The sequence below is a fragment of the Lygodium microphyllum genome, chromosome 28 (assembly GCF_053477565.2).
Source record: "Lygodium microphyllum isolate KBCC chromosome 28, Lygodium_microphyllum_v1.1.10, whole genome shotgun sequence".
NCBI classification, from domain to species: Eukaryota; Viridiplantae; Streptophyta; class Polypodiopsida; order Schizaeales; family Lygodiaceae; genus Lygodium; species Lygodium microphyllum.
In genome coordinates, this window is record NC_141162.1 from 1,108,674 (window position 1) to 1,180,762 (window position 72,089).

At 41.1% G+C, this 72,089-nt stretch overlaps 1 pseudogene across 1 annotated transcript; it reads right to left on the bottom strand.

Moving 5' to 3' along the window:
• Positions 1–43,109: 43,109 nt before the first annotated feature.
• LOC148011117 (pentatricopeptide repeat-containing protein At2g33680-like) lies at positions 43,110–46,479 on the bottom strand (annotated as a pseudogene). The gene is made up of 3 exons (XR_015689293.1): positions 46,347–46,479; positions 46,105–46,240; positions 43,110–45,967 (listed from the first exon to the last, which is right to left on the bottom strand). The product of XR_015689293.1 is annotated as a pentatricopeptide repeat-containing protein At2g33680-like (transcript).
• Positions 46,480–72,089: the final 25,610 nt, after the last annotated feature.

The window sequence follows — 72,089 nt, forward strand, 5'->3', positions numbered from 1 at the left end:
CTTGTGAGCTCTCCTCTTGCTTTTTACTTGTGTGAGAGAGGGAGAGTGTGAGGGAGATTGAGGGACTGATTGGAAAAGCTTTTGCTTCTTCTTCTTCTTCTTCTTCTTCTTCTTCTTCTTCTTCTTCTTCTTCTTCTTCTTCTTCTTCTTCTTCTTCTTCTTCTTCTTTGTGGAGCTTGTGCATCAATCAAGGCAAAGGAGGTGGAACTTGCTTGATGTGCATGCAAGGACTCTAGATCCATCAATAAGCCTTCCACAAATAGAATATAATAAGAAGGTAAATCAATGAGTTCGTTACACTTATTTGGAGAGTTGCAATGGTTAGGTGAGAGGTACCCATTGTTGAATTGCTCGAAATGCTTGAAACAATGAGTGGTTTGTAAGCTCGGCCATCTAGCTAGCGAGAGCAATGAAAGTTACCCTAACCCTAACTGTGTTCTTCTATCAATCTGTGTTTTGTCGTATCCTTGAGATACAAGAGTTCGAGGTACAATATTCATTCACAGCATAGTGTGTTTGCTACATGAGCATTGTATATTCAATAGTCGTATCATTTCATTCATTCTTTGTGTTCATTGTCTCTAAGTTACCCTAACCCTATTTGTGTTCTTCTATCAGTCTGTGCTTTGTCGTACAGTGCTATTTGTGTTTCTGTGTTAGGGTATTTTCTTCACACATTGCTAACAATAAAATTGGCCAATGATAGAGAGGTCAAGTCCCAACCTAAGACATGAGATCTCTAATAAATACCCCATATCCATGAACTAATGCATACACCAAGTAAATGAGCTTCAGCCCATTGTATTACAGCAAGCAATTTATTGTTAAATGAAGCTCAAACGATGCTCAAATCTTCTCCAAATCAATCCCAAAGCATAGACATAGCATCCCATAACATCCGAGCATCATTGGGCACCAATAGGCATCAAACGGGCAATGCCAAGAAGCATCAAACAGTAAATGTCAAGTGATGCCCTGTTTTGACAGTCTTGGGACTGTGTATACAGCAAAGGGTTGAAGGGGGAAGCACTTGAATCGATCAATCACTGGGAGTCAAGCACTAATGCTGCGGAGTCAAGAAAAGCTCGGGAGGATTTCCAAGAGCATCGGGAAGCCGAGGAGAAGTAGGGAAATGCCGAGAAGCAGATTGGCCCAGCCCCCTAAAAATGCACCAAAAATTGTGCTAGCTATTCGTGGGGGCTGGGGGATCTTCAACAGCAATTGGAGGCACTTGGCAAGGTCAAGGGCGCTCCAATGCAGCCCGAGAAGAAGCAATGAAGGTCTGGAAGCTCGGGGAGGAGGCAGGAGATATATTTTTTTGTATTATATAGAACAATAGCCTGTACCTAATCTTCCTTGTCTGATTGAGGCGGAGAAGGGGGTCGAATGGATTTGCTAAAAAATTGATGGCTTTGCATGTACCCTTTGAGGTTCATGCGGACGTGGAGGGAGGTGGTGGAGAGAAAGGGATGGTTGCACCTAGTAAATTGGCTGTCATTCATATCCTCTAGGAGAGCTAGGCAAAAGGAGGGAAGAAGGCTAGCTCTCATCATTAAACGTGCCATGGTGCAGCTGTCAATGGCATTAGGGTCAAAAAAGAGGGGAGGAAAGCCACGCTCTTGTGAGGTCAGGTCCTGCATGAGTAGTAGCTTAAGTAGCCTAAGATAATTACAGGTAGTTATAAAGGCTGGGTCGGGGCATGAAGAGAATTCTGCGAGAAAGCACGTCATGGAATCATTTAGGCTTCTCGAGTCAAAAAGGAGGGCATGCTCGAAGGAGGTGGCATTGGAGTTGTAGATGATGGGGAAATCATGACACCCATGGAAGGTGGCAACAAAATCCACACCTACCCTACGAGGATACGCCATGAATGTGGGGATGTTTCTCTCATAGGGTAGGGTGTTGCAAAATGCCATCCGGGTGAGCATGCTAATATCGCACACTCGCCTCCTCCACAAGGGTTGGCAATTATAGCCATGTACGATATGTGGTATTTTGAACACATTGTCTTGCCAAAACTCTGCTTCCTCCTGCCCCACAGAGTGGGGGTCTTCTCTCTTTCTTCGAGTCATTTTTGTCCCAGTCGGCCGCCAGTTGCGATCACCTCCTCCATTACCTTGATTGATAGGACCCTCTGCAGGCTGTTAGGCATGAAAAAGCTGAAGGTGAAAGGGTCCTTTTCGTTTTCTTGCCATTCCCAAATCACGAGCTCCGCATGGAATCCAGCAAGGAGGTCATCGGGGCACGGTGGGATGGGTGCAGACGGCCGCACAATGGTTGGCTCTTAACTACCTCCTGGTTTCTTCAACTAATTTTCTCCGTCTCTCCCTTAGCGCGGTTTATTTTTTCGAGGGCCGATCAATTTGTTGCTGCTCTTGAACATGTGGCGAGGGGGGTTGTGGGATTATCTCTTCGTTGGTTCTCCTCATGATGAATTCAAGATCAGCCTCCTCCCCCTACCGGTCTTCTAGTTGCGCTCCTTCCTCAAAGCCCAGTGCGTCCAACTCCTGGGGGGTTAGGCCGGCTAGTAGTAGGTACTTCCGTTGCTCTTCTAAGCTCAGCCTAACCTCCGCAAGTTGGGGTGGCATCTGTAGTCCCGCATGCAAGGCTCTACGTGCGATGCTCAGTTTCTTTTGCACCACCTCCAACGACTCCTTTCCCTCTGGCCGGGTCGTGTCCAGTAATGTGTTGAGGAAGGCATGTTGTTGGGCACTGAAGGCTGTCTGGGCGGCATCTACTTTACTTTCTGCAAGGATTTTTTCTTTCTCCACCAAAGCGAGGCACCGTGCCAGTGTCTCTACCTGTTTCTCATTCTGCGCGGCCCATTCCTCTGATATTTTGTTCATTCCTTCCATGCTCTCCCCTTGCTTCTGTGCTAGGGTTACGAGCTTTTGCTCCTAGGCTTTGAGTTCTCTGCTCATATTCTCGTGCTCTTTCCTTCCCAGGTGCAATTGATCGATCATAGACTCGATCTCCTTTTGCTGCTGCTCCCTCTCTTGCTTTCTCTCCTCCTCTTTGGCATTTAGTTCCTCCATCATTTGCTTGATGTTGGCGATTTTCGCCTCCAATTCCCCATGTTTATCAAGAGAAGCTTGTATTCCCACCGCATCTGCACCAGTTCTTGATTTTCATCCTCGAGCCGTTGTTTGTAGCTTTCTTCCATGTCTTCCTTTGCCTTTAATTCCTGCTTGAGGTCAAAGATCTGTCGTTGTCGCATGGCTATTGTGCGGGTTTTCTCAAGCTGGAAGGCGGCTACTGACTCCTTTTCCACCACCAACTCCCCCACAACCATCCTCTTTTCCCCCTTCGCCGTCTTTAGTTGGGAGAGCAACTCGGCGACGTACTCGTCGTAACTGGCTGGTGGCATCATTGTTGTGTGGGTTGGGGTGGTCGAGGCTTCCACTCTCAGACGCTTCTGGTCTTGTCTCGACTCAGCATCTGCAACTGGTCTCTTTTGCCTTGTGGCCATGATTTTTGTGCTCTTTCCATGGGCCATTTCTTTACTGATAAATATTGCATCCATGCCACGAAGTTGGAAACTTCCATGCTGGTGGGGATGCTAGGGGTGAGGATGGTTGGTTCGGTGGTGGGTGCCATGAGGGTGGGGATAGGATGGAGGAGGGACTTGCCTTTGCCTTCCAGGACAGCGGGCGGCATGACTTCTGGTACCTACGTGCTAGAGCTAGGCCCTTCTTCCCTCAGCTAGCTCCAGGCTCCCGGATCATCAGCCCTGCACTGTTGCTCAATGGACCAGCGTGTGGCTTCAGCCAAGTCCTCCTCCTCATTCCTTCTTAGTTTCTCTTCTTCCTCCGTAGCTCTTCTTTGCCTTTCTTTTTTAGCTTTCCTGTACTCTTCCTCCAGTTTCTCCTTTTCTTCCTGCTCTTCTCTTTTTCTCTTCTCAGCCTCTTGTTTTGACGCCTTTTTAGCCCTCTTAACTTGTTCTTTTGTTTCTTCTTCTTCATGTTTCTTCTTCTTCTCCCTCTCCTTGGCCTCCTTGAGGGATTGGCTTTTTTCTTTTTCCAATTCCTCTTTCTCCTTCCTGAGGCCTTCATCCGGCTTCTTTTTCTTCTACGCTGTCTTCTTCTTGGGTTCCTTGACTTGCTTTTTCCATGATTGCTCTTCTTGACCTTGCCCTTCCTTATCAGTCTCGGTCCTGTCACTGGACCTCTCTTAGTCCTGATGAGGGGGTGACCTGTCGGGGTTTCTCCTTCCCCTTCTTCTGCATCCTGCGTCTCTTTCACTGCCTCCTAGATGAGCGCAGCCAAAATGCTTGCATAGGCAATGAAGGAGGCCTTGGACAAGGCCTTCTTTCTTTCCGTGGCCCTAGAAGCTAGAGACTCTCCTGCGGGTATGCTTCCTAAAGCCAGTGCTTTAGCTGCCTGGTCAATAGTTTTGCGCACATAGCCGTTCTAGTCGACTTCATGTAGGGTGTGAGCCGCTACGTTCTCCAACACATGCACATTGATTCAGTGCATCAAGACATTGTAGCGCTGGTTGGAGAAGAGCACGTGTAGTAGTTTTGCCAACAATCTGGTTTCCGCATTAGGGATGTCCTGGATGCTGACGCCGTCATTTGTCAGCACGTCCTCCTTTCTCATCTTCAGCATGGCATACACATCCCTCTTCTACTTCTTCTCTATTTTTGGCTCCAGTCCCAATGCCTTCTCTACCAAGGCAAGGGTTAAGCGAACATGCACCTATTTGGCATTTTGTCCCCTTCCTATTGTGATGATGCCGCACTCATTGTCAGGGTTGTAAGACCTGAGAAACTCCACACACTTTGTGTGGTCAGGTTTTTGCGCAAATCTTTCAAGGTACTTGGTGAAGTTGCATTTTTCAACAACTCTCCTAGCTGCTTCCTCCTTGGCCACCAAACCTTCTATGTTGTGAATGGTTTGGAACTTTAGTTGGTTGTAGGCGCGGCTCTCTAGAGTGATGTTGTACTGCGCTCTTTCCTCTTCCATGAACGGAAGTTGGTGGGCACGGTCTTGCTGTGACATCTTTTGTTCCTATCATAAACCTCAGTTTCCAAACCCCAATTTCCATTAGTGCTTTCAAATTAACAATTTGCAAGAAAAGTCATTGACTAAAAAGGAAAGACTATGTGTTTATTGAATGAAAGCATTAAAATCCTATCCAATGTGGAGTCCTCCCTTTCAGCTTTAACTTTTTGCCCTTTATTTCAAAGTTCTCTTGACATTTTCCGACCTCTCTCATTGTCTACGTGCTTATGTGTTTTGCTTGATTTTCATTGGTTTTAATTGATCTCTTGATTCACCTCACTCCCCTTCCCTTCCTAGCTTGAGAAGAATCCTTACTAGGATTGAAGGTTTTGGAGGTTGAGGACCTTCGGCAATGGGTCTTAGGAGTCACCGGTGTAGGAACCAAGTGTAAAAATCGGGGTTGTACTCTAACTAAGCTACGCGATCGAGATCAAAAACGAGTGCCAATGTGTGTTATGTAAGTGAGAACATCTGTTAGGAAGTCACCCGAGGCGAGTGCCAATGTGTGTTAGGAAGTGAGAAGAATCCTTACTAGGATTGAAGGTTTTGGAGGTTGAGGACCTTCGGCAATGGGTCTTAGGAGTCACCGGTGTAGGAACTAAGTGTAAAAATCGGGTTTGTACTCTAACTAAGCTGCACGATCGAGATCAAAAGGGCGAGTGCCAATGTGTGTTATGTAAGTGATAACATCTGTTAAGAAGTCACCTGAGGCACCGCGGCGAGCAATGTGTAGCTCCTCCTCAGTCAGTAGCGGTCGAGGTAAGGGTGTCCCTTGATGTGCTCTTCCAGGGGGCGATCGCGAAGAGTGGATAACACTCTATATGAGGTTGGCGCAATATAAGTGGGGTCGTACTCCGCTGTTTTGATTACGCAGCACTGCTCCGTGTTGGTCATGACTCGGCATCCCTCTACTTCCCATTGCAACCTAAGAGTGGTGGTCTTGGCCATGTGGGCTTTAGGGATCCATAACTGGGCATTTCCCTCATAGTAGCCTTACACGTGCAGGAGGGCTTTAGAGACCCACCTTTGCCAATATCCTAACAGGTTAGGGTGATACTCAAGTAAGCTACATGTACAAGGATTTCATCTTTAGGGTCAAGTTCGACGATTTTAACTACCCATATAAAAATGGGTGGTAGTACCATTGGGACTTTGTATAGTTTATATGTGGGTGGATAATCTTTTTTGACTTGTCTTTTGTTGAAGAAGCCTACGCCTTCATTGTCCAATGTTTCAAGCTTGACATTACCAGCTCGACTATATGCACATACTCAAGAAAGAGCCTAGACCTTGAAATTTCTTTTTTTTTTCCTTACACTCTCTAATGGAGTAGAGCAATACAAGATGCCCTTCTCAAAATCCTATATTTTGATGTGTTTGTCAAACTAGGCCTTTCTTCGTGCCTTTTTATGGATAAGAGCGGTGTGTCACCAGTAATTGGGTTTTTTACAATCATTCTAATTTTGTTAAGCTATCAGTCCAAGCTTTCCTCTCTTCCCACCTTTGTTGCTGTCATTAAATTGGTTGCTTATTACGCATTCTCTATTTTTTAAAAAAATTATGTCAATAAGTGTTAATGATGATCTAGCATGGCCATGAGACCATTTAGAGACTAGTATTCCTAGTGCATCACTTAATGGGGTGATCAGAGCACTGTAATGGGGATATCTAGTACATGCAATACAAGTTATGAAGGGGGAAAGAAGTGTCTGCCAAGTGCAAGAGTGTACACAAAAACCAAGGAGTTACACATAAATGAAGATGGATTAAGTTCTAAGAAGAGGAAGTGCATGAGCATTGTGTATATATATTTACATGTGCATCTAGGGACGCTTGGGAACATTTGCTTGTGTGTAATGAGCATTGCATTCATTTGGGGTCATCTTCTCCCTTACAAGTCATGTTTTAAGGTCTTTTCTTTCATTAAGAAAGATGAGAGAGGCAATTCTCTCACTAAGAAAGACGAGAGACATGATCCTCTGGAAGTGAGGAGAGAAAAGATTTTCTCTTTCGGTTGAGGCCCAATGCAATTTAATAAACTCTCGTTAAGGTGGTTGCATAGGACAAGTTTGAGAAGCTGTTTTTTAAAAAAAGAAACATGGTGAATCCATTTTTAAAATATCTCGTGATAGAAAGACGATCTCTAAAAACAAGCAGTGTGGGTTATCGGAAACAATGAGATCTACAAAGTTTGTGTTTGACGTTTTTCATCCAAGCAACACACAGAGAGATATCTTGAAATTGGTACTGTAGAGTAGGTCCTGAAAGGTGAGAAGGATCGAAGCTTGCACGCGAGCTATGGCAGGAGAGCAAGAGCAAGAAAGAGAGAGACAAGAAATGGGAACTCCAACAGTCACAATGTGTGACTGGGCCTTCCTTTATTTACTAGTCACTAAAATAAATGTAAAGAATAAAGTGACGTGACGGGCGCCCGCCACTTGCAGTGTGCAGTGGCGGGTACTGTCAGTGTAGTAATACACGGGGCGGCACAGCGGAGGCGCCTTTACCCCAACAACCTCCCACTTAAAGGCGAATCTGCCCCAGTGAGAGAGAAAAGAAAAGAAAAAGACAGTACAACTGTACATAGGTACAAGGGATGAGGAAAGGCAACATCTCATCCAACGCCCATCAATCTCCTGAGGAAGGTAAAGTGCTCAGTAGTGAGGCTTTTCGTGAGCAGATCTGTAGGATTCTCGTCAGTGAAAGATCAACAGATTTGTCCTCCACGACACCACATATGAAGTGATACCTCATCTCAATGTGTTTTGTCTTCTCATGGAAGACCGGATTCTTAGCCAACTGAATGGCACTCATAGAATCTGAATGCAGTGTAGGTATAGCATCAATCCCAAGGTCAGCAACTAGATGGCCTAGCCATATGGCCTCCTTGCAAGCCTCAGTGGGGCTGCAACATACTCGGCCTCAATGGTAGACAAAAACGTACACTTCTGAACCCTGGACATCCAAGAGACATCACCTCCAGCATATGTGAATACATAGCCAGAAGTGGACTTCCTACTATCTGCATGTCCTGCATAATCGGAGTCAGTGTACCCCACGACTCTTGTATCCTGGCTGCCATAGCAAATTCACATATCTGTTGTGGCCTTCAGGTACCTCATGATACCCTTCACGGCATCCCAATATTTCCTGCCAGGTGTAGCCATATAGCGTGCCACAACACCAACTGCAAAGGCAATATCTGGATGAGTGGCTATCATGGCATACATCAAACTACCCACAGCTGAAGCATAAGGGATCATCTCGGCCCTCTGCTCATCTGTCTGTGGACAATCGGCCTGTGATACCTCATAAGAAGGCAATGGACAGCCAATAGGCTTTACGTCCTGCATGCGGAAGCGCTCAAGGACTTTATGAATATACTCCCTCTGTGACAAGTAGAGGAGTCCTGATGCCTGTCGCGTCTAATGCGCATACCAAGTATGTGAGAGGCCTGTCCCAAATCCTTCATCTCAAAGCTCTTCTTCAACTGAGATTTAAGAGCATCTAGCTCATCATGAGCTTTCCCTGCTATCAGCATATCATCCACATAGAGTACCAAAATAAGCAATGAACCATCACGGGCTTTCTTCGTGTAAAGACACGGATCCATAGCACTCATGTTGTAGCCCTGTGAGGCTGCATAAAGGCATCAAACTTATGATACCATTCCCTAGGTGCCTGCTTCAAGCCATAAAGACTTTTCTTCAACTTGCACACTAGGTGCTCCCTGCCAGGTTCTGCAAAGCCCTTAGGCTGCTCCATATAGATCTCATCATGCAAGTCCCCATGTAAGAAAGCCGTCTTGACATCCATCTAATATAGATCTAAGTCAAGCTAAGCAACCAAAGCCAAGACCAAGTGCACGGTGGTCATCTTAATCACAGGAGAAAAGACCTCATCAAAGTCTACACCATGCTCCTGCTTAAAACTGTTTGCTACCAATCTAGCCTTGTATGCCGGCTTGGGGTGTCCAGGGGTACTTTTCAGCTTGTACACCCACTTGCATGGCAAAGCCTTCTTGCTCTTAGGCAAGGCAACCAAATCCCAAGTCTCATTTTTATGCAAGGAGTCAATCTCAGACTGCGTAGCCCTCTCCTAGGAGTGACTGTCACCCCTGCGCATAGCCTCATCATAAGTGAAAGGCTCTCCTGCATCTGTAACCAAAACATAATGCATAGAGGGCTGAAATCTATCAGGTGGACGTCTGTCTCTAGCAGCCCGTCTCACTGCAGGCTCTGTTGCCTGCCCAGCTGCCTGTCCAACACCCTGACCTTGAGCATCTGTTGCAGCTGTAGGCTGTCCAACTAGCTGTGCAGGAGCTCTAGGCTCCTCCTGAAAGATCACTCTGTGGATCTCAACCACCTTCTCAGGCTGCCTGTGCATCTTGTCTTCATGGAAGACTACATCACGGCTGTGTACTATTTTCCGCGCCTGCGGATCCCATAGGCAATAGCCCATCTCTCTTGAATCACCATAACCAAGAAAGATGCATTTAATGCTCTTTGGATCCAAATTACTCCTCGTCCTTGGGCACATGGCAGAATGTCTCACATCCAAAGACACGGAGATGTGCATAAGAGGGTGGCTTACCAGCCCAAACTTCCTCTGCAACCTGGAAATCCAATCCACTAGAAGGTGATCAGTTTATGGCATGCACTGCCGTACTAACTGCCTCAGCCCAAAAGCTCTGTGGTAGGCCTGCATGGCTAAGCATAGAGTGAACACGCTCCTGAATAGTCCTATTCATGCGCTCAGCCAAACCATTCTGGGCGGGGGTGTAAGGGGCGGTCAACTAACGCTTAATACCCCTGTCATCACAAAACTGCTCAAAAGCACGTGAGACATATTCTCCCCCATTGTCAGTCCTAAGGCATTTCAGCCTATACCCAGTCTGGTTCTCAACAAAAGCAAGCCAACACTGAAAGACTGCCAAGACATCGGACTTTTGCTTTATGGGATAAGCCCATACTTTCCTAGAAAAATCATCAATGAAGGTAACAAAGTACTTCGTGCCACCCATAGACATACACGGCATGGGCCCACAAACATCTGAATGCACCAAAGCCAAGGGCTCACTCATGCATGGCCTACCCGATTTCTTATGCGTAGACCTATTTTGCTTACCATAAAGATAATGATCACACGAGTCAAAACGTGCATAGTCCAAAGGCGGAAGATACTGCAAACCAGATAACATTTTCATTCCCTTCAAATACATATGCCCCAAACGGGCATGCCAAAGTGATACATGTGGGATAGAGCCCACTACCAAAACATGATCTACAGAAGACCCAGATACAACAAGAGGGTAGAGGCTGCCAGCCTTGGCGCCTCTAGCAAGCACAAGTCTACCTCTGGTAATCTTCTAGGCAGAATCCCCAAAACAGATATGAAACCCTGCATCATCCAACTGTCCTGCAGACATAAGACTGCGCGTAAGCGCAAGTACATGACATACATCCCTGAGCAAAAAGCAACTGCCAGTGGAAAACTGCAATTGAATATCTCCACAGCCCACAATATCAAGAGACCTGTCATCTCCAAGTTTGACTGATCCAGATACAGTACGGTAAGAGTGAAACCACTCACGGTAAGGTGTCACATGGAAGGACGCACCTGAATCCAATAACCAGCACTATGCATACATACTAGGTGTCTTAGTCAAGTGTGAGGCATCATAAGAACTAGCTGCAAGTATGAACTCATCACTACCATCGGAATCCTCGGTCTGCGCGACATTAATTTCTTCAATCTTGGCGCTGGACTTCGCAGGTACTATGCTGCAATCAGAGGACTTCTCCTGCACTTTCTCTTTCCCCTTATCCTTGCGCTTCTCATTGCGCAACTCATGACATTGTGGTCTAATATGGCCCTTTTTCCCACAATGATGACAAGTGACATTAGCGTTGTGCCCACGCGACTTACTACGCGACTTTCGACGAGATTTAGACCGACCTTTCTGAGAGTCACGGCCACGGCCATTCCCACGTTCATTCCTGTCATTCCTGCCTCTAACTGTCAAAGCATGTGAAACATGAGAGGCATCAAAGTTTTTGCGATTAGCCTCTTCCTACAGAAGAGCACTCTCAACATCATTCAATTTGAGTACCTATTTAGTGAGAGACAATACAATCGTGGACTTGCATAGCTCATCAAGTTCAAGCTAGTCGTCATTGTCCATAGTTTCAGGCTGCTCCCCGCTCAATCGAAGTGGCTTAATCTGAGATTTCTGCACCAAGACCTGCCAAATTTGACTCTTCCAATAAGAGTAGTTGGTACCATCCAACTTTGTGATGTGAAATATGGCATTATCACTCGAAGAGGACGCCATAATGCAGGCTGGAAATGCACAGACAGTCTAAAACTGCTTGATGTTTTACTGCAGAAAGTGCCCAAAATCCACTGAAATGAGCTCCAAATGGCAAGAAAAGTGTGCCAAAAAATGTTGCCCACTTAGTACTAGGTGTGGTACACCAAATCAAGATACTTCAGCATAAAAAATACTGCTCAGTCCACCAATAAATGCTTGCTGTAATAAATTTCAGAACTGCAATAATGAGAGCAAACTGTCCCAAAATTGGATCTAATGTCAACTAAACAATGCTAGGTCCAAAGCCGGCATAAAGAGGACAAAGCAATGCCAAATGACAGTGAAAATACATGAGCATAACACAGAGAGATGTCAAATAGCATCTGCTAGTAAGAGGCACACCCCCAAAAAATCTAGGCAAAATGTAGAACCAACTGCCAAAACCTGACACAAATAGGTGTCTGCTCAAAAGAAAGTGGATCCAAAACTGAGACTTAGCTCATAAGCATCCTGTGAACCAAGACATATACTCAATGCAACATCCAATTGTCAGAGTATAATCCCAAAGTCTCAATGCATCTATAACTGCTCAATGACATAGACTGCTCCAATAGCATGTAATCCCTGCTCAAGGTCAAGTAAGCATGCAAGATGCTCCCATTGGCACAAAAGGCGTACAAATGAGCTCAAGGGCTCAAGCAACCCAAGACAAAGTACCAATGACAAGTGACCAAGTCAATACGTCATACGCATCCCAAGAGCATGACATACATGAAGCAACTGATGGAAGCAACCAATGAGCAATACATAATTCCAAAATAAGATCTTTGTCAACTCAATGACATCCGATAGCAACCAAGTAAATGATCAAACTGAGTTGGAAATGCTCAAATACATCCAAGGTAAAGCTCCCAATGTCGGTAAAGCATAGACGAACCAAGCGGCATATATCACGAACCAAAGCATGTAATGTATGAAGCCTAACTGTCAAGCATAGATATGAGGCATAAGCGGTCCAAGAACATGCCAAATCGGTCCAAATGCCAGTGAATACCAACCAAGACGGAGCTTATGCGTAGCTCAAATACATTCCATAGATTCAAACATGAGCTCAAAGTCGTCCCCAAATGTCAGATACATGATGGAAAATCCCAAAGCATACATCCGGTACCAATAGGTAAGTGACAAAGCATCCAAAGTACCTTCAGCCCACTGTTATTATAGCCAAGTTTGACTGTCAAAACTGAGAAATTTCAGCCAATATTTCAGGCCAAAATCATGTGCATACATTCCCAAGGCACTAGGCATCATGTAGGCCGCATATGGGCATCAAACAATGTAACCGGAGTAGAGTATAAGCATCAAATGCCAATGCCAAGTGTGGCTGCCCTATTTCCAGCACTGTATAATAGTACATGATAGTCCCAAATCAGCCAATATTTTAGGCCAAAATCATGGCATAATCATGTGCATGCATTCCCAAGGCATTCGGGCATCAAGTAGACCGCATACGGGCATCAAATAGCACAACCGGAATGGAGTGTAAGCAACAAATACTAATGCCAATGGTGCTGCCCTATTTTCAGCCTATTATGACAGTTTATGATAGTCCCAAATCTGAAGAAATCAGCCCCGAATGATCAAGACCAATGCCCAAAGCTTGAATGACATCAAACATGAAGTCTAATAGCCCTCTTGATCAAGGTAGAGAGCAAGAAGCAATGGCCAAGTGTGGAGCTGAAGTAGACGAGTGCTAATAGCTTGGAAAAAATGGCGCAATCTACCCTATTGGTGCTGAACTTGCTGCTGCTCCACATGGGCTGAAAGGGGGTAATGGGGGGCTCAAGAAGGGCCTATCAAAGGCCTATGACAAGCCTCTTTGAGCCTTGATAAGTGTAAGGCACAATATGAGGGGAATAAGCTTCAAGGGTTTGAAGCCATGGCTGCCCTTGCTGTTTGCAACCTATAGACTGAAATAAAACCCTAAAAGAATGATCAAATACCTCAGTACCAATGCCTTGAAGGTGCCTCAATAGGCCGGGAAGGTGCTTGGGAAGCCGGGGAGTGACGGGAGCTCAGGGAGATCGGATATGGCTGCCGGGATGGAGATCCAATGCAAGAAGGGAGTCAATGAGAAGCTAAGTAAGCACCGAGTCGAGCTCGAGCAAGAGGAAGCCAAGCTCTGATACCAGTTGAAAGGTGAGAAGGATCGAAGCCTGCACGCGAGCTATGGCGGGAGAGCAAGAGCAAGAAAGAGAGAGACAAGAAATGGGAACTCCAACAGTCACAATGTGTGACCGGGCCTTTCTTTATTTACTAGTCACTAAAATGAATGTAAAGAATAAAGTGACGTAGCGGGCGCCTGCCACCTGCAGTGTGCAGTGGCGGGTACTGTCAGTGTAGTAATACACGGGGCGGCACGGCGGAGGTGCCTTTACCCCAACAGGTCCTGGAACAACCACATTTTGCATGAAGATCAACTCAAGTCTCTCTCCAAGAAGAGAAGCTCTTGAAATCCTATAAAAGAGGAGGCTCTCCTTGGATGTGAGAGAGGTGAAGGAAGCATCACTTTGCAATCAAGTTCCAAGAGGAGAAGAGAAGGTGCAAGTGCTGCAGAAGCTCTACTGAAATCAAGTGCTACAGAAGCTTTGTTGAAATCAAGTTCCAAGAGGAGAAGAGAAGGTGCAATTGCTACGGAAGCTCTATTGAAATCAAGCACCAAAGAGGAGAGCCCTACACATATTATGTAGGAGAGAAGGAGACTCGAGAAGGATCAAAAGGTGCCAGCTTCCAAGTTGTGCAAGTGTTAGATGGTTGTATACCGTGCAAGGAACCGTGATCTTGTCTCCAAGATCTACAAGTAAGAACTGGTTTATGTGTAATGGAGGAGCTTGCTTCTTGTTAATAATATAACTCGAAAAGGGGGGGTCGAGACTGGCCCATCTTCTTATCCTTAGTGTGATGTCAATCTCTCTCTCTCTCTCTCTCTCTCTCTCTCTCTCTCTCTCTTTGTGTCTTTACATATATCTTTTCTCTCATCTGTTCTCTCTCTGTGCCAACATAATATTCACCATATATATTTTAAGTATATAAGAAAGTCGAGTGTGTATCTTGTATATTATAACAATAATTGGAATCAAAATCAACCCATTGTAACTTCAAAGTCCTCTTATGGATATATGATGAGATAGGCACCAAGGTCTTTTTAAAGATCAACTTGAGATCTTGTTAGTATCAAATTAGGTTCAAGAAAGAGGATATTCCAAACATTTTTAAAAATTAGGGTCAATAAAGAGGGCATTCCAAAGATAGCCTTTAGTACATTGTTGTGCCACTACGTGGACACGATGTGAAAAACTTTGGAATGCATCATCATCCGACTTTCTTATTAATGTAGAGAGTCAATGTGATCTGAGTCATTAGTGCTAGTGTCTGTGGCATGGATTATCCAAATATACTAGATTTTTGGATAATTTTAGCCTAATTTTTATATTATTTATTGTAAAAATTCAAAAAATTTAGAAAAGCTTCTAGATTAGGATAGCATGCAAAAAGCAAGTTGCTTTTTCAATCAATTATAGGATTTTTCATAAAAAAGACAAATTGGTGAAATTGTGCGCGTCGCGATCACTGTTAACAACCTGAAAATTGCACTTTGAATTGGAAGAAGAAGGAGTGATCAGGGAGATCCGTGAGTAGGTGTCCTGCGGTTTTACCCCCTTCCGAAGCCAACGAAGCGATCGGATTTGGATTCCGAGCAATAGAGAAGGAGCTGTTATTTCTAATCCACGTTTTTGTTCTATGAGGGAGCTCCAGGAGATCTAATGCCTGGAGAGTGCTTCTGAGTAGTGCCAAACAAAGGATTTCACGTTCTGTCAATACATATTGATTTGATTCATTGTTCTTTGTCATTATTGTGTTTACCTCTTGTGTATTCTTTATCTTCTCTTCCATCTCCTATATCTACTTCCTTCTACCTCTAATTCCTGTTGGATTCAATCTTTTGACAAAAACCCCTCCGACATTGGTGAACCCAGTATGAAAGGTCGTCAGAAGAAGGAAAGACAAGATGGGAGAACCTTCGAACACAATATCTAGTGATGTTTTGAAATAGTTGGTGTAAAATATTGTTGAGAATCAGCAATCACACTCACTAAACAGCCTCTTTGTATGGAGCTTCAGGGTTAAGGACATGCAGGCTAACTTATCCCATATGCACAATGGTGCCTACTGCAGTTTCCTACTTTCCTATAAAGCATTGTACTTGCTTCCTTTCTTAATGCAATGATAGTACTCTTTTCTTTTTAGTGAAGTGTCAATGTCATTGTCCACATACACGAGATTGTGTTTATGAGTCCAAGTCTCAATCTTGGAACCTAATTCACTTGTGTAACAAACAATGTCTCTGTCTTCTCCATCATGAGTCCACACTTCTCATTTCATCCTCCATAGCTTCCGGTTTTGCCATGCTCTAGATCCCGCATTTCTCACATGGTATCAGAGCCCAGTTGGGCATGGCATTGCTTCTCTAGCCTCTCTTGATTCCTCTCAACCTCAGTCTAGCTCAATGTCAGCTCATGACTTCATCTCCCAACTCTACTCTCACTGAAGCTTCCATGGCAGCCATAGCCAGCAGCACCCTGTCAGATTGAGCTGCTTATATCTCACTCCACAGGTCAAATCTTTTGGAGCTTCCTTCTGGAAAAGTATTCTCCAACTCACAAAGCTTCCCTGTATCACATCAATCCAGGACATTGGACCATTTGGAGCTCAGCATTGTGAAAATCCTCAATCTCTGCTCTGTGTCTGCTATAGCCAGACAGGACCTACCTTACTTGGAGCTTCAATAACTCCTCAACCAGGCCATTTCAGCCCATGATTTCTTCTAGGGAGTTGTTCCTCTACTCAAGGCGATTCATCTTGGCACAAAAATTGACTGTATTATTGCACCCTGACTCCAGCATTGCAGAAATCGCGAAAATCTGTCAGAATTGCGCCTGCTTACGTTTGAGCTGCCTGCATACTACATACAGTCCACGATGTTGATGATTATCATGGGGCTTTGATAGCCCATGAAGTCAGCTTCCTAGGCATATAAAAATTTTTGAAAATGATCCACTGTAGCTCCTGCAATCAGCAAAAAACCAGGCTGCCCCCAGAAACCCTAATGCAAAAGCCATAGCCAAAACTTCAAAATTCTGACATTTCTCACTGTTTCTCTCACTGAAGTTATCAACAGTGATTTTACTCACTGAGCAATACTCTCTGAAGTTCATTAAAGTACTGTCACTCAGATTTGAAGGTATCAGCATCAAATCAAGAAGGGGAAGATCACTTGGATTTAAAAGAGTAAAGGACTTTGCAGATTTGGTATTCATTGACACTCAGTTAGTGTTTTTTAGCACTTGTGTCTCTCAACCAACTCTTCTGCTGCTCAAATTTGATAAGTTTGAAGTTGATTTGCTACTGTTCCCGTAAGTCTAACATGGGAAAAGACTCTCCAAATGCTCGATTCAAAGGAGTCGGGTTCCACACCTGGCAAACCCGCATCAAGCTCATCTTGATGAAAAAGGGTCTCTGGGCCATCACAAATGGCAAAGAGAAGAAACCTCGGGACGCGGACCTTGCAACTACTTGGCAAAAGAATGATGATAGACCCTAGGCCATTATCAAACTGGAGCTAGACGACAATTATATCCATCATGTGGATAACTTTGAGACCTCACAGGATACATGGAAAAGACTTGACACCCTGTTCGGTGCACAATCTAAATCATCAAAGTATGGTCTCCTGATTGAGTTCTTCAGGCTTGAAATGAAGTCCAGAACATCACTTGCCACACATCTTAATTACATGGAAGGACTCCTAACCCAACTTGCAGGAATCAACATTAAAATGGATGAAGATGTTTGCATCGGTGTTCTACTTAAGAGCTTGCCTCCTGAATATAATAATGTATCAACAACTTTAATCAACATGCCAAATCCTGAACTTGTTGATATCCAGGCATCACTGTTAGAAGAAGAAAAGAAGCTAAAAACTAAGGAAGAACCAAGTATCTCTAGAGATGAGCATGCATTATATGTTGGCAACAGGCACAAAGGCAAGAAGGATCAGCTCTTCTACGACTTTTGCAAAAGGACCGGACACACCGAGAAGTTCTACCACGTAAGAAAGAGATCCCAAAAGGCCTATCTAGTCGCAGTCAAAGAAGAAGAAGAAAATGGAGCAAAGGAAGAAGAAGATGAAGATGAAGACCACCAGGATCGGAAGGACAAGACTCATCAGTCCTTGTACTCTCATAATTCTGATAGACTGTTTTAATAGCCTTGTATTTTCCTTGCCCTAATGCTTCCTGCCATAAGCTTTGTAAACTCCTTATGTAACTTGGCATTACAGTCCCTGTACACTTTGTGAGGCCCCTGTTACAGCCTCTGGATGTCCACCATGTTTATGGTACCCACACTTAGCCTTTTCTGCTATAGCCTCTGGTGTTTTGCCATGTTTGTGGTATGCCCACACTTTGCAGGTGGTTCTCATTACAGCCTCTACACACTTTGTGCCTTTCTACTTGTGATTGAGGAGGGGTGCTGAGAATCAGCAATCACACTCACTAAACAGCCTCTTTATATGGAGCTTCAGGGTCAAGGACATGCAGGCTAACTTATCCCATATGCACAATGGTGCCTACTGCAGTTTCCTACTTTCCTATAAAGCATTGTACTTGCTTCCTTTCTTAATGCAATGATAGTACTCTTTTCTTTTCAGTGAAGTATCAATGTTATTGTCCACATACACAAGATTGTGTTTATGAGTCCAAGTCTCAATCTTGGAACCTAATTCACTTGTGTAACAAACAGTGTCTCTGTCTTCTCCATCATGAGTCCACACTTCTCATTTCATCCTCCATAGCTTCCGGTTTTGCCATGCTCTAGATCCCGTATTTCTCACAAATATGAATATTTTTATGTAGGTACAATAATAACAACAGGTGGATGCAGGCTTCTGCTCAAACAAAAAGTGTTGTGATGAATACACTGCAAGCAGTTGAGTGTGAGATGAAATTCAATGGCAAGAATGTATTTTCATATGTACATACATGTGCTCAGAATATGGAATTCTTTGGGGTGGCTCAACTTGCATGGAGTCGGTATTTTGTACACGTTATTGTACATGAACTGAAAGATTATACATGCATGATGCTGACTGGGTAGCTTTCAAGAAGACACTCATGGAAGAATTTTACATTGAGGATACTAGCTTGATTACACGCAAGACTTTTTCAGAGTGGGTTTTACAACCCAATAAGTGTCTTGTGGCTACAGAATTGTTAAGAGAATTTGAAAGTCGCTTTGAGAAATTGGATCTTGCAGAACAACAAGCTCTTGCAAGTCAGAAAATTGAATTATTTCTACAACTAGCTGATCCTAAGCTTCAAGAGAAGCTTGATGATTTGCTAGAGGATCAGACTACAGAGACAGGTCTAAAAATAGAGTGGAGACATATCAAGGAAGTTATTACTGCACTTGTGAAAAAGCATAGAAGAAGAGAAAGATTGCATGTCTCTAGCTTGCCCACTGTTACTGGCAAAACAATTGAAGTATCCAATAAGTCACCCACTTCTGTGGGTAACCCCATGGTTGTACTTGCTATTGTTCCCTCTGTTAGGGAAGATGTCTTAGATGAATTGGTCAAAGGCATGCGGGATCTTCAATTGAAGGTTGCAAATTTGGATGAAAAAGGACAAGAGGAAAGGGGACGAGCAGCGGCCCCTAAGCCACAAAAAATATGTATGTGGTGTGACAGTTTGTAGCATGAGAGAAAGGAGGCCTTGGCATGATGAGCTGATTGGTGATGTACAAGAAGAGCAACACTTCTTTGTGCAAGATAATTCCTCATATGCAGTGATTTTGGGACATCCCTACACTACAGGAGTGCATATAGAAATAAAGGTTCTTGATGATGGTTCTGCTTATGCAAGAGTCAAAAGCAAGGATGGGAGGAAAGCAGTCCAATTTCTTACTGTTTGTGTGAATCATCCTAGAAATCAGGATACGCTTTGAGAGTCTCCTTTGGCTCCAAATGCAAGGGAATTCAAAGACCTAGATTTTCAATAAGCGCTACTGTAATGCGGGGCTACAGTAGTGCTATTCAGATGATGTACTCACCTCTTTATGGAATGAAGCATGTATTTACTATTGGCTATTCTCAGTTTACAGCAAATAGTTCATGTTGGTTTAAGCCTATGGAAGCTATGTGTAAGGTTGAACGTATATCTATGAAACGGGCTACTAAGGAACTAAGAGCATTGGGGTTGTTAGCTGAAAATGAAGTCATTTCCGGCATCTTTTATAGGCTGAATATTAATGACACTCTGGCTGAAATTTCAGCAACTATACATGTAGAAAATGAGGCTGAAAATAGAGTGTTGTCAATATGTTCTTTGGACATGTATGATGTTATAGCATTGTTTGCTCCAGCAGAAAGGATTACAATGGGCTGAAGCACTTATGGAGACAAAGTATAAGACAGTTGACAAAAAGTAAAACCAATTGCTTTGCCACTTCCACCAGAAAGTAAGGGTTTGTATGAAAAAGGGTCAAGGCAGCCAAGCTTACGGGATCCTAAAGATATAGGTCATCAGTTTACATCTGAAACATTACAGGAATTGAAAGTTGGTGCAGAAGGGTTTCTTTTGCCTGCTAAGAGAGACTATTTTATCCAGATGTTGGCTAGGCATGGAAAGGCATTTTCATTTCAGCCAAGTGAAAAATGTTGTGTGGATCCAAATGTTGTCTCTCTTATGGTGGTAATATTTACTGTGCCACATGTACCATGGAACTTGAGGCCTATTCCAGTGCCTAAAGCTTACTTGCCAAACCTAATGGATTTGCTAAATGAAAATATTTGCATGAAGATCTTGGAGCCCTCTTCAGCCCTCTTTAGCCCCGTACTCAAATTGTTGGTTTACTGTGCCCAAAAGGAATGGGGCTTTGAGATTTATTCAAGACATGCAATCGGTCAATAAAGTGACCATAAGAAATGTGGGTGCAGGTCCTATGGTTGATGAATTTGTAGAGGCTTTTGCAAGTAGAGTGATCTATTCTTTGGGTGATCTTTACTCGGGGTATGATCAGTTTTAGCTTCTTGCAATTGAAAGCAGGGATATCACAACCATGAAGGCTCCCTTGGGGTTAGTATGAATGTGTACTCTCCCACAGGGTGCAACAAACCCAGTGCCACACATGACAAATGCTTTGAATAGGGTACTTAGGGATTTTATACCAATGTGATAAGGAGTATTTTATGGGTGCTCATGTAGTCATTGAGACTGATTGTTTGCCGGTATTGGTTATGATTACTAGTCGTGCTACCTCAAACATTGCCATGCTCCGATGGATTGCATATATCAAATCCTTGAAACCTGAATTTCAGCATATTGCAAGAAGAGATAACCCAGTGGTAAACATGTTATCTTGAGCATCCTATGAGAATGAAGATGGGATGAAGGATGAGGAGGAAGAAGATGAATTTCTTGTAACTGAAAATGGTGTTACAAGAGTGATTTTAGCAATGCATGGTGTTGCTACAACATTAACAAAATCTTGGACAACAAAGAGAAAACACTTTAGATGTTTTGCATCTTATGTAGAAGTATTTCTGGAAGACAAATATGCAGGAGAGTGGTTGAGAATTGGTCAATACCTCAGTACATTAAAAAAGAGAGATAAATGGTTAGATGAGGAGTTTAAGAAGATCAAGAGGAAAGCCTATGGGTTTTTCTTAAAAGATGGATACCTATGGAAACATGCTAAAAAGAAATAGGGTATGCCATTGCAAGTTTTGGGTGACAGAGCTTCACAAGTAAATGTTATGTAAGAATTTCATGAAAGCTTATGGGCTGGTCATAGAGGTGTTTGGGGTACTTTTGCAAAGATCAAAGAAAGATATTGGTGGCAGGGTATGTATAAGGATGTTTCTCACTTTGTTGAAACATGTACGACATGTCAAATGTATTCATTTGTGAAACATAGGGATGGATTGCAGCCCACATATCCATTGTGTCTTCATTTTAAGTGGGTGGTGGATTTAGTCACAATTCCTACAGGTCTTGGCAAATGAGGTAGCTTATACTTGCCCGTGAAGACTTGACTAATCAAGTGGAAGGGAGAGCTCTACGTACTAAGACAACAAATGTCATGTGTAATTTTCTCTTAGAAGAGATCTTTTGTTGGTATGGCTGTGTGGGAAAAATTACAGCATATAAGGGTGAGCTAGATGCAGATGAGGCTCATGATTTCTTTGCAAGGTTGGGGATAAAGCTTGTTTTAACTTTAGCCTATAACCCTGAAGGAAATGGCAAAAGTGAAAGAGGTCATCCACCTATTGTGAAGGCATTAGCAAAAGCATGTGGAGAGAAGGTAAAAGAGTGGCCACGATTGCTCCCTTATGCCTTGTGGGACAGAACAACTCATAGTGCTGTTACAGGATATATGTCTGCAGAATTGATGTATGGGCAAAAATCTATCATGCCGATAGAAAAGATGACAGTCACATGGAGTGTGCTACCTTGGGAAGAGGAGTTGAATCGAAAGGAGTTGTTGGCCTTGCACATTAGACAGTTGGAAAGAAAGTCAGAAGACATAGAGGCAGCAATTGCAAAATTAAGGGCAGTAAGGATACAGAACAAGAGATGGTTTGACAAAAGATATGGACTAAGACCAAGAACCATACAAGATGGGAATTAGATATTGGTTTATGATAGCAGTTTAGATGACCAGCATAGTGCCATGCGTAAAGTTTCCAAAAGATGGTTTGGATCCTATGATCATCTGACTTTCTTATTAATGTAGAGAGCCAATGTGATCTGAGTCATCAGTGATCTGAGTCATCACTAAAAGAATAAAGAATAAAGTGACGTGATGGGCGCCCGCCACCTGCAGTGTGGAGTGGCGGGTACTGTCAGTGTAGTAATACACGGGGTGGCACGGCGGAGGCGCCTTTACCCCCAACAACCTCCCACTTAAAGGCGAATCTGCCCTAGTGAGAGAGAAAAGAAAAAAAGAAAAGACAGTACAAATGTACATAGGTACAAGGGATGAGGAAAGGCGACATCTCATCCAACGCCCATCAACCTCCTGAGGAAGGCAAAGCGCTCAGTAGTGAGGCTCTTCGTGAGCAGATCTACAGGATTCTCGTCAATGGAGATCTTGACAAGGTCAACAGACCTATCCTCCACGACACCATGTATGAAGTGATACCTCACCTCAATGTGTTTCGTCTTTGCATGGAAGACCGGATTCTTAGCCAACTGAATGGCACTCATAGAATCCAAATGCAGTGTAGGTGTAGCATCAATCCCAAGGTCAGCAACTAGACGGCCTAACCATATGGCCTCCTTGCAAGCCTCAGTGGCTGCAACATACTCGGCCTCAGTGGTAGACAAAGCCGTACACTTCTGAACCCTGGACATCCAAGAGACAGTCCCTCCAGCATAGGTGAATACATAGCCAGAAGTGGACTTCCTACTATCTGCATGTCCTGCATAATCGGAGTCAGTGTACCCCACGACCCCTGTATCCTGGCGGCCATAGCAAATACGCATATCTGTTGTGCCCTTCAGGTACCTCATGATACCCTTCACGGCATCCCAATGTCTGCTGCCAGGTGTAGCCATATAGCGTGCCACAACACCAACTGCATGCGCAATATCTGGATGAGTGGCTATCGTGGCATACATCAAACTGCCCACAGCTGAAGCATAAGGGATCTTGGCCATCTCGGCCCTCTGCTCATCTGTCTGCGGACAATCGGCCTGTGATACCTTCACATAAGAAGGTAATGGACAGCCAATAGGCTTTACGTCCTGCATGCGGAAGCGCTCAAGGACTTTATGAATGTACTCCCGCTGTGAGAGATACAAAAGCCCCTGATGCCTATCGCGCTTAATGCGCATCCCAAGTATATGTGAGGCCTGTCCCAAATCCTTCATCTCAAAGCTCTTCTTCAGCTGAGATTTAAGAGCATCTAGCTCATCATGAGCTTTCCCTGCTATCAGCATATCATCAACATAGAGTACCAAGATAAGCAAACTGCCATCACAGGCTTTCTTCGTGTAAAGACACGGATCCATAGCACTCCTGCTGTAGCCCTGTGACTGCATAAAGGCATCAAACTTATGATACCATTCCCTAGGTGCCTGCTTCAAGCCATACAAGCTCTTCTTCAACTTGCACACTAGGTGCTCCCTGCCAGGTTCTGCAAAGCCCTTGGGCTGATCCATATAGATCTCATCATGCAAGTCCCCATGTAGAAAAGCCGTCTTGACATCCATCTGATATAGATCTAAGTCAAGTTGTGCAACCAAAGCCAAGACTAAGCGCACGGTGGTCATCTTAACCACAGGAGAGAAGACCTCATCAAAGTCCACACCATGTTCCTGCTTAAAACCCTTTGCTACCAATCTAGCCTTGTATGCCGGCTTGGGGTGTCCAGGGGTACTTTTTAGCTTGTACACCCACTTGCATGGCAAAGCCTTCTTGCCCTTAGGCAAGGCAACAAAATCCCAAGTCTCATTCTTATGCAGGGAGTCTATCTCAGACTGCATAGCCCTCTCCCAGGAGTGACTGTCACCCCTGCGCATAGCCTCATCATAAGTGAAAGGCTCTCCTGCATCTGTAACCAAAACATAATGCATAGAGGGCTGAAATCTATCAGGTGGACGTCTGTCTCTAGCAGATCATCTCACCGCAGGCTCTGCTGCCTGTCTAACTGCCTGTCCAACACCCTGGCCCTGTGGAGGAACTGCTGCAGGCTGTACTACTGGTTGTGCTGGAGCTCTAGGCTCCTCCTGAAAGATCACTCTGCGGATCTCAACCACCTTCTCAGGCTGCCTGTGCATCTTGTCTTCATGGAAGACGACATCATGGCTGCGTACTATTTTTCGCGCCTACGGATCCCATAGGCGATAGTCCATCTCTCCTGACTCACCATAGCCAAGGAATATGCATTTAATGCTCTTTGGATCCAATTTACTCCTCTTATCCTTGGGCACATGGCAGAATGCCTCACATCCAAAGATACGGAGATGCGCATAAGAGGGTGGTTTACCAGCCCAAACTTCCTCTGCAACCTGGAAATCCAATCCACTGGAAGGCGATCGGTTTATGACATGCACTGCCGTACTAACTGCCTCAGCCCAAAAACTCGGGGGTAGGCCTGTATGGCTAAGCATAGAGCGCACACGCTCCTGAATAGTCCTGTTCATGCGCTCAGCCAAACCATTCTGGGGTGGGGTGTAAGGGGCGGTCAACTGACGCTTAATACCCCTGTCATCACAAAACTGCTCAAAAGCACGTGAGACATATTCTCCCCCATTGTCAGTCCTAAGGCATTTCAACCTATACCCAGTCTGGTTCTCAACAAGAGCAAGCCAACACTGAAAGATTGCCAAGACATCGGACTTTTGCTTTATGGGATAAGCCCACACTTTCCTAGAAAAATCATCAATGAAGGTAACAAAGTACTTCGTGCCACCCATAGATATGCAAGGCATAGGCCCACAAACATCGGAATGCACCAATGCCAAGTGCTCATTCATGCGTGGCCTACCCGATTTCTTATGCGTAGACCTATTCTGCTTACCATAAACACAATGATCACACGAGTCAAAACGTGCATAGTCCAAAGGCGGAAGATACTACAAACTAGATAACATTTTCATTCCCTTCAAAGACATATGCCCCAAATGGGCATGCCAAAGTGATACATGTGGGATAGAGCCCACTGCCAAAACATGGTCTACAAAAGACCCAGATACAACAAGAGGATAGAGGCTGCCAGCCTTGGCGCCTCTAGCAAGCACAAGTCTGCCTTTGGTAATTTTCCAGGCAGAATCCCCAAAACAGACATGAAACCCTACATCATCCAACTGTCCTGCAGACATAAGACTGCGCGTAAGCACAGGTACATGATGTACATCCCTGAGCAAAAAGGAACTGCCTGTGGAAAACTGCAACTGGATATCTCCACAGCCCACAATATCAAGAGACCTATTATCTCCAAGTCTGATTGATCCAGATACAGTACGGTAAGAGTGAAACCACTCACGGTAAGGCGTCACATGGAAGGATGCACCTGAATCCAATAACCAGCACTATGCATACATACTAGATGTCTCAGTCAAGTGTGAAGCATCAGAAGAACTAGCTGCAAGTATAAACTCATCACCACCATCGGACTCCTCAGTCTGCGTGACATTAATTTCCTCAATCTTGATGCTGGACTTCGCAGGTACTATGCTGCGATCAGAGGACTTCTCCTGCACTTTATCTTTCCCCTTATCCTTGCGCTTCTCATTGCGCAACTCATGACACTGTGGTCTAATATGGCCCTTTTTCCCACAATGATGACAAGTGACATTTGCATTGCGCCCACACGAATTGCCACGAGATTTAGACCGACCCTTCTGCGAGTCACGACCTCAGCCATTACCACGGTCATACCTGTCATTCCTGCCTCTAACTGTCAAAGCATGACTACCACGAGAGGCATCCAAGTTTTTGCGATTCACCTCTTCCTGAAGAAGAGCACTCTCAACATCTGCCAATTTTAGAGTAGCACTAGAGGCACAAAGAGCAGTGCGGAATACATCCCATGACTCATTCAGAGTCCCAAGCAAGAAAAGAGGAGTTACTTCCTCTCCAAAGGTGATATCCTGTAAAGTCAGGTTCTTCAGTATAGCATGGAACTGGCTCAAGCGAGCAGACATAGTCGCATTATCCTTCATGCGCAGATCCATAAGCTGCTTCAACCAATACATCTGACTCGCCGGACTTTTCTTATCATAAAGATTCTTGATCTTATTCCATAGATCCCATGCACTCTATGCTTCCTCAAATACATTATAATGTACCTGTTCAGTGAGAAACAATACAATCGTGGACTTGCATAGCTCATCAAGTTCAAGCTAGTCGTCATTGTCCATAGTTTCAGGCTGCTCCCCACTCAACCGAAGTGGCTTAATCTGAGATTTCTGCACCAAGACCTGCCAAATTTGACTCTTCCAATAAGAGTAGTTGGTACCATCCAACTTTGTGATGTTAAATATGGCATTATCAGTCGAAGAGGATGCCATAATGCAGGCTAGAAATGCACAGACAATGTAAAACTGCTGGCTGTTTTACTGCAGAAAATGCCCAAAAATGACCAAAACGGGGTCCAAAGGGCGAGCAAAGTGTGCCAAAAGTTGCTGCCCACTTAGTACTAGGTGCAACTTTTGGCCAAAAGTTGCTGCCCAAAAGAGCAAGGCCAATGACAGTGAAAAGAACATGAGCTCAACACCGAAGCATGTCAAAATAACATCTGCCAGTGAAAGGCACACCCCCAGACACTCTAGGCAAAGTGTTCCTGTAACTGCCAAAACCTGACACAAATAGGTGTCTGCTCAAAGAGAAAGATCCAAATATGAGACTCAGCTCATAAGCATCCTGTGAACCAAGAGTACATCAATGCATATCCATAAAGATCGGAGTATGATCCCAAAGTCTCAATGCGTATGTAGCTGCTCAAGACATAAACTGCTCCAAATACATGTAAGTGCTCCAATAGCATGCAACTGTCAAAGGTCAAGCAAGCATGTAAAATGCTCCCACTGGCACAAAAGGCATACAAAGAGAGCTCAGAAGCTCAAACAACCCAAGAGAAAGCACCAGTGATAAGTGACCCTGTCAATGCATCAAGCGCATCCAAGAGAGCATGACATACATGAAGCACCGGTCGTATTAACCATGAAGCAATACATAAGCCCAAATAAGCTCTCGGTCAACTCAATGACATCCAAATAGCAACCAAGATCAGTGATCAAGTAAGCCGGGAATGCTCAAATACATCCAAATCCAAGCTCCAAATGTCGGTATGGCATACACGAACCAAATAGCATATGTCACGAACCAAAGCATGTAATGCAAAAGCCTAACTGTCAAGCAGAGACATGAGGCATAGGCGGTCCACGAGCATGCCAAGTTGGTCCAAATGCCAGTGAAGATGGAGCTAATGCAAAACTCAAAAGCATCCCATAATCTCATACATATGCTCCAAGTCGTCCCCAAATGTCAGAGACATCATGCCAAAGCTCAAAGCATACATCCGGTATCGGTAGGTAAGTGCCAAAGCATGTAAAGTACCTTCAGCCCACTATTATTCCAGCATGTATTTACTATTCTAAACAGTAGATTTCAGCCCCGAATTCAAGCCAAAATCATGGTCAAACCAAATGCATACATCCCCAATACATCCGGGTAGGAAGTAGACCGCATACGGGCATCAAATAGCTCCAATGGAATGAGGCATAAGCAACAAATGTCAGTGTCAGGGGTGCTGCCCTATTTCCAGCACTGTTATGCAGTAAATGACAGTTTCAAAACTGAGAATGATCAGCTCCCAACCTCAATGTCAAGCCAAAGCATCAAAATGACATCCAAAAATGGCTCAAATGCCCTCCAAATAGGCCAATGATGAGTGCTCCATGAGCAACAAAGCATTCAGCTGTAAAACGTGGAGGTCAAAGTCTGAAAATGGGTGCCATATTCAGCGTGTTGAGGCCTGGAGTGCTGCTGCCAATCACGTGGCTGAATGTTGAGTGTGGGGGGGCTCAATGATGGCCCAAGGTAGGCACATACCAAGCCATGAAGGCCCAATGCAAAGGGGAGGGAAGATATGAGCTATGGAGCTCAAGAAGAGTGGCTGCCCTTTGTTCCTGCCCCGTTTCAAACTAAGAATACACTCAAATGCTTGCAAATACTGAAGCAATACCTCAAGGGCAAGGCCCTGATGAAGCTCAAGAAGGCCGGGATGGAGCTCGGGAAGCCGGGGAGAGTCGGGAGCTCGAGAGGTCGGCTATGGCTGCCGGGATGGAGACCCAATGCGTGAAGCGAGTCGATGCAAAGGTCGGGAAGCACGAGTCGAGCTCGAGCAAGAGAATGCCAAGCTCTGATACCAGTTGAAAGGTGAGAAGGATCGAAGCTTGCACGCGAGCTATGGCGGGAGAGCAAGAGCAAGAAAGAGAGAGACAAGAAATGGGAACTCCAACAATCACAATGTGTGACCGGGCCTTCCTTTATTCAAACTGTCACTAAAAGAATAAAGAATAAAGTGACGTGACGGGCGCCCGCCACCTGCACTGTGCAGTGGTGGGTACTGTCAGTGTAGTAATACACGGGGCGGCACGGCGGAGGCGCCTTTACCCCCAACACAAACTCCATCCCCTAGACATACCACAGTAGCCCATCTCATTCCAATGAAGAAAACCTTTAAGCCTTTAGATATTGTGTGTGTCTTATCAAGGATATTTTTAGACTGCATCATCCTACCTCAAAAAAAAATTAGTGATTGTGACTCCAACTTCGCATCCAAATTTTGGAAGGCCTTATTCCAAGCTACTAGGATTCAAAATACAACTATGCTTCAATACTACTTATCATGCTCAAACTAATGCATTAATGGAGCAAGTAAAATAAGTGCTCAAAGACACACTTAGGGCTTATTTTACAAAAGAAAATTACAAAGGTGGATCTCATGCTTGCCCTTGGTGGACTTTTCAAAATACAACTATGCTTCAATACAACTTATCATGCTCAAACTAATGCATAGATGAAGTAGGTAAAGTAAGTGCTCAAAGACATACTTAGGGCTTATTTTACAAAAGAAGATTGCAAAGGTGGATCCCATGCTTGCCCTTGGTGGACTTTGTCTATAACACCTCCTATAACTAGAGCCAAAAAATGACACCCTTTGAAACACTACATGGACACAAGTGATTATCTTGTCTAATCTTATATTATCCTACCATAAAAGTGGAAGCCTCTAAAGAAATGATGGAAGCACTAGAAGAGCAATCTAAGGCCATTGCTCAATATATTAAAGGTAGCCAAGATTGCCAAAAGCCTTATGCCAATACAAAAATATCAAAGAGATTTTTCAAGGAAGCTGATTAGGTCTTTCTTCATGTATGACTAAAGAACAATTCACTACTAGTTGGAAAGTACAAGAAGTTGAGTCCTCGACCTTGTGGACCTTAAAATATTATCAAAATTTTAGGAATCCATCCTTATAAGCTAGAGCTTCTATCTCATAAAAAGGTTCACAATGTATTCCATGTAACGTTCTTGAAGCCATATTTACTTAATCACCTTGTAGATTGTCGACAAGTCATAGTATAAGAAATCCTTGAGATGTAGCCTACTAAGGTCTAGAACCAAGTATCTCTAGGACCATCCCATCACTAACTTCTGGTGCAATGGAAGGACTATCCAAAAGAGGAAATCACTTGGATTGTTATAGCCTACCTTGTATAAGAATAACCCTCAATTCTTATCAAGATGAGAACATCTAGAACTCTTTAAGGGAGAGGATGTATTGTCCCCATCTTTCACTTTTTGTAAAGTAGAAAATATTAAATTTTCATCAACGCTTAGACCAACCTTCTTTTATTTTTTGCCCAAGCTTATATTTTAGCTCTCAAAACAATTATCTCAACTCTTGGTTTTATAGTAAGATATGTTTTCCAAACCAGGATGTGAACCAACTCTTATTCCAAAGGCTTAGATCCTAAAATTAAATCTTTTTAAGAAACATGTCAATCTAAAAATGTCAGTACTCATGAAAACAATGCCATCAAAGCAAAACAAATTTATCATCTTAATACACTAGATTGGAACAAGAAAAGTAAAACAAATGAAAGCTAAATACAACTTCGAGAAAATCAATTGTATTGGAGAATATTAAAGCAAAAACCATGCTCCAATTGGATTCCTTCAATGTCCCACCATTAACAAAAGCTTAAACCCCCCCCCCCCCCCCCCAAAAAAAACAATTGAAGAACACACCAATTTGTCATCATGATACACATGCTCAAATTTGGAACAAGAAAAGAAAAATGAATAAAAGCTAAATAAAGCTTTGAGGAAATTGCATTGGAGAATATTAAAGCATTTAAATTCTATGCTATAAATATGTCACTTTGATTCTAAAGTTGAATGTATGGTGGTTTCAAGAGTAAGGCATTGTGCATATGAAGTTTTTGATGAGTTATAAGTCTAAATGTCACCTATCATCTCAAGACCAAGGTGTTGTACATTGTACACTATTCTTGGCTACGTCCATCCTAACTAGATGTGGTCACTTTGGATTATTGTACTAGAGAGATGTGAGGCTCCATAGATCAAGGCATTTTGCAAGCAAGCCTTCCCTAGCATTGCCTATGGTTCCTCTATTTTAGAATTAGTCCACCTTGAGTTAATGCATTTCATCTCCACACTAGCTTCATTGTTTGTAATTTTAAGGCCTCACTTGAGTTGATGCAACACATGGTATCTACAAATATATCCTTTAATATATACTTATCTAGATGGCTTAGTCACACCTTTAAGGTGATTTAATGCATTCAATGTTTGAGGTTGATGGTGTTGTCATTGCATTAGATACATGAGGAGATTTTAAAAATCAATTATTGCAAGCCGATATGAAAGCCTTAAAACATGGCTTCTAATTTTAAGTAAACATGTCATGCCATGGCTAATGTTTAAATGCCTCTCGTACCTCTTAACACTAACATGTCTTCAAGATTATATGGCATCATGATTCCCAAATAAAAAGGGATTGCATAAATAAGAGGTTCTTAAAATAAGCCTAAGGTATCCCATGTTTTGATGTTAATTGTCAAGTTATTGTGTTAAATATGTGAGGATTAAAATATCTATTATTGAAAGTTGACATGAATGCCTTAAACATAGCTTATGATTTTCATAAGCATATTGTGTAAGTATTTTTAAGCCATTTTCGAGAAAGGGGGAGGGGGTTGTAAGGGCTTTGTAACTATACCATGTCATTACCTATGGATGCACCTATACAAGAGTAATAGTCACTCAAGCTTTGCTTGGGATGTGCTTCTACATGTAATTTCCTAGGCTCCATGGTGAACCCTCAAATGTGTGGCATCACGAGCAAGTAGTCTTGAGATGTGCCTCAATGTTGTATCTTTATATATCGTGAATATAAGGATTCCTTATTTTTATATCCTGTGTGTCATTTCATTGTGCCATTTCTAATATCTCATGATAGGTTGTCACTTGAAGTCCTATCAAGGTCCGTAACACTTAGTATCAGAGCAACTCTAGCACGGAGCAAACTAGCTTAATAGGGGAGTTGGCTCATGGTTGCTAAGGAGATCCTGACACAACACGACGCAATGATCCATGACTCAACATGATACAATGAGATGCTCCCCCCCCCCCCCCCACCCATTGTGTAACCTACTAAAAAGTGAAGAGAAACTTGATGTGCCAACAAAGTTAAGAGGGAGTCGTGGCATGATAGGAATGCACATTATACCATTTAAACTAACAACTACATGGAGAGAACTCAAGCTATGGAAGGATACTTCATTTGAAGAGGAACCCAAGCTATATCACTCACTCAAAGTTGCATATAAGAAGAAAGATTTGTGGCTCAAACAAAACAAGAAAACATGGAAGACAATCAACGAGTTGAGAAAGGCACACCAAGGAACCGAGGTGCTACAAAATCTCAAGGAGAAGGCTAAAGAGCTAGAAGAGGCCCTGGATGAGGTCGACTACCAACTAATCATGGTGCATGAGAGGGCCAGGTTGTGGCAAGTCAAGATGGACTAAGATCTCAACATGGAGCCGCAAGGAGACATAATCCTAAGGTGGGACTAGAAGACTGCCCGCAAATCTAAAGAAGCACAAGAGGGGGTCGAACCATATGTGAAGCAGATGAGAGCAACAAGGTCCAAGAGTTAAATAGTGGGATGAAGCCAACCAAAGGAGAGCAAATGAGCCACGAGAAGAAGAAAGTGACAAGTAAATATGAAGTTTGGTCAGATGAAGAAAAAGAAGAAGAATACTAGCAGTCAAAAGCTGATTACTACTATCCCAAAGACTAATACCAAGTAGGAGATCTACCTCGAAGATCAATATCCCATCAACTACTACCCAAAAAAAGGAGAATACCCTGTTAACTACTACTCATAAGAAAAATACCTCTACAATGACTACTATCTTGAGAAAGAAGAGTGCTACCCAGAAGAATTCCCACCCATTGAAGAAGCCAAGTTCAAGAGGAAGAAAAAAAGATAGAATGCCACGTAAAAGATAAAGGATGAAAGATGGATGTGAGTTCGAAGTTAGAAAATATTATGAAGAAGTTAGGCTACAAGAAAGATGATGAAGATAGGTGGATAAAGAGAAGGGAGAAAATGAGCTCAATCTCGATCTTGAAACACCTCATCCTTGACAACCCAAACCCCAACAACAAACCAAGCCAACCAAGTTCAATGATGATAGGCTAGAAAGAGGGTTGAAGAAGATAATCATGTGAATATAGATTGAGATAGAAGATGATGATAGAAAAGAAGAAGAGAAAGACTTGTTAGATGGAGCCATAGTGAAGATAGAAGAAAATACGAGACTAGAGAAGAGAAGAGAAGAGATAAAAGAGCAAGTAGAGTTAGTAAGGAATAAGATGTGTGAAAAAGAAGAAATAGAAAAAGATGAGAAGAGTAAAACTGGTGCACAGATCGGATGCCGTAAGCGCGCGTAGTGAGCGTCAGAAGGTCCCCAAGAACAAAAAAACTCTACTTTTTGCACACAAATCAATGTAGAAGAATTGCACGACATGAACAAGAGACCAATTGGGTGCAATCTCCCCCCATGCCTTGTGTGAGCGCTCCACAAAGCATGTATTTTATGTATTAATCATCTTTAAGCTCAAATAATAGCCCATATTACAAAATAACACGCTTTTGGCTTTTGAGTTTGCTTTAGTGCCAAGTAGAAATAAAGCTAATGGGCGGGCGCCCAAAAAGTCAGGCATACCCAATACAATGTCCAAATACAAATATCTAAATCGTGTGCCCATGCGCATACAAAAATAATAAATAAATATCCAACGCCTTAATAAATAGGCGCGACAAAATATAAGCGTCATGCCTAAGGTATGCGCCCATCAAAATAGAGATGATAACTCGAATACACGCTATCCTCCAACGACTTCCACCGCCACTGCTGCTATCTCTACACATCAACTAAAGCATTCACAATCGTTAGTAAAATAATACAATTAAACCGACAAAAGTGAATACCTAGCAGTCTTCAGCTACATAAATAAATCAATTGGTTAGAAATCAATCCTAACCTTAATTTATCACGAGTGCGCACTCTAAACTCATAAACGTTTATTAATTTAATATGTATTTTGCACAATCACCCGCTATGGAATCACCCATGTACACACTAAATTAACGAAACGCCCGAAAAGGATAGGCGTCTTCTCGCACAAAGAATCCACTTTGTGTATGAGCCCCGATAATAAAAGTTTATGGAATCCACCATAAAACCTCACGAAATCCACCGTGTAATATGCCTCCTGGCATCATACCCCCGGGGTGGGATAGCAATTGTCCTCAATTGCTATTAGCTCAATGTGGAGCTAACAGAGTAAGGAAAGCATTTAAGTCTCTAGCGTGCATCCATTGGGCCTCTTCAACAAGATAGTTTTTAAACTTGACCAAATATCTAGAATATCTACGGCCAGTTCTAGTGGTCATAAAGTCAGTATCTATAATAGCTTCAGGTTCAAGGATTTCAGTCTCATCATCTAACAAAGGTGGGTTTTCATAGACAGAGTGTACAAGTAATTGGCCTCTAAAGGGTCGTAATAAACTAATATGAAAGGTGTTATGAATTTTCCAATGTGGTGGTAGTTCTAATTTAAATGCATTGTCATTGATTTTGTGAATGATTTTGAATGGTCCATAGAATCTAGGTGCTAATTTCACAACTGGGTGTTTATCTACACTTTGTAATCTACATTTTTCTATTCTTAACCAAACATAGTCATCAACTTTGAAATTCATGGCCTGTCTTTTCTTATTTGCTTGTTTTGTATATGATTGCTGGGCTTTGGCAATCATATCTTTAACCTCATCAAAAATAGTAGCGTGCATGTTAGCAATATCATCAGCACTCTGAATCTTATTTGATAAAGATGCAACAGGTGTAGACAATCTATAACCATAAATAACTTCAAATTGTGCTTTCTTTGTAGCTGTGTGTGGTATATTGTTATATACAAACTAAAGTAAATGTAGGTGTGTATCCCATGTATGTGGTTTTGAAATAGTGTAAGCACGTAAAAGATCTAAAATAGTACTGTTAGTAGCTTCTGTTTGACCATTAGTTTCAGGATGAAATACAGATGAAAAATCAATCTTTATTCCTAAGTTAGCAAACAAAGTAATCCAAAAATTATAACAAAATCTAGAATCGCGATCAGAAATAATAACTTTTGGTAAAGCATGATTAGTAAAAACAGTTTTCAAAAACAACTGAGCTGCTTAAGATGTTGTTAGAGTTTTCTTGCATGGAATGAATATGCTTGTTTGCTAAACCTGTCTACAATAGTCCAAATCATATCATGGTTAGCTTTAGTGTTAGGTAAGCCAGTAATAAAATCCATAGAAATCTGTTCCCATGGTCTTGATGGAATAGATAAAGGCATTAGTAAACCATACTGTTTACCATGATGCCTTTTAACTCTTTGACAAACTAAACATTCAGAAACAAAGTTAGATACATCAGTGTCCATATGTGGCCAATAAAAATCTTTAGTCAATGTACGCAAAGTAGATATAATACCTCTATGACCTTGATATGGATGACAATGAATCTCATTCAAAACAAAAGATCTAAATGGAACTGTAACACATAATCTCTTTTCATAAAACATGAATCCATTATTGTAAAACAGTGAATCAATAGGAATCCAATTATTTACAACTAATTTGTTCCAATCAGCTTGAAAAGTAATATCCTGATGATAGGTATCTTTCATAGGGATTAGGAAATCAAATGATATGACAGAAATATTATGAATGGTCGGTCTTCTACTTAAAGCGTCGGCTACTTCATTCTCTTTTCCTGGTTGATATTGTATAAGGGGATGAAAACTCTGAATGAAAGCTGCCCATTTGATATGTCGGTCAGATATTTGAGATTGACTAAGGAGATGTCTAATGCTTTGTTGGTCAGTCTTAATCATAAACTCAGAACCCATTAAGTAATGTTTCCATTGACGTAAGGCTTGTACAACAACTAACAATTCCTTATCATAAGTAGAATATTTAAGTTCAGATGGTTTTAGTTTACAGCTAGAATAGGCTATGGGATGATTATCTTGCATAAGTACGGCTCATATTCCAGATCCACTAGCATCAGTAACTACTAAAAAGAATGGTCTATTGAAATCAGGTAGTTGTAATACAGGAGCATGGGTTAATGCATGTTTCAATAAATCAAAAGATTTTTGTTGATTATTAGTCCAGTTATACACAATACCCTTCTTTAAAAGTTTAGTCAAAGGCAAAGCAAGTAATGAGAAATTTCGCACAAACTTTCTACAAAAACTAGCAAGACCTAGAAAAGAACGTAACTCATGCACATTTTTGGGTATGGGCCAATTCAATATTGCTTCTATCTTTTTAGGGTCAACCTTAATACCTTCTGATGAAACAATATGACCTAGATATTCAATTTCTGTTTGAAAGAATTCACTCTTTTCTGGATTAGCATACAATTGATTATCTTTCAACAACTTGAAAACTAAAGACAGATGTTCATAATGCTCATTCTCATTTTTACTGAATACTAAGATATCATCAAAGAATACTATAACACAATGCTGATATTTCAAGAATATGCGATTCATCATTCGACTAAATATAGCATGTGCATTAGTTAATCCAAAAGGCATCACTAGAAATTCATAATGTCTAAATTGTGTTCTAAACGCAGTTTTGAATATATCAAATTTGTCTAATCTCACTTTATGATAACCAGATTTAAGATCTATCTTACTAAATATGGCTGAACCTTGTAGTTTATCCATAAGATCATCTACCTTAGAAATCGAATATCTATTCTTAACAGTGATTTTATTTAGGGTACGATAATCAATGCACATGCGATAAGTATTATTCTTCTTCTTTACTAATAAAACAGGTGCGCCAAATGGAGAACTACTAGGTCTAATTAATCCTCTGTTTAGCAATTCTTCTACTTGATTTTGAATTTCTTTCTATTCAATTTGGTTATGCCTATACGGTGCTTTACATGATGGTTGTGTACCAGGAATTAAATCTATTTTGCGATCTTCAGGACGTGAAGGAGGTAGTCCAGGTGGTAAATCATCAGCAAAACAATCTTTAAATTGAGCAAGAAATTGTTTATGCCTAGGATGCATATGTTTTTCTTTAGCTTGAAGTTCATTGACCCAAATTAAATAAGATTTACTACTCTTACGTAATGCACGTTTAGCTTGAGTATGAGTAAGCAGTGAAAAATTATTAGATGCGTGCATACCATGCAATATAATTTGTTTTCTTTGAAAATGAATTTTAATTGAATACGTGGAATAATCTATGTCAGGATTATACTGATGACGCCAAGGCATACTTAGGATAATATCACTAGACTGTAAAGGTACAACTAGGAAATTCCTTCGTTCAGTATATTCACCAATTTTAATTTCTAAGTCATGCACCTCTTGTGTTCCATTATATCTTGTGCCTAAGAATGCTGCTTTAATGAGATAATGTGTAGAAACAGTTTGTAATTTCAATTCTTTCACTAACTTTGCAAAAATAAAATCATATGTACTATCATCATCATGCAAAATAATCTTTTCTTTTCCATGCACTGAACATTTCATTGTCAACAAAGAATGTAGAGTTGGCATACCTGGCAAAATATCCGAAGTAGTGGTAATGTCGTCTTCATCTTCCGTAAAGTCAGGCATTTCCTCACATTCTTCATCTTCCATTGCTCCAATATAATTGATATGGACAGGTGGTTTCTTCGATTGGAAATTGACTGCTAGATGTCCAGGTTGATGGCATTTGTAACAAACTATTGGTTTGGCTTTAGATACATTGTTGGCAATGGTAGGAAGTCTAGGAATATTAGGATTTGGCTGTGAGGGTGGCTTAGGATTTGGATTGGTATTTGATGGCAAAGCAAGTGGTTTTGTCCAAGGCTTACGGAATGTAGATGGAAGAAAACGACTTTGATTGAATCTTCTAAAATTTGAATTGAATTGCTTGGAACCATAGTTACCATTTGCTTGGAATTATTGTGGACGCTTGTCTCTTCCTCGAATCTTGTCTTCAGTGTCATGAGCCAAAGAAATTGCATCTTCAAGGGTTGTAGGCTTGAACATATTGACTTCAGCGTAGTAATGTCCAAGTAAGCCAGACATAAATTTGCATTTGTGAGTCACTTCAGGTACGTCTTCAAGCATGCGTAATTGCAATAGGGCATTCCAAAAACGTTCAATGTATTGGGAAATAGGCTCACGATCTCGTTGCTGTAGAAGATCCCATTGCTTTATGGCTTTTTCATGGAATTGAGGAGGAAGGAAATTCTGCAAAAACTTCTTTTGGAAACTCTCCCAGGTAGTGGGACAATCAATGCTCTTGCGAACCACAATCCACCAAAGAGATGCTCGATCGACTAAATGATTAGTGACACATTTAATTTTATCTTTTTCAGCATATGTCTCTTCATGAAAGTGATCATCAAACTGGCTGATAAATGCAAGTACAATCTTTCCATCTCGAGTATGAAATTTGAAGTTTCTTTTACTTATCTTTGTTTCTTTGCGGATGGATTGAGATTCGAGTGTCGCATCGATGGTACGTCAGATAAGATCTTCAGGTTGTGGTCCATCTTTGTCAGTGGTAGATCGTTGCAGATTAGCCAATTGAACTTGCAAAGCTTGTCGGGCTCTTCGTTCTTCATCAAGCTGCATCATAATCAAATCCAATTTTTGTTCCATCGTAGGTTCGGGAAGATCACCTTCAGCGTTTAGTTTATGAAAGACTTTCTGGGATCTTTGAATGTTATTTTGTATGGGTAGTAGTGATTTGTCATTATTTAGATCCCATCTTTGTTTATGAAAGAGTTTATGGGATCTTTGAATGTTATTTTGTATGGGTAGTAGTGATTTGTCATTATCCTCTATGGTTGAATTCAAGGTGAAGTTGAATGGCTTTGCTTAGATGGGGATTGCAACACGCTCTTTTTTGAAGTAACATTTGGTTTTGAAATTTAGTTCTTAGGGATCCTTGGTCTAACCAATCTCCTTGTGTGTAGTCCCAAATATCTTCCTAGTAAATCGTCCATATTTTGTTCCGTCATCTTGTAAAAAACCAAAAGACCTCACTCTCTCGAAATCTGATTAGCGGGATGAGCGTAGCTCAAAGTCGGGTATACAAGGCTTATAGATTTTTAATTGGCTTTTACGTTTTTGTCTTTTGCGGTTGCTGTGTTCGTAGTCTTCGTAGAAACTACGTATGACCTTCTGCGTGTGCTGAAACAGGTTCAGCAAGTCTGCTATGTGAACAGAGTCTTCCAGGGAATAATTTTGTGGTTCTGTGCTTCTGCGCAGAAACAACCTTTATGGGAGTAATTGAGATAAGTCGGTTTTGATCCTCTGTGACTTACAGGACTTGTAGAGTAAGTAAGTTTGAACTTGGGAAGTTAGAGAGCCTTAGTAGACTTGTAAGGCTAAGAAGCTTTAAGCTTCTGAAGCCATCGTGTAAATTTAGGACATATTCATGTCCTCGATGGATTCATCGCCGCCCAGCACATGCCGTTGCCGCCCGTCCGCCGAATTTTATGATTGAAGCTTTTTAAGCTTCTTATAAAGCTTACCAAGCTTTAACTTAAGCCTTTGAACTTTTAGTTATGATGAAGCTTACTGTTCTCTCTATGGAAAAACGTCTTGAAGAAGGAGATGTTGACGTGGTCCTCCGCTTCCTCAAGCCGGTCCTTCGTGATCAGAGGCTGCAGACAGAGGTTCTTGACCGCCAGGAATCCACCCGTATCGACCGTTCGCGATGAAACTGACTGTAGAGCTCGATCGTTCTAGGAGCTCTGCCTTCGCGCAAGATGGGTAGCGATTGGAAGCTCTCGATCTCAACTTCGCTCTGATACCACAGTTGCACAGATCGGATGGCGTAAGCGCACGTAGTGAGCGTCAGAAGGTCCCCAAGAACAAAAGAACTCTACTTTTTGCACACAAAACAATGTAGAAGACTTACACAACATGAACAAGAGACCAATTGGGTGCAATCTCCCCCCATGCCTTGTGTGAGCGCTCCACAAAGCATGTATTTTATGTATTAATCATCTTCAAGCTCAAATAATAGCCCATATTACAAAATAGCACGCTTTTGGCTTTTGAGTTTGCTTTAGTGCCAAGTAGAAATAAAGCTAATGGGCGGGTGCCCAAGAAGTTAGGCATACCCAATACAATGTCCAAATACAAATATCTAAATTGTGCGCCCATGCACATACAAAAATAATAAATAAATATCCAACGCCTTAATAAATAGGCGCGACAAAATATAGGCACCATGCCTAAGGTATGCGCCCATCAAAATATAGATGATAACTCGAATACACGCTATCATCCAATGCTTTCCACCGCCATTGCTGCTATCTCTACACATCAACTAAAGCATTCACAATCGTTAGTAAAATAATACAATTAAACCGACAAAAGTGAATACCTAGCAGTCTTCAGCTACATAAATAAATCAATTGGTTAGAAATCAATCCTAACCTTAATTTATCACAAGTGCGCACTCTAAACTCATAAACGTTTATTAATTTAATATGTATTTTACGGAATCACCCGCTATGGAATCACCCATATACACACTAAATTAACAAAACGCCTGAAAAGGATAGGCATCCCCATCAACTTCTCGCACAAAGAATCCACTTTGTGTATGAGCCCCAATAATCAAAGTTTACGAAATCCACCATAAAACCTCATGGAATCCACCGTGTAATATGCCTCTTGGCATCAAAAACAAATAGTAGACAAGTAGAAGAAGGCCAAGACCAAACCCCATCCTAGCCAAATCGGATCAAAGTAAGAACCAAATGCACTTCAACAATGGAGTCATTGGCTACACCTTTTAATTTAAAGAGGCAAACTCTTACGAGTTTGGATAGAATGAGTCAGAGGAAGAAGTCTCGGAGAAGGGAGAGCGTGAGAGAGTGCTCATAATATGATCTAACCAAGGTAACTGAGTATCATAAAAGGGAACCTTGCTAGTTGAGCCTTGGAGAACCCTCCAACATAAGGTGAATCTCTTTGGACTATGAAACCCCTTAGAACCATACTCAATGCCAGTAAAGATTGAGATTTTGGCTTTTAGACTGCAAATAGTGCAAGGTGATGTTATTCCAATCCTATGGATCTGTGAATGGGCGTTACCCCAAGTATTTCAATGGTACCTCTAGTTCCACTATCCCAAATTCGGTCTAAGTATGACAACTTAGTCCATACCCCCCAAAGAGCTTCCACTCCAAATGAAGCTAAGAAGAGCTAAAGAGGTGACATGCACCAAGACCACACCTTCCATGCAAAAAGAAAAGTTGACCCAACCAGTTTGTCTAAGTTTAAGGCAAACAAGAATGATCTAGTAAAGAGGCCAAAGAAGACAAACTAAGTACTTGACTTGGTAATTAGGCAAAGCATCTTGGCAAATGAACCAAAGGGCCCAAGTCCCTAAGACCCAAGGCAAAGACTCAAAGGAAGGGAGGAACTACATAAGGTGTGACCCAATGGACTACCTCCCTTAAGGCATGGTACAACATGGCAATAATCGAGCCACCACACCTTGACCCCAACAATGCGACAATTTGGGATTGTGCCTACAAAGCTTGGCATGCAAAACCATAAGAGACAAGCCAAATAAAGTTAGGACTTTGAAGCCTCCACTCTACAAATGTAATTGAGTCGAGGGTGGACTAGAATGAAAAACAATAAAGGAAAAGAGTCTAGATGGGCAAAAACTAGACAGCTTGATAGGAAAAGCTATGTTAAGAACCCCAAGTCATAGTACAATAGACACTAATTAGCTTGATAGAAAAGGTTGTGTTAAGACCCCACTAATGAGTCAAGTTCCAAACCAACAAACACTCACCAACTTGATAGAATAAGCTATATTAAGACCCCAAATTAAGTCAAGACAACCACCCTTAGACTATGAGGATGGTAATTCATTGTGCAAGGGTGAGTATAAGGGCTTTGTAGATATACCATGGTATTGCCTACAAATGCACCTATACAGGGAGTAGTAGTCGCTCAAGCTCTGCTTGGAATGTGCTTCTACATATGATTCCCTAAGCGTAGTGGTGAACCTTCATATGTGCAACCAATCCTTATTGATATATTTTGTGTCTTTCCACTGTGCCATTTTTGTGTCTCATGATAAGTTGCCACTTAAAGTCCCATGAAGGTCCATAAGAGAGAGAGAGAGAGAGAGAGAGAGAGAGAGAGAGAGAGAGAGAGAGATGGCTCGCACTTGAATGCTTCTCATATTTGTTAATACTAACATGTCTCGAAGCTTATATAGTATTATAATTTCCCAAGGGATTGCAAAAGTAATCAAGCACAAGCACCACAATTGGTTAATGGAATTTCAAGAGGGTAGGGTAAGAGAGAGATTGGGTGGCTATGTGGCAATGGATATATATGTGAAGAGAGGAGGTGGAGGTCATTGATCTTTGAGGGTGGTATGCATAACAATATTGCAAATAGTATACAAAAACCAAATGACTTTTGACCATGTCAAGCATGCAAAATTTTAGGTATGAGATGGATGTGCTTCAAAAAGCAATCCTTTACCACATGTAGATAATAATTTCCATTGTTGACAATATTTCATTTTCTTTGTGCATTATATGGAATCATATTGAATGGGGACTTTTTTTTGGAGGAAAATTGCTCTCATCTTAGCTATACAAATTGCTATGCAATGATTAGTTTGTAGAGAGAAATGAGTTACATGTGCACATGCATGTGTGTGTGGGGAGGGGGTTAACAATCATGGCTTTGTAAGTGCCCTGACTACCCACACTTGCACATGTCGTGTGTTTGGAGAGAGAGAGAGAGAGAGAGAGGAGCCCTTCGAGATATTCCCGTCTAGAAGACAAGAGCATACCATCAAAGAGACAAAATACTAAGGAGACGAGTCCAAGAGCCAACACACTCTTATACAATCTCTTTGATTTGGCAAAAATTCATCACACTATTCCCCCACTAAAACTTTGCCCAAGTGAAGAGCCTACTCCCTCCCCATGGCATCACAGCAAGCTGCAATCAACTGAGAAGGCATGGCCCCATATCGCTGATCAAGTACCGCAACTGCATGTGCTGCAGTTATTAGAGCCACAAGTAAGCACATAGACACAGATCCAAGCATGAAGGCTGCCAACTTCACCTTTGGATGGCTTAATCCCTACACCCCCCAAAACCAAACTGTCATACCCCAAATTCCAATTGGTTGCTGTGTCATGTTTGTTAATTAAAGCAAGTAAACATTGATCGGTAAAGAATGGTTCCATGAGTTACAAAGATGCGTTCTTAACTTTATGCCCATGCTTATTATGTAGTTGAATTGTGTTTATTTATGGCTTTCCTAGTCACTCCTCCCCCGTGCTTGTGCAACCAAGGAGGGCTGTTAATCAAGAGGCCTCACCAATAATATTAGCTTGGCATCATTCATAAGTTTACCTGATTTCAGTCATTATCTGAGCTGCTTCACTTGTTCTCATCATGTACTCCTCAAAAATACCTTTTTCATCCTCAAAAAGTATGGATAAAGTTTGCAAATTTAACCTGAAAATTTAAGTTTCATCAATCTTCAGCTTGTGATACCCAATGCAAATTTGGAGAATAGCCTTCCAACCGTAATTTTTGGCCAGTTTCTTTTAGCTTTGCATATATTCGGTTGCTTTGGGGATGGCCCTTTTCCCCCACAGTAAATGAATGTACATTTCTACATAGATCAGTCCACCAACAACGTCCTGGGATCTTCCATGCTCGATTTTTTGTTCTCAAAGCCTCCACCTTATCTGCTTCTTCCTGCATGCCAGCAGCTGCATATATATTACCCATGCATACATATGGTGCACCACACTTACCATCCATCTGTAACGCATGCTCAAAGGCCCATCTTCCTAGCTCCACATTTCCCCAATTTTGACAAGCATCCGACAAAGCCAACAACAAATCAGAATCTGGTACCTTCTCAATCAGGCTTATTGCCTTGTCAAAGTGACCTGCACGGCTGAAAAGATCAACCAGGCAACTGTGGTGTTCTGAACTTGGAGTGATGCAATAGACAGTGCTCATAATATCATAGTACATTTGCCCCTCTTTCACAAGACCTGCATGACTACAAGCAGCAAGCAATACACTGAAGGTGACACCATCTGGCTCTATGCAGTCTCCTCTCATCCTGCTGAATAAGCTAAAAACCTTGTCAGCCTTGCCAAGCCGAGCAAATCCAGCCATAAGTGCATTCCAAGAGAATGCATTCCGCACTGGAAGCCCATCAAACACTTCTTGTGCTTTGGCAAGTGCACCACACCTGGCATACATGTCTACCAATGCAGTGCCCAGCACAATATCATGATTGTCTAGTAGCCCCATCCTGCGGATCTCAGCATGCATCTCTTCACCCTCCTCAGTTGCTCCCAAAGTGCCACAAGCTTTCAAAATGCACACAAAGGTGACTGCATTTGGAGAGAAGCCTTCATTGCGCATCATCCCAAAGCAGTTCAAAGCTTCCTCACAGAATCCATGCTGGACATATCCAGTGATTAGCACAGTCCATGAGATTGTATCCCGTACTTGAAGCCCATCAAAAACTTCTTGCGCTTTGTTAAGGACACCACACTTGGCATACATGTCTACCAATGCATTGCCAAGCGCAATATCACTAGTTTCCAACAACCCCAGCCTACGAATCTCACCATGTATCTCTTCACCCTTTTCAGTTGACCCTATGCTGCCGCAAGCTTTCAAAATGCATATAAAGGTGACTGCGCTTGGGGAGAAGCCTTCATCTCGCATCCGTACAAAGCAGTTCAGAGCTTCCTTACCAAGCCCATGCTGGGCATATCCAGCAATAAGCACATTCCAAGGAACAGCATTCCGTACTCGAAGCCCATCAAAAACTTCTTGCGCTTTGACAAGTGCACCACACTTCGCATACATGTCCACCAATGCAGTGCCTAGCAAGATATCATGATTTTCCAATAATCCTAGCCTTCGGACCTCATCGTGTATCTGTTCGCCTTTCTCAGTTGCTCCTATGCTGCTGCAAGCTTTCAAAATGCATACAAAGGTGACTGCATTTGGGGAAAAGCCCTCATCTTGCATCTTCCCAAGGCAATTTAAAGCTTCTTTACCAAACCCGTGCTGGGAATATCCAGCAATTAGCGCATTCCAAGACACTGCATTCCGTACCAGAAGCCCATCAAACACTTGTTGTGCTTTCACAAGTGCCCCACACTTGGCATACATGCTCACCAATGCATTGCCAAGTGCAATTTCGTGATTACCCAACAATCCCAGTCTGTGCACCTCCACATGTATCTCTTCACCCCTTTCAGTTGCTCCTATGCTGCCACAAGCTTTCAAAATGCATATAAAGGTGACTGCACTTGGGCAGAAACCTTCATCTCGCATCTGGCCAAGGCAGTTCAGAGCTTTCTCACCAAGCCCTTGCTGGGCATATCCAGCTATTAGCGCATTCCAAGAGACTGCATTCCGTACAGGAAGCCCATCAAACACTTCTTGAGCTTTGTCAAGTGCACCACACTTGGCATACATGTTCACCAATGCAGTGCCAAGCACAATATCATTATTTCCCAATAACCCCAGCCTGCGGATCTCACCATGTATCTCTTCACCCTTGTCAATTGCTCCCATACAGCCACAAGCTTTCAAAATGCAAAGAAAGGTGACTGAGCTTGGGGAGAAGCCCTCACCTCGCATCTGTGCAAGGCAGTTCAGAGCTTCTTCACCAAACCCATGTTGGGCATATCCAGCTATTAGTGCATTCCAAGAGACTGCATCTCTGTTTTGAAGCCCATCAAACACTTCTTTTGCTTTTGCAAGTGCACCGCACTTAGCATACATATTCACCAATGCATTGCCAAGCACTATATCATGATTGTTTAAGAACCCTAGTCTGTGGATCTCAGCATGTATCTCTTCACCCTTCTCAGTTGCTCTTATGCAGCCACAAGCTTTCAAAATGCATGCAAAAGTTACCGCGTCTGGGGAAAAGCCCTCATCTCGCATCTGTCCAAGGCAGTTGAGGGCTTCCTCACCGAACCCATTCTGGGCATATCCAGCAATGAGTGCATTCCAAGAGACTGCATTCCGTACTCGAAGCCCATCAAACACTTCTTGCGCTTTTGCAAGTGCGCCACATTTGGCATACATTCGGACAAGGGCAGTGCCAATATAAGTATCTGTTTTAAGCAACCCTGTTTTCACAATATCAGCATGCAGTCTGCTGCCTTTACGCAGGTCTTTCTGTTTGCCACAAGACTTAATGGACTCCATTAAATCCTGTGTAGTGCGCAACTCTTCACCTTTCATTCTCAACCCATCTTGAACCCAAGGTGGGTTCTTCCAAGTATCCATCGTCAGGGGCTGCCTTGTCTGTTTGTGCCTGAAGCTGGGGGGCCTGGGGCCTCTCTGTGGTGTAAAGTCCAGAAATTATCAATCAATCAGTCAATCAATGAAAAACTGTAACATTTTTTTTGTGATGAACGTATCAATCAATAAAAAATTGTAACAACGGATGCATACTGCAACATAATGTGCTAACCTACCGTGTTGCTGCTCCGATTGTGGCAGGATTTGGACTCCTTCCATAGCAAGTCTAGGTCTCTGCATGGCATGCCCGTTATATTCAAGAAAAGGCATAAGCGAGTCAAGGCTCTGAGAGCAAGGAGCCATTAGAACGCCCTACAGTGCGAATCGGAGAATGATCAGTCCAAGAAAGGAGACTTTATAAGTTCTGCTCCGTTGTCTATTGCCTTAATTTAGCTGTTTTTTTTAACTGGGCACTCACTTGAGGATGCGTCAGCAGTGGACACAGTGTCGCTCCATACAGCATTGCCCCCTGTGACTGTGACAAGAAGGTTGAGAAGTTCCTTGGCTGTGTAGTCAAAGCCAGATATGCGACTTATACATTCTGCTTTATATGCCGCACTTTCTGGTTAGGCCGGACCCCGGTTACACACAGCCATAGAGGCCCCGTTTCCAAAAAAAATTCAGTGTCCGTTGGCTGATGTGTAGCGATTTGATTTGCTCCGCTTTTTTCGGTTGGCGGACTTCTCCCCCACCCAGAATTTTTTTAGCATCCACTAACTAGATAACAATACCTTTTTTTACTGACGTGTAGCGATTTGATTTGCTCCGCTTTTTCCGGTTGGCGGACTTCTCCCCCACCCAGAATTTTTTTCGCATCCACTAACTAGATAACAAGACCTTTATCAAAAAATATATTTCCTTGCACCCGACAAGATTTTGAGCCCTCGCCAATGGGGATGAGGTTGATCTTAATAACCACTAAGATATGGCACTTTTGGTGTTATGAAAGTGTCGTTTTGGTGTGTAAAGGATTGCACGTACTGTTTTACGGGCAGGCATGGGATTTAGCCCTATGTGTAACCGCCCTTAGTTTTACGATGTTGCTTCGTATTAGCCTATTACCCACAAAGACAACGTGTGCCTGCCAAGAGGAAGACAACGCATGGCCCTTACTACAAGACCAAGGGTAATAATCTCAATAATCTATCACTAGCGCGCAAGGAACGCTATCCCTCTTTGTTGCCACAAAGCAGGGCGACATTTGCTTCCCTATCACAAAGGAACTTTGCCATCCTTGAGTGTAAATACATCATATAATTCGTTTCCATTGCACAACCATAACATGAATACATATTCTTCTTTTGCATCCTCAAGCGCAAGAGGTCACATGCTTGCTCACTATTTTCTCTTTTTTTAAATCTATCTCACTGCTTGTTGCCAATCTCTCTCTCTCTTTCCACCCTTTTTCACACCTCTCCTCTCTGTGATTTTTCTCTCACATATTTATCACCTCTCTCTCTCTCTCTCACCTCTCCCTTCGCTCCCTCTTCCCTTTTATCTCTCTCCTCTCTCTATAAAACCATTCGCTTTCTCTCTCCCCTCCTTTCCACCTCTCCAAGCATTACAACTACATGAAATACACCACAAAGTCTAAGTGTATCCAAGCATTTCAAACAAACTCTCAGTATTAATAATACACATAGGTAAAGTAGAACCTGAAACCAAAGTTTGTTCTAGAGACTCCACTAATAACTTTGCACCACAAAGTCAAGCATCAACAAACCACAAAGTGTTACTCTTTGATTGTGCCTATGCATTTGTATCCAAATGTTACACAAAGAGCCCCACTACGAACAAAAAATCAAAAATTTCCTATGGAGCCTAACCATAACAAAGCCTTCTTTTCTTTGAGAAATCACTGCAAATGATTCCATTCTCCAATACAACATGGTTAGGTGAAGCAAGTCCTATCGCCACTCCTTGTCTTGGCAATGGTACAAGGGACGTAGTCTTTCCTCTCTTTCTTGCACCTAAAATTTTCAAAAGTTACAATATAAATGCAAACACATCTAACAATTGATAAAGATTACTTAACTTTAGAATAACAATACCTAGCCTAACATCTGCAAACCACTCGGTAGACATTGTCATAGCTTGATGTAATGTCACAAAGCAACCGAGGTCTTTAAATTCATATATCAACCACCCCCTTGGTATTCTATCAATGTGAGATCGTCGAAACCTCTTATCCTATTCAACTTCATCCATATGCACTCGAAAACACTAAGTATATCCACAATGCACCACCTTAATAAAAATTGGAAGTAAAATCTCTATATTGATATCATCATGTAAGCTCTCAATGACCCTTGCAAGTATTCTTCTTATAATATCATGCTTTGTTACTATGTGCAAGATATATTGCAGTTTCTTTTGATACTCAGAAGCTGGATAATAGCCCCAACTTGGAGTAGGCATCTACAAAAAGTTGAGCAAACACTTAAATATAGTGTAGGAAATAATCAATTACTACTAAGTATATGCCAATCGAACATGGCATACAGGCCATTTCACATATGTGCCAAGAAGGGATTACGAAGCTGTCAAATTTCAATGGACACATCTTTGCAAAAAAGCAAGCATATCATTCCACCCTTCAAAAAACACATCTATGTATGCATCCCTGCAAAAAGCAATATACATTATTGCATCTTCTGAAGCACATCCTTGTATACAAGCATTCACAATGCTCCCATTTTCATCTAACAAGACTCTCCACTGCATGAGGATTTTACCCTTGAAAATATAACATACAAATATCCATGTGTAAATATTGTTGTCTTTAAGTAAAGACCAACAACAAACAAAGTCTGGCCCTATGACTTATTGATCGTCATAGCAAATGCCTGTCGAATAGGAAACTACCTCTGCCTCATAGTAAATGGAAATTGCAAAGTGCTAGGAATAAAAGTGATCCTAGGAATGAAAACTCATTCCCCTACATTTGTTCCCGTTATTATCTCAACATCTATCACCTTTTTATTGAGTGCTACCTTACATATCAACCATATACCGTTACACAGACCTTTTCCTAGATTTAAGTTCCTAAGTAGAATAATAGGTGCATTTATCTTTAGCAGTAATAGATGGAGAGAAAACCCACCTCCAAGATCTAGTGTATTTAAATACTCTACAAAGTTCAAAAATGAGCTATCATTCATCTCTACAATCAAATCTGCACTATAGTACTATATAACCTCTCCAAGCATCAATTGCAATGCACGATGATTCAAAGAAGCCACCTCTATCTTTCGCGCTGCAAGAACAGCATGCTCACTGAAATATACTCCAAAGTCTCTCACTATAGATACTTCACTGTACACACTATTAACCAAGGTTTCAATAGAGTGTCCTTTTAATACCATGCCAGATGGAATATGTAACATATCACAATTCTCTGTAATACCCACTCCATCCCCTATCCTTTGAATCCAACTAATAAACCCATTATCCATTACATCACCAATGGTTGACATTCACATATTCCCATATAACCTTAGCACCTTAACATATTGATATAAATGAGAGTAACATAGCGTCACATTCACGATATCTTCACGAAAGCCCTTCATCACACGACGCGTAGGATCTGTCTAAAATCACCTCTAAGTAAAGTGACCTTTCCACCAAATGGTTTATCATAACTCATAATATCCCTTAAAATTCTATTCAAATGCATACATGTGCGTCATGGGAGCCTCATCCCACAAAATAAGGCTTGACTGTCTCAATAGTTGAGCAAGATCGCTCTGAACAGGAAAATTACAGGTGGATCAATTACTTAGATCCAATGGAATGTTAAACCTCGAGCAAGCAATATGACCACCTTGTAGAAGCAAAGCAGCAATGCCAGATGATGACATTGCTAATGCTATGCGATGATCACTGCACAGCCTAGCAAGCAAACACTTATAAAGAATGTCTTCCCAGACCCACAAAGACCATCCAAAAAAAAAATCTCCAGAGTTTGCACCAATAGCATCTATAACTGCATTATATGCGACTCTCTATCCATCATTCAACATTGCCTCCATAGAAACACAAACTCTACATTGCTCCAATACATCATATGTATATTTATCTTCCAAAAGAGGGAACTTAGCACACAATTGAGATTCTCTTCGATGAGGTTCTGGCAATCCATTGAAGTCAGACAATCTTCGCCCATGGCGTTGTAAAAGATCTTAAAGATGCAATAAAGCCTTGTTTGATGTCTCTTGTTGTAGAATTGTAGAAGATACATTCACATGTTCTAGCTATAATTTATACAGAATATCCTCTACCATTGGTGCAATAAACCTAAGCTGACCAGGCTGAGCAAGCTCACAAAAGACCAAAATTGCAACAAACAAAGCATGCAACTGAGCACCAATTTGCACAGAGGCAACTTCTTCTAAGCACACCGCACACTCATCATCACTCTCTAACATGCCCTTTGCAATGTAGGCTTACTTAAAAGTATTGTATATCACATTGCCAATAGTATCGCAAATCCTCAAAAGATGTACATCCCTAAGAAACTGTCAAGAGCATTCGCAAGTAATAATGCTCACCACACATAGGCTGCACAAAGTATATTTGACCACATGTATTTCCACACTTTCTCTTCGTCCACACCTTTCGCTGTGCATTCCACACCCAATACACTGGGAAGTCTTGATAACGAATAGCTCGAGCCTCTGAATGAATACGATTGCATGTAAACCACTCTATAAGAGTGGTTTTCTTGATATCTTTGTTTTACATAACATTTGATATATTGTCTGTATCTTGAAACACCACACAATTCTTACCAAGCAAGTGCACCTACAAACGTTGTATATCATGCTTCTTAATGTGCAATGCAGTCATATATTTTCCAACATGCTTCTGAAGAAAAAACATATCATGCATCTAAATAACTCTCGATCTCGTCCACTTCATGGATGCTCATACCATTCAACTCTAAGCTTCCAATAGAAAATTTAATGGTTGCATGATCATGTCCCTTGTATATACAATTGCCACTGTTGAGCACACCTCAACATTTGTATGTGCGTTGTATTTTTTTACTTAAGTAAGGATTGTATGGAATAATCCATCAACTATCAATAGTATTACCCTTTATTGTGATTGTGTTTCCATCATCCCGTCTTCTATAAATAGGATAGCCAGAGCTATCAATAGTTGTCACATTCACAAGCCTCCAAGGAAAATTTTTAGTACATTGACCAACACGCATGCAAGGGCTCCTAGGATTCAATGCATCGCAAGGACCATGAACATTGCACTTTGAGATAGTTTCAAATAAAGCTGAAAACCTTGCTCTATCAGAAAACTCAGCACAAACAAATCTATCATAATGGCATGCTTTAGAGGGTTTAAAAGGATACTCCAAAATTAGCAAAGTATGAGAATGTGGTAGCCCTCGTTTTTGAAACTCAATCACATTAACATAGCTTGCAACATTTCCAAACAGATTCCCTTTCAACAATGTATGCATCATATCAGTATGTTTTTATGAAAGCCCTAAGCAATCAAATTAGGACGATCATAAGTAGTATGTCTAGGCAACAAAGCATTAGTTATCTTTGACCACTTTGGATTACATGTCATTGTTATAAAGAGATCAAGTGTTCCCTTACCCTGCATTATAGCCATGGCATCTTGATACAACTACATGTGCCTTAAACTACAATAAGCATCAACAATACTACATGTGCCTTATACTATAATTGCTCTATGCTACAATAAGCATCAACCTACATTGCTCTATACTACAATAGCCGTGGCAACATGCACACCTCAATGTCCTCATACACTTGTAGTTGAAATGCATAAATTTGCATTTAAGTAACACAATCCTTATTAGAAAATCCATGTATATTAACTAGAATATTAACATTACTATAAGATACTGTTACATGCCAGCCATCATCATCAATAGGAAAAAGAAGAACATATAACATTGGCATATACGCCCTATGCAAGTTTGAAATAGCAATATATCATCCATCTCAACTATAAACATGTATGTCTCGATGATCAAGAGTATTCTCAGCGCCTTGTCCTGGGATGATAGCCACAACTTTAGTTGCCATTGGAGCTTAGTATTGTCTATTAGTGTATTCTAAAAATAGTCATTCTTAAATCATGCAAGAGATTGTTTTACAATTGCATACCCATAGATCTAACAACTTGTGCATATACATTGTGTTGATGCATCATAGACTGAAACTCCCCAAGTAAATTCAGTAATAAATTAGGCATAACACCCAATCGATTAGATAACTCATGCTTAGTATCATAAACATAAAGTTCTGCAAATATTGCCATTTCTCGTCATTGCACATTAGGAAGCAAAGGGCTATACGATGATAAATGGAGCCATACACTCTAAAGGTATAAGAATTCCCCACAATAGACAAAAACTCATCAACATTGGTACCAAGTGACACAAATGCAAGAGCACTATTATATGTCTATATGCTATTTTTGAATACTCTACTTTGAGGATGTATGTCATGCAACAAATCATGCAACGGTTGTAGTGGATGTTGCAACGGTGGCAACATTACTTTTTCATTCCGACAACAATGTTTACAAAAAAAAAAAAAGTGATCCTTGCACTTTAGTCTCACATCTCCACAATTTAGCCGAACATCGCTCACACACGTCAGAAAGACTTCCCATGGAATGCACAATCGGGTCTTGAAATAGCAATATTGTAGTTGCATGATGAATATCCATTGTAGGTAAAGCATGCAAAATGGAGCAAAAACTTCCATTTTGAGGGCTAAAGGTTGGATCATTATTAACACGCGACTCATTGATCATAGGATTTCTTAGATTTTTGTGATTTCTAGCATTGTAATTATAATTCATAGCGAATTGTTGCTCAATCGATTCACTATTCCCATCTAGAATCCCCATGCAAGAGGGCATATTTTGCATACTATGCACCAAACCTTGAACTCCTGCATGAATCAAGCTATCATGACTTAGAGCTTCTCTCTGTGAAATGTCTTGGCATCCAACCATAGCAAAACACGTCTCTTTGTGCCCCCTCTAATTATGTTTTGTCTATAGTTGTAGCTAAACCATTTGTGTCCTAAGCCTAGCAACTTGTTGCCATCTATGCCACGTAGAGTTGAGTGTATGTCTATGAACACAAAACACATAGTCTCTGCTAGTTGTTTGATGTGAAAATCCCATATTGATTGGATTTCCACAGAGCATACATGTCAAGAGAGTTTATGTGTTCTTTCAAGGAGAGACTTGATTGGGATTAGTATTTTCAAAAAGACTTAAAAGTAGAATCAATTTGGAATCACATAATTCAAATTATTGTAGCAATTAAATCTAGAATTATATATTCTATATGATTAAACATATCATCCAAAGAGAGACAAAGAAAAAGTCTATCTAACTAGCAACCCAAGCCTATAACTCAAATGAATGCGCAGTATACCCAAAACATTAGGATTCTTAAATTATTTCCAACACTAATAACTTTCTCAAATGTTAAAGATGGGTGCCACTAAGAGTTTTGTGTGTGTGTGTGTGTGTGTGTGCGTGACCCAAATGAATGCATATGCCTTTAACATTATTCAACATTAAATTCTCCGCACATGATCTACATGCAAATCCAAACACAAATCTCTAACCACAAACTAGACATCTAAATGATTCTCAAAGCTTAAGTTTCATTATCAATTACCTTCCTAAGCGCAATGGATGTAAAGAGAGAGTGCATGTGTGCAAGTGAAAGAGAGGGAGAGAAACCAATGCATACATGCATTTAATATGAAATTATGCCAGTACTTGACGAAGATTCAAGAACTACCTTTGCCATGACAAAAACAACAACAGAGTTATTTCTTGATAAATCTACTCTAGCTTAGTTTAAGTTTGACACATCAAACTACATAATTTCTTAGCCCATGAAATGCAACTTTATACAAAGAAAGCACACAACATTACAAAAAGAATGTGTCGATGCACTTTAAAATGGTTGTAGTCAAAATCAAAATTAGACCAAACCCAAATCAAAAAGGGCCCCAGAGAGAGAGAGAGAGTGTGTGTGTGTAATATTCTCTACAAAATACTTCATGTATAGTTTAATTTTGATATCTAGGATTTAATAATAATAATAATATAATATTATCCTAATAACTAATAACTAACTATTAACTTAACTAACCATCTTATCTCAATCTTAATCTTAATTCTTATTGTTAATAACTTTAATAACTATTAATTAATTAATCAGCTATTAATTAAATATCAATATTAATTACTAATTAAATTAATTATGAACTAATTAACAACTAACTAACTAACTAACTAATACAATATAATATTATATATATATAAACTAATAACTTTAATAATAATAATAATATAATATTATCCTATCTTATCTTAACTTAATAATAATAATATATTATTATTAATATTAAAATTATTAATTATCAATCAATCATTCATTCATTCAATTGATATAACTATATAAAAAAACTAATAACATAACTAATAATAATAAAATAAGCTTATCCTATCTTATCTTAACTTAATAATAATTATTGTTATATAATTAAATCTAAATATTAAATCCTAGATATCAAAATTAAACTATACACTAAGTATTTTGTAGAGAATATTATTCTCTCACATGTATTACATTGCAAAAATCACTTAAGTCTTCTCTCTAGATTGCAAGACATGATAAGTCTTTATATAGATTAAACCTCAAGAAAGAGGCATTTCATTATATGTACCCATTACATTTCACAACTGATGAGGGCTTCACAAAAAGGAAGTATATATTACCACAAAAAAGCAGTGGCCCAAGCACTTTACAATAAGCCAAACAATAGTAGCTTATAAGTTTCATCCTGAGTAACGAATATATACTCAAAATTAAAAATGTGATCTAATCAAAGTCCTTATACATTGAACCAAATGACCATACACCAAACATTCTATAGAAAATATTACTCTCATATGCATTACATTGCAAAAATTAATAAAGTTCTATTTAGACTGCAAGACATGATGCCCCTTTCTACAGATGAGACCTTTGAAAGAGGCATCACATCACATTGTAGGTGCCCAATACATTTTACTCGGCTTAGCTTCATCACATTAAAACCAATTCATACCTTGCAAAAATGGATCACACATCTTAGTTGTGACCATTCATGTGATGACTCAATTATTGCAGCAAGGCATTAAAACTATTAACATTCATTTGAAACTGCAAGAATGGTAGTCGCAACCCCTTTGGCAAATCACAAGCTCATGATTATCTCCAAGCCCCCAAAATTATGCCCACATATCATTTACCAATAAATTCATCAACGTACTTGTCTTAGAGACAATCGTCGAAAGTTCCCTTCACCACCCAAACCACTCAAGACTTGTTGAAGAACAGTTTGGGTGTGCTTTGTCTTGCACCCAACACTATAGAAGCTTTTAGCTTGTTCATGTAGCTCTTTGAGGAGTAAATGGCAAGTGCATGATCAACACGTGTGCATAAACTCATCTACAATTCCATCAACTCATTCATCTTGGTCTCAAGATGCTTCAAGTCTAAAGAACTTGAAGCAGCCTTTATGGTTCTTTGAATCCTTGCTGTTCTTGTAGATTTAGCAACATGTGTTCCTTGTTGCCTTGCCACTTCTTTCATTTCTGCACATTAACTTTATTCACTCTATTAGGCTCCACATTTTGGCTGCAACAAAATATACAAATAATTATCTCCAAAAAAAGCATATACCACCTTGATGTAAATACAATTAGAACTATCCCTCATACCCAAGCGAGAACAGCTCCAAGCAGGCAAGTGTTGAAGAGATGATGCCATGGCCATTTTCATTATTTCTATTGAATGAACTGCATTCAATGGGGTCGAATGCACTATGTCTCGAACATCATCCATAGCTTTGCTTTGTTCCATGATGACTACACGAAACTTTCAAGAGAGTATAAGAGTTCCAATAGAGAAATCTCAAAGATATTCAAGATACAATCAATAAACACATTTGCAACCGAAAACCCTAAATTGAAGCTGACCTATACTCAAAGATAAAAGAACAGTCATACATGAGCACATGTGTAAATGGCCATGCATGACCACATGCATATATGGTGCTTGTCAAAAGCCAACTAATAATCCCCCTCTCTAATGGATGTCCATTCATCACATCTGCACACCACACTCATCATTGAAGGCCCAACAACCATCACTAGAAAGTGAAAGAATAGACATGCATTAGGTCCAACATGCGTAAGCAAATTCATATGTGGCCATGTGTGAGCACATGCGTACACAACGCTCAATAAAGGCTAGCCAAGCATTGTCTAATCTCTCTCTCTCTCTCTCTCTCTCTCTCTCTCTCTCTCTCTCTCTCTCTCTCTCTCTCTCTCTCTCCAAGCATTGCCAATGGATGTTTGTTCATCTACATTTGTACATAGGGCTTGCCAAAGGCTCAAAGGTGTTGTAGATCCAAAGATGTTTGAGACTCCAAACTAAAAGAATATCAAGGTGAAAGATGGAAAAGCAATTAACTCACATACTCCATCGTCTATACAACCTACACTATCAAACAGATATTTCATCTTCTCGTCATGATCATCCAAGGATCCATCATGTGGCCAATATTTTCGAATATGGCTATATATCTCCCCTATATAGCCCTTGATTTCTTCCAACTCATCCTGTATCCTCACTCCATCACCAAGGTTCCCTTCATATTTCTCCCCCAATATTCTCTCAATCCTCTGTAAATGGCTACAAATATTCTCACTAAGAGAAATCGAATCTCTTTGATGTCAAAATAGTGTCTTCACTTGCTTCTCAATACCGTCCAAGCAACGAATGATTCTCAAGAACCCAATAGAACTATCATACCCTCCAACATGCTTGAATGCACAACGAATTGCCTTCTTCCTTGTAAACTCAAACACCTTGCGCATACCCATTCCATGCTGTGCAAAACACATGCGTTAACATTGAGGTGTGTATCAACTATTCTTAAAATTTAGAAACATGGAAAAATCCTAGAAGGCATTAGATTAGCCTTCCAATGCATTAAATTTGAAACATACGTGCTTTACACCGTGTGATTGATTACGATAAGATTTGATATAGCAAGCATCACTTAGAGTGAGGTTCCAATGTGTTATCTCACATACAGAACTCAAGTGCGTCTTTCACTAACTCACATATGCACATGTCTTCAAGGTGCGAAATTTGGAGTATTTGAAGCAAATTCCCATGGCTTCCTAGGTGAGAGATTAGAGTTTTTGTCACAATGGATGTATTCATTTGAATATCCCTATGAATACATTCATCATGATGTGAAACCCCTCTCTTAGTCTCAAGTCTGGACAATTTGTCTTTGTGCACAACCCATGGACAAATTCAAAGTTCTCTATAATTATACCCACCTCACAAATTGTAATGAGCAAAGTCAAGAATGGATCTTTTAATGTACCTAATGTTACAACGACCAGTGAGTTGGCCTTTTAATTTGGAATGAGGTTGTTTCCCTAGACAAAGAGTCTCATTGCTTGTGCCCACTACACAATATCCTTCCCTAGAAAATCGTGCCTTGCAATGATGCAACAATCCCTATCCTTGCTAATAAAACCCACATTAAAGTTTAAAACTTTTAATAATAGGTTTTTTAATGTCATTAAAGTATTATTATATGCATACCAGCTTCATGAATTGCAATGAACAAAGTAAAGGATGGATCTATCTCTCAATAATAAAATTCATGAATAAATAGTATTATCATTGAGTCCCTGGTGCAATGAATGCTACAACTACCAATGAGTTGGATTTTCAATTTGAATGAGGCCTTTTCTCGTGGACAAATAGCCTCATTACTTGATTTCATTCACATGTATAAGATGGACCCTATAGTCCAAGGGTGCATACGACACAATATCCTTCCCTAGAAAATCATTACTTGATAATCCATGAAAAACATAAGTATAGAAATTTGTAGTCCTTGCATTAGAGTTCAAGATATATGACTCCATCCTGGTACCTATAGGGGTTGAGAATATAACACATATCTTAAAATTAGTACAGAAGATAATAAAATAAACATAGATTTAAATTCCCATATTATTGATATTTTGCACTCCATGTCTTAAAATGCAAATCTTAAAATTCTTATTCTAATATAATGTGGATCCTCATATTTTAAAGTGCGTGGGTAGGTGTTCTCGATATAAATCCAACATTTAAAACTCCACTATTTCAAAAGGAGAGAGAGAGAGAGAGAGAGAGAGAGAGAGAGAGAGAGAGAGAGAGAACACAATTTTGGCCTATAAAACCAAATTATTACACAAACTCAAATCAAAATACTAAAACTTTGTACCCTACATGAGACTCCAAGAGAGAGAGAGAGACAGAGAGAGAGAGAGAGAGAGAGAGAGAGAGAGAGAGTACTTAATCTTTCACTCCATGTCCTAAAATCAGTGTAAATAAACATAGATTTAAATCCCCGTATTGTTGATATCTTATTGCATGCGTAGGCGTTCTCTATATAAATTCAACATTAAAAACTCAACTATTTGTGTGTGTGTGTGTGTGTGTGCGCGCGCGCGCGCATGCGCATCCCCACACCTGCGTCAAGAGAAAGAGACCTCCCCCCTCTCTCTAAGCAACCAACTAACCTACTAACTAGCCTATTTCATACTCTATGGGGGAGAGAGAGAGAGAGAGAGAGAGAGAGAGAGAGAGAGAGAGAGAGAGAGTCCATAACTAATTGATCAATCAATTTTTCTCTCCCTCTCCCCCTCCCTCTCCCCTTCTCTCCCATACCTGATTTATTTATCAATTAATTAAAATCAATAAACCAATAATTAATACTCTTTCTCTCTCTCTATATATATGTGTGTGTGTGTGTGTGTGTCATAAAGAAAACTCTAACTAGCTTTAATAATTAACTACCAACTCTAACTAACTAACAAATATAATATATTAAGACCAAACAAAAATAACTAATTAATCAACACTTAACTAACTATGGTTAGTTATGTTCTCTCTCTCTCTCTCTCTTTATTAACAAATATGATAACTATATTAAAAAAACTAATAACTAATAATAAAACAAATTATCTTATTCTTAATCTTCTCTTAATCTTATTATTATTAATATTAATTATTATTTTTAATAATAATATGACTATATAAAAATAACTAATAGCTAGTCTTATTATTATTCTTCTTATTAATTATTAATAACTCATCAAAATCAATAATTATTAGCAATAAAAATTAATAGTAAAAATAATATTAATATTAATATTAAAAATTATAATTAATCAATAATTATTACTTATAATTAACACTAATAATAACTTAACAAACAACAACAACAACAATAATAATGATAATAAAAACAATATAATATAATATGATAACTATTATTAACTAGCAAATACAATATAATATAGCTATGTAAAAACAACTAATAACTTAACTAATAATAATAAAATAATATTATCCTAATAACTAATCAAAAACTAACAACTAACTATTAACTTAACTAACCATCTTATCTTTATCTTAATCTTAATTCTTATAGTTAATAACTTTAATAACTATTGATCAATTAATCAACTATTAATTAAATATTAAATAATAATTATGAGCTAAATTAACTATGCTCTAATTAACAACTAACTAACTAACTAATATAATATAAATTAATTATTTAAAAACAACTAATAACTAATAATAATTAAATAATATTATCTTAATTTTATTATTAATAATTATTACTTAATTAATTATGTATATTTATATAGCATTAACAATAATTTATAATCTATATCTATATCTATAATAACAAAATAATCGATCAAAATCAATAATTAGCAATAATTAATAATAATAATAATAATATAATATGATAATAACTATAACTACCTAACAAATACATATAATACAATATAACTATACAAAAACAACTAATAACTTAACTAATAATAATAAAATAGTCTTATCCTATATTATCTCAACTTAATAATAATAACAATAATATATTATAACTAAATTTATTAATTATCAATCAATCATTCATTCATTCAATTGATAACTAATCAATAATTAACATTAACAGTACTAAATATCTAATTAACATTAATAATCAATAAAAACTAATAACTTAACTATTGTTAATATTAATATTAATAACTAATCTCTCTCTCTCTCTCTCTCTTTCTGCTCACCACGTCGGCCACACCCTATCGCTATGTGGAGAGAGAGAGAGAGAGAGAGAGAGATTGGGCCTGTGCACTGGCCTCCCACCCATGTTGGAGAGAGAGAGAGATTGGGCCCTGTGCACTGGCCCACAACCCATGTCGAGGAGAGAGAGAGAGAGGTCAGGGAGAGAGAAAAAGAGACGTCGGGGGGAGAGAGAGCTCCCGCCATATGAGAGAGAGGTCAGGCCCTTCGCGATGCCCTCCCGTGGCCACATGCGCCTTGCACACTAGCTTCCTGCCTACCCTCCCATCTGCCTTAGGCACCTTGCACATTGGCCTCCCACCCATGTCGGAGAGAGAGAGAGAGAGAGAGAGAGCTCTCGCCATGTCAAGGGGAGAGAGAGAGAGATAGAGCGCCTTGCATGCTGCCCACCTACAATAGAGAGACAGAGAGAGACTAAGTCACTAACCCGTCGAAGGAGAAGACCGGTTGGTTGACTGCGACACCTGCCCAAATCTCCCACCAGCCTACTCCCAGAATCGTAAGCCTACTTGTAAGCCTGCAAAATAAGGAAGATGACAAGAGAGACAATTCAAAAATCAGAAAGAGAATCTATATCTATAATCATGAGAAGAGAGAGAGAGAGAGAGGACTTCACACATTAAAGCCACCTCAACTAGCCTCAATGATCACAGATCATGTATCTATTATAAAATCAATTATTTGTTTCAAAATCAGGCCTGGTGATAACAATAGGCTTGGGAAAAAAATAGAGGTTCGAGAGATGACCCAAACCAAGAGCCAAAATAAGAAAGTAGTATAGACTAGTGCTCCAAGCCGCGCTAACCCCTCTTCTTTCCCCTCTCTCTCTTTCTCTATACCTTTCCCCCCTCTTTGTGAACATCTTTCCTATTAGATATACCCTAAACCTTGAACTTGCTTATTGCAATATGCAAACAACATACCACCTTCTCTTATTATTTCCCACAACTACATAATGCATGTTTGTGAGAGAACATGAAAAACATTCAAATTATCTTTCAAGTTACACTACCTAAAGCCAACAAAAAACAAAAGATCAAAATACTATCGAGTAAGAGCTCATAAACTCTTGTAAGTTCGCCAAAAAGAAATTTTAAAGTTCTTTACATGTGCAGCTAATGGAGGTTTCTTCTGTCTTTTTTCTCGTTCATTTTGAAAAAAAATTCTCACATGTTTACTTTTTTATTTTTACTATTATTTCTTCAATTTTTGTGTTAAATTCTTTCTTTTGGTGTAAGCAAATTGAGAAAAGTAAAGCTCAGAAAAGAAAAATCACAAAAGTAAAACTTATTTTGTATTTAAAGGTTGTGAACATGAGAAGCGAAGGTGAGGACCAAGGTGACGGTTAAGAATCTCTCCAAACATCTACACCTCTGTTGATTCTCTCTCTAAATAGATACACCTCTACCAATTTATACAAAATAATATTTTTACATTATATTAGTATGTTATTGTTAAAAGTGTAAAGTGCCAAGCAATCCTCCTTACTCTAGCACCTTTAAGCTAGTGGCTTGCTCATCTATACTTTGCAACTAGCAATTATCGATCACCATGGCACACTCATGCAATTCCTCCTTAATACATAACTATGATAATTTACTCATGCAATCACTTCATCTCCATTTCTAGGAGGATCAAGCAAGGAGTAGTTTGATTAAATCTTATGCTCCTCTCTTGAGTTATCTTCCCCCTCTCAATAGCAGTATACTTTGTAGTTTTTGTGGCAAGGAAAGTGTTGCTAAGCATAGCTACCTATCACCAAGAGCAACAAGCTCAAAAGCTAAGACAATGCACAGAAATGCATCAAGTCCAACGTGCCTTAGCAATCGCCAACCAAAATAGAACATGACCAAATGCTGAGAGGGAGAGAGCATTGATCTTATGCTAAGCAAGCTTCTCACCAAGCGACTAGACAACATGGCTACAGAATAAAGTGGAGCAACCCTAGCAACTTTGTTGCTAGCAGGACTAGGAATCACCCTAAATTCTAGGAGCTAGACCAAGATACTTGTGGTTGCTAACCAACTCGATAAGTATCAGCCCAACAATGACCTATATAGCTTTGTAGAGCAGTTTGGGCAAGTATATGAGGCTAACGGCCTCACACGGACCTTACTCAATATGCACAAGCTTTCAGACTTTGTCTAGAAGACAAAGGACGGGGGCGTGGTACGCTAGTCTAGACAATGCTGAGCACAATGACTTTAATAACCTCAAGAGTCTCTTCATCAAGAGATTCTCTGAGGTAGGATACTTTGATGACCTCATTGTTAGGTTGATGAACATCAGTCAAAAGGACAAGGAGGATATCTGAGGCTATGTCACCCATGTGCGGAGTCTCTTTAAGAGAATCCTAGCTGCAAAGTGACCTAGGGAACAAGCGATCTCCATTGTGTTCATAAGAGGGATGCGAAGTGAAGAGCTTTACAAGACCTTGATGAGCAACTCAACCCTGCAAAGGGATGTGCTAGCTAGGGTTTTCGAAGAAGCCATATGAGTGGATGACCTACTCAAGGAGAGGAGCTCAAGATCCACAACCTGAGACTACACTACTTGTAGAATCTAAAAAGGAGCTAGAATTATTAGCACCCCCCAAGACAAGGGAAAGAGTGTCAACCAGAGCTAGGAGTTGGCAGATGCGAAGCTAGAGTTGGCTAGGCTTCAAGAGATGATGAAAGGCTCGCACGACCTCATGTGCAATGCGTGCATTGTGGAGGAAACCACCTTCTAGCCAAGTGCATGGATCCTAGATCCAGACCTTGTGCCAATTGCAGTAGGTATGACTATGATGTAATGCATTGCCAATTACCGAGGTGATTACCATACTCACAGCCATACAATCAGCCTTACTAACTAGGGAATAGACCACAACCTTCTGGAAGGGGGGCTCCACTAGCTCACCCAACACCCAATGATTCAAAGCCAATTTTCCCCAGGATGGACCCCATAGGGATATCTAGACCACTTGGACCCATCGTGACCCATCCACCAAGCGATGCTCCACTACATTACATAGAGGAGCCAAACGAGGATGAAGTATATGTAAACCCTTATGTCTCATATGACAAAGAGGGTAATTGCATCTTGATGGATTTCAGACCAGTGCTAGTGATGACATTGGGCAGGCGAAGAGGTAGAGGTCTAGGAGGATAGAACCAAGAACCCACATCACATGCTGGACTTGCGGTCACCCAGGACACATCCCATCTTGATGCCCCAAAAGGGAGCAAGCCAATCGAGAGAAGGCTGCCCTGAGATGCCTTGAGTGTGGGATCACACACTTGTACACTAAGTTCCCTAGGTGGAAACCTTTCATTAGTTTGACTATCATGCCATCTGTACCATTGGGACTGTTTGGAGTTGAAACACTTGATGGTGAAGCCACGCTAATTCCACTGAATGTCATGACCCAAGCACAAACAAAGTAGGCCAGTATTTCATTACCAAGGCCTAGCAACCTCAATGCAGCTTCAATAGGAAAGAGAAGTTGTAGAAGAAGGAAAAGAAGGACTAAGATGAAGATTTTGCTTAAGACAGATAGTGCTACCATGCTACCAAAGGAGGGGAAGCAAGTCATGAACACAAAAGCAGAGACACATTTGCTCCTAAGATAGTAGAAAAGGGAAGTGCCAAAGTTGGAGAATATCCCAATCTGAGGAGGCACCAATTAAAAGTGGTTGATAAGGTCAAGGAGTGGGGGAGAGAAGCCCAAGCACACCTAAAATATGCGGAACCCGTTATCGAAGATGAAGTCGATGAGCTCTCTAGTGTGAGCACATTGCTCTCGCCTACTCACTTCAAATCAAGAGATGCATTTGCATCCCACGTAGCACTGCATAGACAGAGCCTAGACACCACAAGTAGATAGAATGCCCAAGATCATTGACACAAGAGTATAGAGTCTAATGAAAAGCAAGGGGTTGACAACTTGCTCACGTCATTGATATCAGCCCCTATGACCCTACTTCTAGGAGAGTTGCTTAGGCAGAACCTGATGTTATGGCAAGGGTTGAAGCAGTGGGTAAAACGACATGAAGAGCTTGCAGTGACCAACTTACTTGCCCATGACGCAGTAATGCACATGCCAATCTTAACCTTGAACTCAATGCCTAAGTCTTTGCATGTAAATGCATTTTGGGAAGGCAGACATATGCACACAGTTTTGCCTATTAATGCATTAGGAGATGCTACAAGGAAGGGAATTGTATATTGTAAAGGGAGCTCTTGCTCAACCGCCAAGACCCACGGATTGTTTATTCCTTCAAGGGTTTTAAGAGAGCACTAATGGCTACCTCTCACATAGCTGACGCACTATCCCTCTCTACGAGTGTAATGAGCTTATCTTGATGCCCAATTGAGTTGCTTCCACTCTCAAGCACTTTGATAGCTCTATGATTTGTGATGCAAGCTCAAACATCCTCAAGCCTCTTCCTTTAAGCTCCATCCTCCATAGCCACATGCGAGAGGAGAGAAGAGAAGAGAAGAGAAGAAGAAGAGAGGGGATGGTGGAGGGCTTCACCTCCAAGATCCCTCACTCTCACACACTCACTCCCTTACTCACTCACACTCCCTCCCTCAAGCACTCACAAGCAAGCAAGCAAGAGAAGAGAAGGAGAGAAGAAGAAGAGTCCACTTTGTCACACACCAAAGCATGAGCTCTCATTCACTTTTTGAACTTTATATAAAAAACCCAAAATCCCTTTTGGGTAGTCATCTCCTTATCCCCTTTTTGCATGACTGGCCATTGTAGCAAGGTCATTTTTCCCATTCCTTTCTACTTGGTTTATTTCTTTGATTTATGCTTGTCTACCCTTTTACAATTTGCACAGGAGGGAGCCTGGCACTCCTTTTCAAAAATTGTGGGGTGCCTTCCACTTAAAAATGTGCTTTTGACTTTAGCTTGATTTTAGAGGCCATCATTGTGCCTTTGCTTATTCTTCGTCCTACTTCTTTCATTGCCTTCGTATTTTACTTCTTTTTCTTCCGTCTTGAGCTGGGGTTAACATTACCCCCTCCTAGTATAGTGCCAGTCCCATGGCACTGATGCAGAGTGGTTAGAAGGGGTGATGGGTGTAGCCAGATGACCTTTTTGAGTTTGTATACAAGCCCTTGCGGGGGATGGTTGATGTAGTTGGGGCAGGTCCTTTTTTGTTGCTATTGTTGAGTGGATTCGTCCTTTGAAATTGAAAATAAAGTTGGATAGATCCTTGCATGGAGAGAGGCGGATGTGCAGATCCATCGTTGAACTTTAAGATGGTGTTAGATGGATTCATGCTTGGAGGATGGAGGGTGAACGGATCCGTTTTTTGGCCCTCCATGGCTGCCTTCTCCTGCACTGTTCCAAATGAGCTTCTTCATTCACTTTTTAATTGGGGCTACCTCGGTCTGCCTCTACCTTGGTGAGCCTTCATTGGTGTTGAGATTTACAATCATACCCACTATGATTCTTTGTATGAGGCACTTTTAGGCTTAGGACATGCAAGAAGACTGAATCCCATATACACAGAAAGGGAAATTGCTACCCATCCAACAACTATAAAGCATTGTACTTGACTACCACTTTAATACATGATGAAGACAATATCATGATGCCTTCCCATTTCAGTTAGTGTCTTGGTCATTGTCAGTCTTATACACAAGATTGTGTTTATGAGTCCAAGTCTCAATCTTGGAACCTAATTCACTTGTGTAACAGGTCAAGTCTTGTCTATGTCATCATGAGCTTAATCTTCCTCTTCAATCCACCATAGCCACTGCCATGCTCTAGATCCCATGTCTTTTCACATGGTATCGACCTCAACTAAGCATGGCACTACCTCTCTAGTCTCTTCTCACCTCTGATCATCTCTACCTAGCTCACATCCAACTTAGGACTTCATTTTCAACTTCATCTTCATCTTGACCTTGAGTTTGCATGCACCTTGTCTCCTTTGAGCTCTTGGATCTCTATGTACAAAGCATATCTCCATGAATTTCCTTCTAGTGATGTGATCCCTGACTTAGGACACTGCATTGTGTCACATAAAACCACAAGATTGTTGTTTCATCTGCCTAGCATTGCGTGAAATTTGTTGATGCATTGTTCAAATTGTGCACATTGCTATTGTACTATTGCCACAATGTGTTTAGGCTACGATTAAACATGCCACCATGGGGCTTTGGTAGCCTATCTACCAAGCTTCATTTCCATATAAAATTTTTTAAACATGATAAAGTATCCAGCTCACACAAAACAAAAAACCAGGGCTGTCCAGAAACCCTAACTGCAGACTCCATAGCCAGTGGAACTCAAGCTTCAAATTTCTTCATTTTCTCACTCCTCTTGGTACCCTGAAGTTACTGCCACTCTGATTTGAAGATTCCAACAAGGATTTCTCATCAAGAGAAATTTGTGAAGACTTTGGAAGATTTGGAGATGACATCAACACCAAGGTCTTCATTGCTACGGTCTCAAGCTCATTTTCCACTACATTCTCTTAGCTCAATCTTTGCCACTTAAAGATCAGCTGCTACAACACTCAAGCCTCTAACCATTCAGATCTAAAGGTTTAGCAAGTTCAATTGCAAGAGAAGATTTGGATTTGGAAGGATAGAAGCACTCAAGCTCAACAAGAGTGCAAGGAACAATCATCATAGTATCTCTTGATACTGCATACAAAGTGTGCATTCACACTACTGTCTTGTGTCCTTTGACGCACTCAAGATCGGCTCATTGTTGGTTACTCTTAGCCTTTTTAAGCTGATCCTCACTAATGAGAGTGCCAAGCATGAAGAATTTTAAATGGATATTTTGTTCAAAGAGTAACATTACTCTTGTTGCTCATTTCAAGCACATAGAAGATGATCGAGTTGTGAGCATTTAAGTGCTATCACTATTTGAAGAAATGCCTCCTACCTTGAAGATAGTGCAAGAGATTGAAGTCATTTCTGCTACCTCAAATATGATAACTTTGCTTGAGGGGGACATGGACATGAAGACTAATGCAACTAATGCAAGGAAAGTCAATAAAGAAGAAGACTAGGAGAACCTAGAAGAAGAGAGGACCAAAAGATCAAAGTGGTGGATACTGAAGTTGCAAGAAAAGTGAAGAATAAGTAAAAGATCAAGCTAGACTACATTGACAAGAAGACCTGCAATGAATTGAATATCTATGTCAAAAGAAATGTTGAAAACTGCAAGGGCCTGACGGTCCTTGACCCAATTTTTTACTAGACTTTCTAGTCGTGTAATGCCTAGCCCTAATGCTTTTGACATAAGCTTGTAAACTCCTCATGTAGCCTTGTACTACAACCTCTGTACACTTTGTGAGTTCCCTGTTACAGCCTTTGGATGTCCACCATGTTTGTGGTACCCACACTTAGCCTTTTATTGCGACAGCCTCTGGTGTTTTGCCATGTTTATGGTGTGTCCACACTTTGTATGTGTTTCTTTCACTAAAGCCTCTACACACTTTGTACTTTTTGGTTGTGATTGAGGGGGGGTGTTGAGATTTATAATCACACCCACTATGGCCTCTTTGTATGAGGTAGTTTTGGGCTTAGGACATGTAGGCAAACTGAATCCCATATGCACAAAAACGGCTTAGGACATGTAGGCAGACTGAATCCCATAAGCATTGTTCTTGACTACCACTTTAACATATGATGAATGCAATATCATGATACTTTCCCATTTTAGTTAGTGTCTTGGTCATTGTCAGCCTTATACACAAGATTGTGTTTATGAGTCCAAGTCTCAATCTTGGAACCTAATTCACTTGTGTAACAAGTCAAGTCTTGTCTATGTCATCATGAGCTTAATCTTCCTCTTCGATCCACCATAGCCACTGCCATGCTCTAGATCCCACATCTTTTCACAATGGGAAGGTTGTCGCATAAAATGGCCCCTCTCTTAGGTGGGTGCTAGTCTCGAGACATTGCGGTTTTAAGCTGATGAGGGCTTGATGAGAGAGGGCAGACATGTGAGTCGATGATGACGAGGTTGCAAAGGAATTGAACTTGGAAAGAAACAGATCACCCGATTAAGGTGGTGGGGATAGAGGGCATATTGCATGGATGATGGGGCTGCCAAAGTCAGTGGGTGAGATCTTTGTTTGTACCTGGAAAGAAAAGAAGGTGCGCTACCTAGGGTGTCTCTACCTTAACGTGGAGTGCATGGTGGATGTGCTTGTGGAACTCGGAGATGGGTCTAAGCCCTCGGTGGTGTCCCACACTTGAGGACCCAGTTTGTGCATAAGGGAGGTGCAGTGGAGGGAGCTTAGGGTGATAGGTCTAAGCATAGGCAAGAGTTATCTTCTAAGGTATGTCTTGCCCTTGATATTTTGGCTAGTGGAGGCCCTGGATGCACCTAGCTTGAGAACCCTTAGGTGCAGTGACTGTGACCTATGTGCAGCTTGATGTGTCTACATGTGATTTCTCTGTCAATTTCCATTCTCTGTGATTGCCTTTTTGCTTTGTGCCTCCTTGTCTTTTGTTTCTTTTTTCCTTATCTCTCCTCTCCTTCTTCTTCTTCTTCTTCTCTTTTTTTTTTCACACACCAAGTTACATAGTCATGACAGAAGTTAGTCTTCGTTCAGAGTGAGGTGGAGAAGGGGGCTTAATAGATTTGTTAAGGAATTGGTGGCTTTGGAGATACCCCTTGAGGTTTAGGTAGAATTGAAGGGTGGTGGTGGAGAGGAATGGATGATTGCAGAGGATGAAGCAACTATTATTCATATCCTCTAGAAGAGCTAAGCAAAATTAAGGTAGTAGAGCAGCTCGCATCATTAGTCAAGTCATCGTGCAACTGTCTATAGTGTTAGGATCAAAATGGAGGACTGGGCAGCCGCGCTCTTGCAGAGTGGGGTCTTGCCTAATGAGTATCCTAATAAATCTAAGGTAATTACAAGTAGTAATAAAGGCGGGGTCAGGGCATGAAGAGCATTTGTTGGTGAAGTGGATTATTGTATCATACAAATTTTCTGATGTGAAGATGAGGGCATCTTCATATGTAGTACAATGAGGATTATAAATTGTTGGGAAATCATAGCGGCCATGGACACTGGAGTCAAAATCCATTCGCACCCTTCGAGGGTAGGGCATAAAGGCTGGGTCATTCCACTCGAAAGGTTGAGTGTTGCAAAAGGCCATCCAAGTGTTCATGTTGGTGCCATAGACCTTTCTTCTCCATGTAGATTGGCATTCGTAGCCAGGCACAGACCTTGGCACTTCAAAAAATTTATCTTGCCAAAATTCATCATCTTCAATGGCCCATAATGTGGGGTTTTTCTCTCTCTCCCCTAGCCATTTTTATCCGAGTCTGCCTCCAATATTAATGACCTCTTCCACCACCTTGAGGGGCAAAACCCTACACAGGGTGGTGGGGAATTGGAAGTTAAGGTCGAAGGGGCTTCTAACCATTTCTTGCCTCTCCCAGATTCAAGGTCGGTGTGGAAGCTTGATGCCGCACATGGTGGGATAGGTGCCTTAGGTGCCCTCACTCCCTTGGCATTCCATTTTCTTCTTATTTCCTCCACCATTTGTCTTCTTCTTTCCCTTAGCATTGGCTTTCTTTCTATGGAGGTGTCTGCGTGTTGCTGCTCTTGAGGTCTCACGGGGAAGGAGGTGGTGGGACAAGCTCTTCCTTGTGTGGTCCCATTTCAAAGTTCATATCTACCTCCCTCTCTTGCCTTGGCTCCTGCTGCTCTTCTTCGATGAATCCAAGTGCGTCTACTTCCTATAGGCTTAGGCCTGCCAATAGGAGATGGTGATCTCTATGGACTCTCCCTCCTCTACCTAGGTGATGTCCAATAGGGTGTTCAGGAAGGCATGTTGCTGCATTTGGAAGGTCACTTGGGCAATTTCTGCTCTACTGTCAGCAAGTATTTTGTCTTTCTCTACTTGAGCTAGATGGCATGCCAAGGTTTTAACTCTTGTTTCATTCTGGTTAGCCCATTCTTCTGCTTTCCTTTTCATGTCTTCGAGGCTTTCCCCTTGCCTTTGAGCTAGTGTTGTCAGCCTTTGTTCTTGATCTTCGATTTCTCCCCTTAGCTTTTGCTGCTCTTCCTATGCTGAGGCAGCCTTTTGGCTAATCTTTCCACCTCTCTTTTATACCTGCAAGCTCTTTCCTCCCTCAGCTCCTCTAGCTCTTCTGTGGCTCTAGTGATTTTCTCTATTTTAACTTACAAAACTTTGTAGAGTCCCATAATCTCTTCATTGTGTGGTTGCAAGTGTCGTATGGCCTCGTTTTCTTGGTCCAATCGTACCTGCCATTCTACTTCTGTCTCTTCTTTAGCTTGTAGTTGCTCCTTCAACTCATTAACTTCCCTTTGAGTCATGACTATCTGGTGTGTTTTCTCCAACTAGGATGTAGTCGTGGCCTCTTTTTTGGCTTCTAGCTCTACTACTATGATTTTTTTCTCCTCCTTGGCTTTCTCTAGTTGAGAGAGAAGCTTGTTGATATATTCATTGTATTCTCCGGGTAGCCTCTCTATTGCGAGAAGGGAGGTTGTGGAGGTTGCTACCTTTTGCCTCTTCGGGTCTTGCCTCGACTCGACGTCTACTGCAGTCGGCCTTTTGGTTCCTACCAGAGGGGTTCCTTCTCCTGCTCCTAGCTCATTTCTTTATTCACGAAGGATTGGACCCAAGCCATTAGGTTGTTGGTGTCCACTTGGGTCATAGAACTGGGTGTGGACATGGTGGTGGTGGTGGTAGGTACCAGGAGAGTGAGAGTGGGGGTGGGGCTTGCGGGTTCCGGCCTGTCCTGCGTGGACTGCTGCTCAATGGACCTGCATGTTGCGAGGGCCATGTCTTCCTCCTGCTTTCTTCTCAACTCCTCCTCCTCCTCTTCTTGCTTCTCCTTGATTCCTCCTCGGCCTTTTTGGACTCCCTGTGACCCTTTTGCAAGTCCGCTTTCTCTTTTTTCCTCCTCTCCTCTTCATGCTTTTCTTGTGCAATTTTCTTCTTCATCTGCTTAGCCTTTCTGCTCTTTTTGTTCCCTATTTTCTTCTCCCTCACTTAGCGTCCTTTTGTTGGACTATGCCTTATGTTCCTGGTGAGGTGGTGACCTATTTGATGTTTCATCCACTCCTTCTCCTCCTCCTTCCTGCCCTTGCCCCAAGGCTTCCCTGATGATGGTGGTAAGGACCCCACCGAATCCAATGGTTGAGGCCTTTGAAGATGAAGCTTTCATTTAGCCTTGGTGGTAGGGCATTCTCCTCCAGCGGGCTGTCCTCTCATTGCCAAAGCCTTTGCCGAGGTCTCAATGGGCTTCCTCACAAAACCATTGAGGTTCATCTCATCTAGCGACCATGGTGCAATGCTCTCTAACTGGGGGACATTAATGCAGCTCATGATGGTGTTGTACCTCTGACCAGAAAACAACGTGTGCACCATCTTGACTTGGAGTTGGACTTTGGGATCCAGAATATCAGCCAAGCTGATATTCTCATTGGTGTGGACCTTTACTTTGTCCATGCAAGGCATATACGTCTCTCTTCAGCTTCCTCTCTACTTTGTTTGCCAGTCCCAATGCTTTTTCCACCAACTTCAGGCTCAATTCAATCTGCACCCGACAAGTTTCCTCTCCCTCATGCATAGTTACGATGCCATGGTTCCTATGGAAAGTCTACAAAAACTCTGCACATTCAATGTAGTCTGCCCCCTGGCCTACTGCTTCCACGTATTTTTGCATATTGGATTGCTCAATGATCTGCCTCACAGTCGGTTCTTCGATGGCCATGTCTTCTAGCTTGAACTTAAATTGGCTGAAGGCTCGTGTTTCCACCAAAAGACTGTATTTTGCATGTTCTTCTTTTGAAAAATGCAATTTGCCAATCTTTTCTTGGCCTGCCATGATGGGTGCCTGTCATGAAACCATATTTTCCATTAGTGTTATTCAGAGCCTGTCATGAAACCATATTCACCATTAGT